We start from the raw sequence: 72,089 nt of genomic DNA, 5'->3' as shown, positions 1-72,089 counted from the left end.
TGTTCCGTTTTCAGATTCTAGAGTGATGGGTGCCCTAGAGATACCTAGGATAGATAATAAGACTAGTAGGATCAGGAATCAGGGGAGGACAATTGGAGCTTCACAAATGAACAGGGCTGGATAGAGTTTCTGAAAACAGAAATTCTTTTTATAGATATGAGGTCCAATTGTTCCCTCCAGTGGTTTCAATGAAGGAGATGAAGTGAGTTGAAAACTCTTCTGTCTCCAAATATTGTCATAAAGAGAGGGTTTGAGCCAACACAGCCTCATTCCTTCCTCTCCCTTGCCCCGCTCCTGACTCATTGGAGCTACCTGCACACAGTGTAAATGTATATGGTGTGGGATGTGGAGGCATGGCTGTGTGAAGAGGGAGGGGGAGTCACCCTGCATGGTATCAGCCTCTTTCATAGCCACAGGGATATTCCCATGTAATGCTTAAATTCTCTGTTTATATGAAGAATCCTGGCTCTTTCTCAAACTGTCCTAATGGGATTTTTTTTGTTCAGATACAGGTGAAGCAGATGATTAAGGTTAAGTGCATTTTAGCTTTTCCTCTCTGAACCTTTGTCAACCTACAGTTAAGGGCATAAAAATTTAACCGCTTTAGTCATGTGATCATCAACAGAACTTCTGCTGCCTAGTATCTTCACAGGATGGGATAAATGCTGTTCCACCTACCCAATCTTTGGATACTCGAAGCCCAAAATACAGAGAAACTGGCACAGCTCTGATTCATGGGGCTGGAGTGAGGCCAGGTCTTGGAGAAGCCGTGCACGGAACTCCACAGTTGACCTGCTTTCTCCCTTCCATTGCTGCCAGAGGTAATAGTTCGTAGTAATTCCCAAGGATGCAGTTACTTTAGCTGGTGAGTTGTTAAGTGGTAGTAGAGAAAGTGAATATGGACAATGTTCCTGACAGTTTTTAAAACCACAACAAACTGTACATCACTGTGATGGCCTTTACTTCTTTTCCCCCTCTTCCCCTCTCTCCTGAGTGCTGCGTTGTTGGTGGACATCATAACCTTCATGGCAGTTCTTGCAGAGTTGTCAAGCAGGGACAGCCTTTCCCTGTGGACCTCCTTGGACAGTATCTCTAATGGCCTGACTGCAGTATAGGCATTAGGTGTAGATGGAGTCCCAAACACCCCTGCTAAAAAGATGGAAGTACTAGGTAGCCATGGAAACTGGACACAACCTACGTCACTGATGATTTCCCTGCTGAATAAGCCTCCATGACTTCAGAGCCCAACTGTGCCAAGCAGCTCCCCTATGTTCCAAGCTATGGACTCATTTATGCCCAAATTTGGGTCCAATTGCAGGAACTAATACTTAGTAGAAATCACATACATTTATTGCTAGGATAATATTTTTTTTCAGTTCAACACAACATGGCATTGTGCAGCATCTCTTCATAGAACATGTCCCAAAACAATATTCATAATTAAATAAATGGTGGGTGAGGAGGAAGGGTCTTAAAATACTGGATCACTTAATTTTCAGGAATGAGAAAGGCAATGTAATATATACTATGTAATATATAGCTATACACTCTATACGAGGGGTGGCCAACCTGTGGCTCCGGAGCCACATGCGGCTCTTCAGAAGTTAATATGTGGCTCCTTGTATAGGCACTGACTCTGGGGCTGAATCTATAGGCACCAGCTTTCCAATGTGCCAGGGGGTGCTCACTGCTCAACCCTGGCTCTGCCACAGGCCCTGCCCCTACTCCAGCCCTTCCCACCCCCTCCCCTCAGCCTCCCCTCAGCCCTTGCTCCTCTCCCCTCCCCCCAGAGCCTCTTGCATGCTACAAAACAGCTGATCGGGAGGTGTGGGGAGGGAAGGAAAGGTGCTGATCGGCAGGGCTGCTGGTGGGTGGGAGGCGCTGGGACCAGGGTGGGGGAGTTAATGCGGGGCTGCTGACATATTACTGTGGCTCTTTGGCAATGTATATTGGTAAATTCTGGCTCCTTCTCAGGCTCAGATTGCCCACTCCTGCTCTATACACACATGCAAGTTATGCTGTGCAGAAGAAAATGTATTTATTATTTCTCTTCTAAGATCAGTTCTAAATTTGTAAACGTTGCTCTTCTACTTCAAAAATAGCTCTTGCCTTTTTAAATAATTTTAAAATTTCTTAAACATTTAATGCATCAGAGGGCTGATCTGAGCCCAGAGACGTCACAGGGAGTCTTTCCATTAACTTCAGTGAGCTTTGAATCGCATTCTGTGTCTTTAATATCCTGTTAATGGGAAGCGCACGCAGCTGGTGAATATGAGCAGCTCTCTTCCTTTTCATGGGCTCTGATTTGCAGAGTGTATTGTCCGTAAGCAGTAACCTGAGAAGCTTGTGGGGGCCGGTTCAGTCACTTCAATCTCTCATCACCATTTTACACAGGGTGGCTGTTTCAGCTTTGAAAAGGCTATTTGGTGTCAGAACTTCTCCTGAATTATTCAGGCACTTTTCAGAGACTAAACAAAAATTCCTTTACTTCTAAATTATTAACCATAGTGTATTTGTATGTGTGAAGGACAGTGTGATTAGACATGCAGTACAAAGACAATGGATTGCATAAAGCAGATATCTTTTTATTTCTCCTAGTTTTTCAAAAGTAACCTGGATATGCTTGGGGACCATTCTTTCTGAATGTATATTCCTACATATATGAATTTCCTGTGGTTTTAAACTCTTCTGCTTATCAGAAAAAAGTTTTGGTTAAAAAGACAGACCAATCTTGAAATCTATAAGATTCAAAGCAGTTAAGCTTACTGATATGGTTTCAGTGACATGCTGGAATTAATTGATTCCATTTCCTAAAAGTAGACTTTGAGTTTTTGATAAATGAATATAACACTAAGGCAAGGAGGGAAATTTTGTCCTATGATTTCACTGGGTATCCATTCAGATGCTAGGATTTGCTTGCATGGATCCTGGTGCAGGATCTGGGCCCTAAAGGTCAAATTCTGGTTGCCTGTGGAAAGCCTGGATAAAATGGAGTCATAAGATAAGATGGAATGCTCCCCTAGGAACAGGGCTCGTGGGAGTCCATTGGGAAAATTTTCCACCAAATTAAAGTAGGGTGGAGTGATTTCCATGTCTCCTGAGTTTACCTCTCACTGGATGCCATGAAATTTTTCCCACTAGAGATGACTCTTATCACCATGAATCATAACAAGATTGCCCCAAGCATTAGATATTTTCAGTATCCTTTCCCAAGGTAGGGTACCTCAGACCCCTGTGCCAGGCATTCACTCTCCTCCTCATTTAAATTACACAGCCTGAATGCTGTTCTACACTACTCAGTATATTTCTGGCCAAGTGCATCTTATTATAAGTTTCTTTGCCAAGTGGTGATGCCGGTTTCCTTGGTTGTGAGAATATTTTTGTTTTACAGAGAAACAAGTGGATAGATTCCAGAGTTCCTTACTTCTCTTTGCAGGCACACACATCTCCAAGGCATGGAATTTATCACCCACTGAAGGGGAATATCTTTGTGTGAGCCACTTGTTCAAATATTGGCAGCACATCGCTGCCCTAGTCACCCATGCAAATCAGCTGTAGGTGTTTCTGTAGCCCTGAACTGTGTTATTCAATGACACACTGTGTTTCCTGCTCTCCCCACCTAACACATGATCTGTGGCCAGTGGATTCACGCTTGTCTCTGATCTACTAACCAGGTCCCTCTGTAGTTCCATGGAGGGACTAGGTGGATTGGCTTTAGAAGTGTTAAGGCATAAAGTAGGTAGAAGGTCCTTTATAGAAGTGGCCATGTCTGCTTTATTCCGTGATGGCTGCAGATGCACTATTCAGTGGGATTGAAACAAATCTAGAAAATGGCCAGGTTGTGGCTGGTCTTTATGCGGGTGTGTGGAGGGGGAAGATACAAAAAGCCTTTCTGTTCCTCTTTGCATGATCCATGTAAGGGCCAAGCCCAGTTGTAGTCCCTGAGCCCTGAGGAGCAGAAGTACCTTTTCCTCCCTATTTCTCAGGAGTACATAGTGCCCTGAATGGGCCAAAAGGGGCAGAGGCAGGGTCATTGCCCTGCTCAACCAGCAAATTGGCCCAAGGAGCAAGACTTTTCCAAGGGTGTGGTGTGTTGAAGACTGTGTTGGAATCGCAAGCTATCACTTTGAGAGTGGGAGTGGAGGGGGAGAAAGGGGAAGGTTTCCTGGTCCCACTTTCAGGCTAGGAGGTGCTCTGTAGTGAAGTACGTAATGCGGGAGCAGCAGTCAGTCTGTAAAAAGCCAGCCCAGAACAAGGTAGGGTGAGTTGTACCTCTCTGCCTTAGGGAGCAGCCTGCTTTCTTTCTCTCTTTTTGGTTACTGTGTGTTGTTCTGGATTCTAAGGATAAAAGTACTGTAGTTACGTTGCAACTTTCTAGAAAGAGTATTTGATGCGTTTTTTATCTAACTTCTCTGTTGGTATGCCATGAACATAATAACGGGGGAGTATGCTGTACAGCTGAAGGGGGATAGCAATGGGTGTGTGCCAGGAAGGCTTTCTGTCTTCTTGAGTGTTGGCACTGTCACCTGGTGCTGTAGCCTGGGGTCTAAGAGTGGGAGAATTACAGAATTCTGCCCAAGGATTGATAAAGGCCCATGGCGTGCCATGACATTGTTTGTTAGTAAGACATGCAATTCTACACTTGCATGCAAGGCATGACCTCACATGTACGGTTCCTTCAGGCCCAGTTGGGGGCCAGATGGACTCATCCAATGGGCACAGTTGGTGAGAAAGTCACATTCAGGGCTTTCATGGGCATGCATTGCATACATAGACAGCATGCCACCAGTAAAGGTACAAGGCCTAAAACCTGAGGAGATTTGCCCAGAAAGACTCACAGACTTTACCAGGAAGGGGATTGAGGTGTAACTAGCCCTGTAACTGTGACGCTATCCTCAATTAATTGTATGGGGTCTTGCTGAGAAGTACTAGGAGAATGGTCGGTCTGCATTCATGTAAATCGTTAATAGATAAGGTACCAGTAGCTGGCGCAGAATAATACATAGCATAGATCCTGGCAGACCTGTTTAGAAAATTGAATTTCCACGCCAGGGAAAACTTTGATATTTTGTCATTCATTTTCATGAAATGAAATGTCCTGAAAAATATTGATGTGGAAACATCGAAGTGAAAACTTGAAAAATGTAATCAAAATTGGCATATTCCTGGGAAAATGTACATTTTGGGAAACAACATTTTCCATCAATAAATACTTTTGCTGGAAAAATTTTTGACCAGTTGTAGTTCCTGGCATCTGTAGGACTAATAAAACTTGTTATTGTGTGCACTGCAAATGACTTCCTTTGTATGCAGGTCTTTAGATCAAGTCTTAGAATAGGGGAGCTTCTATTTCTGTGTGTGAATGGATAAAGCTTGCATGTGTATGATTGTTTTGCTTTGTTTTTTTTCCTCTCATGTTCTGTGGTGGCTACTTTGTTTTTAATTCTCTCTTGTGTGTTGTGCTACTGTTTGAAAACATACGAAAGAAAGAACTGTGAGAACAGCAAGCACTGTCCTCCAGGAATTCTAAGTGCAGGGGAAGGAATTTTGCCATTGTTTCTTCCCTTTCATTGACTGACTAGTCCTGAGGATTGTATTTCAAAATCCAATGGTCTCTCTACACTTTGGATGGCATGGGGAAGGGAAACCTTCATTTTCAAGGGAGAGGTTTTGACATAATTAGACAATATACAGGGGTCCAGGATTGTATCTATGATGTGGTTGCATATACATACTGTGTAGGAGAAAGGGAATAAGTAGCTTGTCTTTTTGTTGTTGTAATGTACATTCAATATCCTGAGGTTTTCTGAATGATTCTCAGGAAATTGTATGGGCCCTCTGGCAATTTGAGTCATGTATCATAGCACACACTAAGGCCAAGAAATATCCTTCTTGGCCACGCCCATTTCATGTGTCCCAATAGACAAAACTTTAAAAAGAATAAATCCCAAGCAGTTTATAAGAACTGTCCTTTGTTGCTCTGTTTATAAAGATAGATACCGCATCACCAGAAGAGACGGTGGTAAAGGGTTTTTTGCACTTAACCCAAAAGGGGCATTTGGCCTTTTTGGTGATTTTGAGAAAAAGCAGCAGATTGTTTCCTGGCTCAGAGGTGCATTTGGCCTTAGGATAGATGCATGCAACCCTCATTGGCTTCAGTTTTGGATGTGTTTGCAAATAGTTTCAGGGAGGAGTCACTGCTTTAGGCATTGCAACAGCTTCCATGCTCATAGTGTTGTGCTGGAGGGTGTTGACGGCTGCCATCGGGCATGTCTTTGACTTATAGTCAATCCCAGACCTTGTTGTAGCTGTTGGTTGTGCTAGTTACCCTTCATTCAGGTCAAATGGAAGAAGCAATTAAGCTCCTTTCCTATAGAGAAAGATAGGTGGAGAAAACAGAAGCCACTGTCCAAGGCACTAAGCTCACATGCAATGCCAAGCAGCAGCAAAACTGTAATCAAGGAAACTGCCTGGTGGTGTTTGTTCCTACTGTGTTCCAGGAAACAGGACACCATGTATAGTCTTTGTAAATAAACAGGATTGCCCCAAATAAACACCTGACTCATATAATGAATTTCTCCTCCTAACGGAAATAACCGGACAAGGCCATAGATACTGGCTAACTAGTCAGGCCAAGGATCAACATTGTCTTACTTTACGGTCCCAATTCCCAAGTCAGGAAGTACCTGACACGATTAGTAGCCCAAAGAAACTGATGGGAGCGCTCACAGCGTTCGATGGAATTGAGCCTCCGAAAAGCACAATTCCTCCCTTGCTCCCCCTTGCTCTGGGAGGAGTTGGCAATACGTTGCTTTACTCCTTATGGGTTGTAGCTTACTCCTTTTGTGTGCCTACCCAGCTACTCTGGTCTCTGCCACCTCCTCCGCTCGCACTTGCTCATAATGGGGAAGATATCAAGCGTTCCTGTTCTCCCGCCCCGTGCAACTGCGGCCACAATTTGAGCAGTCTGTATTCAGCTGAGCCAGGTGGGGGCTCACTTTTCTGTGCAGGCAAGTAAAGAGCAAGGGATTGTCTAGCTCAGAGAGCACACACTGTGAGCAAGCTACCTTTGTTGTTATCAAAGACGGTTGTGCATGTTACCTCTGTTTAAAGCCAGTTCATGGTAATTTTGACATTGAATTTCCACAGACACCCTCGAAAGTATTCCTTTTATTTGTACAAAACCAAGCCATGTACTAAAATTGGATCCATTTCAAATAACTACAGACAAAACAATGTGGACAGCTAGGTGGCAAATACTCCCAGTTGCCTGTATCAATGTAGCTTCGATCACCCTTCATCCTTTTTCTCAACACTCACCTCCCCCAGTTAGCCTTCAACCACTGACCTCCACTCCTTTGTCATCTGCCTCTGCCCTCAGGCTTGACTCTGTGTTCTCAAACTGAAGAGGAGATAAAAAGTGCAACTAATTGGGGGGTGGAGGACAGGGGGGACGGGGAGGATGGGAACTAACAAGCATACGCAGCTTTACAAAGTAAAGTACTAGACACTACAGTGCTAATAAGCAATGGTCACATAAACACCACCCTATACCGGAAACCTACTGATCGCTATGCTGACCTACATGCCTCCGGTTTTCATCCAGACCAAACCACACGATCCATTATCTACAGTCAAGCTCTACAATACAACCGCATTTGCTCCAACCCCTCAGACAGAGACAAACACCTACAAGATCTCTATCAAGCGTTCTTACAATTACAATACCCACCTGCTGAAGTGAAAAAACAGATTGACAGAGCCAGAAGAGTACCCAGAAGTCACCTACTACAGGACAGGCCCAACAAAGAAAATAACAGAACGCCACTAGCCATCACCTTCAGCCCCCAACTAAAACCTCTCCAACGCATCATCAGGGATCTACAACCTATCCTGAAGTATGACCCATCACTCTCACAGATCTTGGGAGACAGGCCAGTCCTTGCTTACAGACAGCCCCCCAACCTGAAGCAAATGCTCACCAGCAACCGCACACCACACAACAAAAACGCTAACCCAGGAACCTATCCTTGCAACAAAGCCCGTTGCCAACTGTGTCCACATATTTATTCAGGGGACACCATCATAGGGCCTGATCACACCAGCCACACTATCAGAGGCTCGTTCACCTGCACATCTACCAATGTGATATATGCCATCATGTGCCAGCAATGCCCCTCTGCCATGTACACTGGCCAAACTGGACAGTCTCTACGTAAAAGAATAAAGGGACACAAATCAGATGTCAAGAATTCTAACATTCAAAAACCAGTTGGAGAACACTTCAGTCTCTCTGGTCCCTCAATTACAGACCTAAAAGTGGCAATTCTTCAACAAAAAAACTTCAAAAACAGATTCCAATGAGAGACTGCTGAATTGGAATTAATTTGCAAACTGGACACCATTAACTTAGGCTTGAATAAAGACTGGGAGTGGATGGGTCATTACACAAAGTAAAACTATTTCCCCATGTTTATTCCCCACCCTACTGTTCCTCACACGTTCTTGTCAACTGCTGGAAATGGCCCACCTTGATTATCACTACAAAAGGTTTGTTTTTTTCTCTCCTGCTGGTAATATCTCACCTTACCCGATCACTCTCGTTACAGTGTGTATGGTAACACCCATTGTTTCATGTTCTCTGTGTATATAAAATCTCCCCACTGAATTTTCCACTGCATGCATCCGATGAAGTGGGCTGTGGCTCACGAAAGCGTATGCTCAGATAAATTGGTTAGTCTCTAAGGTGCCACAAGTACTTCTTTTCTTTTTGCGGATACAGACTAACATGGCTGCTACTCTGAAAAGTAAAGCATGTGGTCTTATTCATTGTTACCCTCTCCCTTCCTGCCTAGCACTATTTGCCTCTGACATTGTTCACTGTATTTGATTGTATTTAAGGTCCAATCCTCTGCAGCCCCTTCAACTCCCAAGCATTTCACAGCAGGCACACAACAGCTTGCAGGGTTGAGCCTTTAGATAGTAAACTTTGTGGTGCAATGATCTGTCATACAGTTTTGAAAGGAACTGGGCATCTACATTTGAGTGCTGTGTAAATATTTATTGATAATTATACATGGTTTTCTGTATTTCTTTTAAAGATTTCCATTTCACTTTTAACTTTAATACTATTTTGCACCCATACAATCAATTTGAGTGTCCTTTCCATTTCCCTAAGGGACAGATTGTGATTCTCTTGCTCATGTTGAATAGTACCTTACACCATGAGCAGTCCCACTGAAGTCAGCTCTGGCTCATAGTAAACACAATGGTACAGTTAAGCACTGCTAGTTATAACAATAATAATTGAAAAAACTCCAACTGTATATAGTTATACACTGACTTCTTATGGCACAGATTTTAGAGATGCTCCTCATGAAAGCAGAATAGATGCGCACAGCTTTGATACGTGAAATATAGAAAAAAGAAAAGACTGCTACCAGTGACTGAGCATAATGAATACAAGTTTGGTTTTATTTGAGACAGCAGATCTTTCATATGCCATGGCTAGATACTACCATCCTTAGGGTATGTCTACACTATGAAATTAGGTCGAATTTATAGAAGTCGGTTTTTTAGAAATCGGTTTTATATATTCGAGTGTGTGTGTCCCCACAGAAAATGCTCTAAGTGCATTAAGTGCATTAACTCGGCGGAGTGCTTCCACAGTACCGAGGCTAGAGTCAACTTCCGGAGCGTTGCACTGTGGGTAGCTATCCCACAGTTCCTGCAGTCTCCGCTGCCCATTGTTATTCTGGGTTGAGATCCCAATGCCTGATGGGGCTAAAACATTGTCGCGGGTGGTTCTGGGTACATATCGTCAGGCCCCCGTTCCCTCCCTCCCTCCGTGAAAGCAAGGGCAGACAATCGTTTTGCGCCTTTTTTCCTGAGTTACCTGTGCAGACGCCATACCATGGCAAGCATGGAGCCCGCTCAGCTCACTGTCACAGTATGTCTCCTGGGTGCTGGCAGACATGGTACTGCATTGGTACACAGCAGCAGCAACCCATTGCCTTGTGGCAGCAGACAGTGCAATAGGATTGGTAGCCGTCATCGTCATGTCCGAGGTGCTCCTGGTCGCCTGTGTGAGGTCCATCAGGAGCGCCTGGGCAGAGATGGGTGCAGGGACTAAATTTGGAGTGACTTGATCAGGTCATTCTCTTTAGTCCTGCAGTCAGTCCTATTGAACCATCTTATGGTGAGCAGGCAGGTGATACGGATTGCTAGCAGTCCTATTGCATCATCTTCTGCTGGGCAGGCAAGAGATGAGGATGGCTAGCAGTCCTATTGTACCATCTTCTGCTGAGCAGCCATGAGATGTGGATGGCATGCAGTCCTTCTGCGCTGTCTGCTGCCAGCCAAAGATGTAAAAGATAGATGGAGTGGGTCAAAACAAGAAATAGACCAGATTTGTTTTGTACTTATTTGCAACCCCCCCCACCACCTGTTTAGGGGTCTCATTCTTCTAGGTCACACTGCAGTCACTCAGAGAGAAGGTGCAGCGAGGTAAATCTAGCCATGTATCAATCAGAGGCCAGAGTAACCTCCTTGTTCCAATAAGAACAATAACTTAGGTGCACCATTTCTTATTGGAACCCTCCATGAAGTCCTGCCTGAAATACTCCTTGATGTAAAGCCACCCCCTTTGTTGATTTTAACTTCCTGTAAGCCAACCCTGTAAGCCATGTCATCAGTCGCCCCTCCCTGCGTCAGAGCAACGGCAAACAATCGTGCATCTGAGTTGCGAGTGCTGTCCAGAGCAGTCACAATGGAGCACTCTGGGATAGCTCCCGGAGGCCAATACCGTCGAATTGTGTTCACAGTACCCCAAATTCGACTCGGCAAGGCCGATTTCAGCGCTAATCCACTTGTCAGGGGTGGAGTAAGGAAATCAATTTTAAGAGCCCTTTAAGTTGAAATAAAGGGCTTCATCGTGTGGACGGGTGCAGGTTTACATCGATTTAACGCTGCTAAATTCGACCTAAAGTCCTAGTATACCCCTGGGAGGTAAGAAAGTGCTCTCATACTCATTTTTACAGAATTGAGGCACAGAGAGGCTCAGTGACTTGTCCAAGATCACATAGGAAGTCTGTAGTGGAGCAGGAAATTGAATGCAGGTCTGCCAAGTCCTAGGCCAGTATCCTAACCACTGGACCACAAATCAATGGTTCTAGTTGATAGGTAAGATACAATATATATATATCTCATGGGTATGGGTATTAGACCATGGTCCTATGTTAAAAAAAATGATAATGTAATTTTTAGAGCTGGTCAAAAACATTTTTTAAATTTAAAAGTAAGGGACAAATTTTTCACAAAACAATTTTACTATCTGTTCTAATGGGTTTTATTAATGTTGAGAAATTAACACTTTAAGGGCGGGCTGGAAACTCTTACTCCCACTGACTAGTACCCCATACCAGAAGTGACCCCACAGGAGTCAGTTGTGGAGTGAGGGGCTGGCAATGTGGCCCCAAGGCAGTTTGTTGGTCCTCACTGAATGTTGTCTACTTACATTTTCTGTATGTAACAATGTGAAATATTTTGATTTAAAAACATTTGTAAAGTAAAAAGTGAACTTTTAGCTCTTAAAGTCCTTGGCTGCCTTTTTAGCAATAGCACTTTTTGGCTGCCACACTTTATACAGCAAAGTTTCCTGGAAGGCACAATCATTCTGTCCTTCAAGCAGGTCAGAATTCATGTGTAACTGCTGACCTGTTTTATACCTGGTCTGTAGTATAAAATCAGAAAGACAGTGGTACAAATTGTGAGCTGACCTATGTCATTAGTCTACTTGGGGTTGCACGGGATGTAAGCAAATAAGAAACTTAAGTTGATATATTGTGTACAACTCATGTGGAGCAACAGGATGCACATACAAGGCCATATTCTGCTTTCAGTTATGCCAGGCAACTCTCTTGAAGTCAATGTGTACAACTGAGAGCAGAACTTAATATGCTGTATCTGGCTGCCTTTATCCATTTCCATCTGCCTTCTGAAAAATACTGTGTTAGCACTTAGGAATTCCTCTTTAAGATTTTAAAATGCCACCTTTGACTTCTGTATTTCAAATAATTGTTTGGAACATGATATATGTAAACTAGGGGTCCATTCCTTCAAACTCACATTTGGATAACTTGAGTAGTCCCCTGAAAAGTTACCCAAGTGCGTGTTTGCAGAATCAGGCCTTAGGTAGGCAGTAAAGCCATGTGTCAGCAAGGTACTTAACACATGCCTGACGTTAAGCATATGTGTAGTCCCACTGAAGTAAAAATTCTGACATTTCACAATTCAGGTTCAGGGCACTACTCATTTGCTTACAGTTAGGCATGCGCGTGTGAGTGCCGTGCTGAAACAGGGCCTAAAACCCTATAACTAAGGGAGGCATGAGGTACAGTCACGGTCTCTGGAAAACCAGTGGTGCACGAAAATGGAGGTTCTTACATTTTTAACATCTTTTCTTATTTGTTGTTGTCTGCATTTCTTAGAAGACACTGCTGCTTGCCTTCTCTCCGCCAGCAGAACCATATATTTAGTATGTCACCACTGTCCCCCATAGGGTTGCCAGGCATCCAGTTTTTGACCGGAATGCCCAGTCGAAAAGGGACCCTGGCGGCTCTGTTCAACACTGCTGACTGGGCCGCTAAAATGTCAGTTGGCGGTGCGTGGCTCCTGGAAGCAGCCGGCATATCCAGCTCCTAGGCAGAGGGCTGGCCATGGGAGCTCTGAATGCTGCCGCTGGGAACCACGGCCCACGGAAGCTACTGTGGTGGTGCCTGTGGACAGGGGCAGCGTGCAGAAGCCCCTGGCTACCCCTCCGCCTAGGAGCTGGACATGCTATCCGATTCTGGAAGCCTACTGAGGTAAGCACCACCCAACCGCAGCATGCACTCTCTTCCACACCCCAACCCTCTGCCCCACATTGGAGCCATGAACCCCTAATTTCTGCCCCCACCTTGGAGCCTGCACCCTCAGCTGGAGACCTCCCTCCCGCACACCAATTCCCTGCCCCAACCCAGCAAAAGTGAGTGAGGGTGGGGGAGAGTGAGCGATGGAGGGAGGTGGGATGGAATGAGCAAGAGGTGGGGCCTCAGAGAAGGGGCAGGGCCTCGGAGAAGTGCAAGGCAGGGGACGGGGCAAGGATGTTTGGTTTCGTTTGATTAGAAAATTGGCAACCCTAGTCCACCAGCCTACTTTTACCAAAAAATGGAGTCAAATCTTGTTTATTCCCCCCCCCCCCCTTTTTTCTGACAAAACCTTAGGAAACTGACTACAAGATTGACAAGCTTAGAATGAATTAACAAAATTTTGTAAATTAGGGGGGAAATGTTTACAAAGCCAGTTTGGCTGTGAAATATCCATCCAGCTTTAATAATGAAGATAATATATAAGCTAATTGCCCAATTCTCGGAGTTACACACATGTGTGGCCCTAGTTCAGGAAAGCCCTTATTCACATGCTTAATTTTCAATATATGCTCAAGTTCCATTGCCTTCAATGGGGAACTGAAGCATGTGCTTAAGTGCTATCCTGCATAGGGATACTCTTCCTGAATCTTGGCCCGGGCAGGGCAGAATAAGGCTCTTGAGCACTCAATTCAATTACTGTGGGCTCCATGGATATACCTTCTTTGTATCACTCTAAATATTTTACTCTATTGTTGCTCTTGGAGGTGAAATTTGTCCATCTCAGAAAAAAAACAGCAGAATTCACAAGTGGCTGCACAGTCTTTCTGACTGCTGGATCCTATACAGATCTTACACACTGGTATTTGAAATTTACACATTTTTCACATTTAGACTCATTCTTTATCTCCCTCCAAAGACCTTCCCAGTGTGTTCTCTGTATGGCAGTCATGTTGGTAGAAATATGGGAGGGCAAATCTTGACAAGATGACACACAATGCATTCCAAATACAGTTTAGAAATCCTTTGTAACCCTTAACTTGTATGCTCACACCTCACATAGACATTGCAAAGCTGCAAACACAAAACCTGATTCTCTTCTTGCTCACACAAGTATCAATGAAGAGTAACTCCTGACGTCAAGGAAGTTATATTGGGTTGAGAAGAGAATTAGGCCCAAAGTCTACTAATAAGAAAAAGGAAATGTAAATAAGGAGGATGAATCATTGGAATTTAAAACAAAAGGGATACATTTTACTTTGTCACATGTGTATAGCCCTAATTAATTAATTAATGCAGTGAAGCTGGATGCAAAGTTTGGTCTTCTCTGTTTTGGAACATAGTTGGGTTAAAGTGCCACTGGTTAAAATTCATATAGCTAATATAAAAAAATTCCTGACATGTCTTACTAATGCTATAGTTTATTAAAATGGAAAGAGGATTTTTAAAATCTGGTTTTCCATCCTTATAACAATTTGTTTACATTTGCTCTGTATTCAGCTAGGACAATCAAAATAGACTAGTCAGTTTCATTTTCTGGATCTTTTGCCCTAACACAATGATCCACAGTTTGGGTGCAAACAATGTATATAGACACAAAAAATTCACAATCAAATATTATTGTGAATTGTCTTATAGATTCAGAGATTCATAGGTATTTAGGTCAGAAGGGACTATTATGATCATCTATTCTGACCTCCTGCACAACACAGGCCACAGAATTTCACGTCTTCTTACAACCTCAAATTTTGCATCTACATTAAACAGACTTTGACATCATGTGACATCATGGTATTCAGCTAAAACCTATCAGCTTTATACTTGTGGAAAGTTTATAGATGCTGTTATATTCTCTCTCTCTCTCACACACACACCCCTCCTTTTTTTCTTATATTGCTGTGCACTGTATTTATGCAAAATCTAACCTTAAAATCTCAGACTTTTTCCCTGACCTGGTTTGGTAGGGTGGAGATAATACTGGAAGATTCAGGTCTGTAACTTTATGGGTATGCTTGAGTTGGACTAAGTTTCTCTTAATCTTCATGTTGTTGTTGAAAAAGGTTCTCGGATTTTCTTTAGATTGCCTCAAACTTCTTACCATATGTGTTTGCTGTTGGGATATAGGGGAAATTGGTGGTCTTGAGCCATTGACCAAAAATGGAGGGGAGCCACTTGTTTGTTGCTGTGATGTTCCCAAACATGAAATCTTTTTAACTATGGTGTCTCTCCAGGCAGCTTGTCTCAGCCTGGGCAAAGGGGAAAGTTGTGGTGTTTCAATCATTAGTAGATTAGGACTTTCCTTTTCTGAATACAACCATGTTGGGGTTGGAGTGGTCTCATCCATTGCTTTGAGAAGGTCTTTAAATCTTGTGTCCTGATGAGGTGTAGGACTATGGTCTACAACTCTATTTTCTGTTAGACACCGTGGTGTTACTCTGCTTGTACATGACATTGCAGATCTTTGAGCCTGGTGGTTTGCAGAATGTGTTAGGTTATTTACTAATGTAGGAGGTGGTTTCTCAGGAAGATATGATTTCCTCACTTCAGCTAAGTCTTTATAATCATCCAAATTCTCCTGCAGATCCAAAAGTGTCTGATTCATTGGCTCACATGAATTATTTTTATTTGGTGATTTTGGAGGTTCAAGATGAACCCATTCTCTATCTGCAAACTTGGAAACTAAATGGAATATAGAATGGATAAGATCAGTTCACGCTGAAATGGTAGCGTCAATAAAAGTAACAAGTTATTACTGAAAGTACTTCCCCTTGGGACTGTGAATTTTGCTGACTGTTAGTAGAGTTTTTGCAATATTATCAATAATAAAAAAAACTTGATATAGTGCCATAAGTTTACACGTATGCTTTCAAAAGTAACTAGTGATTTTAGTTGCCAACTTTAGATGCTTTAAAGTATCCTGATTTTCAGAGGAGAGCTGATCAACACTCTGAAAATCTGACCCCTTTTAAAATGCTGGCGTTCAAGACTGAAGCACCCACAATCGCTAATCTCCAGAGTAACAATTGGGTTGATGCTTAGTTATGGCTATTCTTTCTTACATGTACAAAGTTTTCAAATTGATCACCAAAACTTGGGATCAGGAAAGAATTCTTCCAAGAGTGTAATGGCAAGGCCCTTGGACATATTGAATGATTTTTTTTGAGCATTGATTATCATCTCTTGGGCATATCTCTTGTTGCAGAGGAAGGTGGATATGGGTGGACCTTGTTCTTTCCCATCACACTCCTCTCTGTTTCAAAATGGTGTTCTACCACTGTCTTCAGTGAATGCAAGATCAGTCCCTAAATCTCCTTCACATTGACTTAGTTAGGGGAGCGCACACTTCCAAGTCTTTAAAAATCTGTTCTGGGGTAACAAACAGAATGTGCATTTAGTGTAATGCTGGAGATAGTTCTATGAGGGGAAAACTGTGGGAAGCTAGAGAACTGGAGCTGAGCTAAATTTTTTGAACTCTCTCCTCCCCCTCAAAAAAAATGGGGAAAATTTCTAAAAAAAAACCCATAAAATTTTCACTTTTTACTGACTTGCGCTAAAGGAACATTTTCAGATTAATAAGCCATTAATAGATTTTAGTACAGTACCTTCTGGTAACTTTTCTTGGTTATCTAAAGTAATTGCAATTTCATCTTCTTGAATGGCATCTGGAATTGCTGGGGTTAATGCAGAAGGAAATGTCTTATTGTCATAGTTGTTGAGGTTTTCTGTTTTGACCAGTTCAGCCTTTTGGGAAATCTGAATATCTGCATCTTGATTCAGGTTTCTAGGAGGTTTGCCATCACATTTTTCTATTACATTTTCCCTCTGAAAACATAACAGTCATAATTCATCTTGTTTTAAATTGAAAAGAAGCTTGAACGCACAAGGAAATGAAACACAACAAGCTCAGACACGTGCAAATGAAACTGTGCATCTTCCTTCCCCACCAGTCCTGCAGAAATCCCCTCCTGCCCCCCTCCCCACAATATAGTACAGAATGAGCCAGCAGAGAACTTGTTCATTGGTCTCCCTCTAATCCCCAAGATCCACAAGGTTTGTGAGCTGGCAAGCGCTGCTTCCTGACAGAACAATTAGGGAGAGGTCTGCAAAGAGACCCTATTAGATTTACTCTCTCTTAGCCCGCTCCTGCTGTTTTACCTGCAGAAGGAGGTGATCAGAACCTGGAGCAATAATTCATGTTGTCCATTCCCTCTTTGTATCTTATTACATTCTTGGCTTTAACAACCTCATGTGGTAATGAGTTCCATAGTCTAATTGTGTGTTGTGTGAACAGTATTTCCTTTGATCAGTTTTGAATTTTCCACCTTTCAAATTAATTGAATACCTCCTTGTTCTTGTGTTATGAGATAGGGAGAACAGATGGTCCAGATCTGCATTCTGTAAATTATTCATTATTTTGTATACTTTTATCACATCCTGACTTGTTTGTCTCCTTTCTAAGGTAAATAATCACAGTCTTTTCAATCTCTTTGTATATGAGAGTTTTTTCATGCCCCCAATTAACCCTCTTCCTGTTCTACAGAAGAATTTGTCGTCTACTCAGAAGCAGAGCAATCTATAAATGCAGTGATCTTACCTCAATGATCCACTTAAAGTGTGGTTAGTCCTGTTCTTAATTCTAATGATTTTAGTTTGAAAATAATTTATTCGCAATATTTTAAGTGAGAAAAAAAATTCTCTCACTTTTAAACTTTAACTTCTCCTACACATAGGGGGTGTCTCACCTGAATGAAAACAAATTCAAAAAATTTTGTTTCTTTCGAAGTTTTTCACCAAGCAAGCACCTCCCCCCCACCTTTTTAGGACCAAATCTGCTAGTAAAATGCTTCAAATTGCAGAGGCACCTGCCCATAGGACAATAATATAGTTTATTTTTAAGTAAAAAACAAGTGTTTTATTTTAACCTTTTTTCCTCTATTTTTCTTAGCTGACTCCACTAGTTGAATGCTGCTCCATGATAAGCAGCAGTAGGTGGGAACCTGGAATTTCCTGCTCCCTCCTTCAAAAGGAAGATCCAAACCCAGGTGATGCTGGGAAGCCAGTGTAGGGATGAGGGATACTCAGGCCAGGTTACTGGGGTGGGGGTGTAAGGAGAGATACTAGGGGTTGTTGTTGGAAGGGGAGAAGAAAAGGAAATGAGAGAGGATGCGCTGAAAAGAACATTGGGTCTAGGAACGGGAGCAGCTGAATGTGGAGTAAGAACGAAAACAGACCAGGGAAGGGAAATTGTTCAGTGTGTGCATTTGGGGTGGGGTGGGGTGGGGAAAGAGACAAGGCAGCTGTGGACAGGCAGGGGAGGAGGCAAGCGGTGCTGGAGATAGCTTAGTTGAAAGGATTTGTTTTAACTCTCTTCCTCCTTGTAGCTGCCCATCTGGCTCCATAGCGCCTCTTCCCTAATCAACTTCCCTGCTGGCATCCCACTGTTGTATGCAGTATTGTAACCATGTTGGTCCCAGGGTATTAGAGAGACAAGGTGGGTAAGATCACATCTTTTATTGCACCAACTTCTGTTGGAGGGAGAGAGAGACAGGCTTCCAAGTTCATACAGAGCTTAAAGAAGAGCTGTGTGTAGCTCGAAAGCTTCTCTCTCTCACCAACAGAAGCTGGTCCAATAAAAGATGTGACCTCACCCATCTCTAACATCCCTATCACCAGCAGGAGAGTGAATTTGTGTGGGGGGGGTGGAGGGTGAGAAAACCTGGATTTGTGCTGGAAATGGCCCACCTGATGATCACTTTAGATAAGCTATTACCAGCAGGACAGTGGGGTGGGAGGAGATATTTTTTCATATTCTCTGTGTATAAATAAAGTCTGCTGCAGTTTCCACGGCATGCATCCGATGAAGTGAGCTGTAGCTCACGAAAGCTCATGCTCAAATAAATTGGTTAGTCTCTAAGGTGCCACAAGTACTCCTTTTCTTTTTGCGAATACAGACTAACACGGCTGTTACTCTGAAAACATCCCACCAAACAGTTTCCCTGCCTCATTCTGGCTGAGCATCTGCTCCCTGCTTAGTTGCTTCTCCACTCAGCAGCTTCCCTGCCTGACCCCACTGCGTTCAGCAACCTCCTTCCTTTTCTCAAAGCAAGGACCCCCACAATTACTGTCCTGCTTCTCAGCAGCCTCCTGAACTTGGGGAGTTTTGTAGGGATTAGAAATACACTGTAGGGAAATCAGAATCTGTCAGTCTGAGTAATGGGGAGAAAGGGAATCCTGCTGCCCTGACAACGGTGCTTTAGCTCTTGAACGTCTAAAGTTCCCACCTTCAAATGTGATGGCATGAACTGGTTCACTTGTTTCTCTGCATTGTGACTCTGCCCCCACCCTTCCGCTGTTGGAACATCCAGCCAGCAGAGGGCTCTCTAAATCCCAAGGGTCAGAAAATGGAACTACAGCCTGAGGTTTGAGGGGACTGGACTTGGGAGAGAGCTGGAGGCTGCCTGGGAGCTGGCTGCAGAGGGAAGGCCAGGCAGCAGGCATCCTGAAGGCTATGAGTCAGACACACACCCTGTTGCTGGCAGGGGACTAGAAGTATCTTTAGCAGAAAGATACTGAGCTGGGTGCTGCAGGCAGGAAAATAACATAGAGAGCCCCCCCAGTGAGACTTTGACCTTATTACCACTGTGTGTCTAGCCTTCCCTTAGGGGGTTTGAATTAGCAACTGTTGGTCTATCTTATGTTGTAACTAGGGCTGTCAAGCGATTAAAAAAATTAATCACGATTAATCACATGATTTAAAAAATTAAGCATGATTAATTGCACTGTTAAACAAGAATAGAATACCATTTATTTAAATATTTTTCGACGTTTTCTACATTTTCAAATATATTGATTTCAATTACAACACAGAATACAAAGTGTACAGTGCTCACTTTATATTTATTTTTTATTACAAGTATATGCACTGTAAAAAAACAAAAGAAATACTATTTTTCAATTCACCTAATACAAGTACTGTAGTGCAATCTCTTTATCATGAAAGTTGAATTTACAAATGTAGAATTATGTGCAAAAAAACCTGCATTCAAAAATAAAACAAAGTCCACTCAGTCCTACTTCTTGTAAGCCACTTGATTCAGCCAACCACTCAGACAAAAAAGTTTGTTTATATTTGCAGGAGATAATGCTGCCCACTTTTTGTTTACAATGGCACCTGAAAGTGAAAAGAGGCACTGCTGTAGCTGGTGTTGCAAGATATTTACTTGCCAGAGGTGCTAAAGATTCATATGTCCCTTCATGCTTCAACCACCATTCCAGGGGACATGCGTCCATGCTGATGACGGGTTCTGCTCGATAACAGTCCAAAGCAGTGTGGACCGACATGTTCATTTTCATTATCTGAGTCAGATGCCACGAGCAGAAGGTTGATTTTCTTTTTTGGTGGTTTGGGTTCTGTAGTTTCCATATCAGAGTGTTGGTCTTTTAAGACTTCTGAAAGCAGGCTCCACACCTCATCCCTCTCAGTTTTTGGAAGGCATTTCAGATTCTTAAACGTTGGGTCAAATGCTGTAGCTATCTTTAGAAATCTCACATTGGTACCTTCTTTGGGTTTTGTGAAATCTGCGGTGAAAGTGTTCTTAAAATGAACATGTGCTGGGTCATCGTCTGCGACTGCTATAACATGAAATATATGGCAGAATGCGGGTAAAACAGAGCAGGGGACCTGCAATTCCCCCCCATCCCCCAAGGAGTTCAGTCACAAATTTAATTAATGCATTATCTTTTTAATGAGCATCATCAGCATGGAAGCATGTTCTCTGGAGTGGTGGCTGAAGCATGAAGGGGTATATGAATGTTTAGCATATCTGGCACGTAAATACCACGCGATGCTGGCTACAAAAGTGCCATGCAAATGCCTGTTCTCACTTTCTGGTGACATTGTATGTAAGAAGAGGGCAACATTATCTTCTTTAAATGTAAACAAACTTGTTTGTCTTAGCGATTGGCTGAACAAGAAGTAGGACTGAGTGGACTTGTAGGCTCTGAAGTTTTGCATTGTTTTGTTTTTGAGTGCAGTTATGTAATAAAAAAATCTACATTTGTAAGTTGCACTTTCACGACAAAGAGATTGTACTACAGTATTTGTATGAGGTGAATTGAAAAACACTATTTCTTTTGTTTATCATTTTTACAGTGCAAATATATGTAATCAAAAATAATATATACCTTGATCTCAACCACAGAATATAATATATATGAAAATGTAGAAAAACATCCAAAATATTCAATACATTTAAATTGGTATACTATTGTTTAACAGTGCAATTAAAACTGCGATTCATCGTGATTAATTTTTTTGAGTTAATTGCGTGAGTTAACTGCGATTAATTGATAGCCCTAGTTGTAACATTGTAAAAACACGTTTTTAATCTTATGTCCAATGAAAAATGTTGGGTATAATTTTCGGGAAAAACAGCTCTCTCAAAGCTTGAATACATTTTGTGAGTTAGCAAAATGCTTGGAAAAGTTTGAAGCTTACCAAACTTCAAACTCTTAGGTTAGTCCATGCCTACTATGCATTTGCAATGCCCAAATCACAATTAAATAAATTGTCTTTAGAGTATATATAAAAACAAAATAAAATATGTTTAATTTGACAACATTGTTAAAACCACACTATATCAACTGGGAATATGAGATGTCATAAGTGTTTTAGGCAAAGCAATCAAATAGTCTCCCAGGATTTACACACTGCTTGTTAAGAAAACAAATTTTCATCTTACATTTTGCAAGCTGTCACCTTATATACAGTACATCAGAAAACTTGCCATGACTGGTTTTACTGCCAGACCTCTTAAGAGCTAATTGGTTAAGCACCTGGGCAGGAAGCTTTTTGGCAGAAACACTGTTTTCGACAAGGGCTAGCTATAAAGTTCTGGATGGCAAATTATAATCATTAAGGCTCTCTTCTACAAAAGAACACACATAATGCAAAAACATTGCTTGGAGAAATTACCATGCACGAAAGGACAGGCCATGTGTTATATTTATCCAATGGTTTATGGCTCAAATTTGAACATGGAAAGAATCTTTTAAGGGTCAAACTTTCAACAGGCTTCTGTAATTGCACCTACAAAAATTGGAATCGCATCTATTTGCATTCACAAAAACCCTTATCTTCATGTAGAAATGCCAGTTTGAGTGTAAAACCAGCATTTGCAAACACAGCTGCTCATTCGACTTAAGTAAATACAGTTTGTTGTACATGCAAAAGAATGCACTTGCAATTTTTGCAGTTGCAAATTAGAAGGCTTGTTGAAAATTTGTCCTTAAGAGTTTACATTTTTCTTTGATTTTGTGTGGAAACACTTTTGATTAATCTATTGATTGGAGCAGGTTAAATATTACAAAAATAATGTTTGTGAATATTTGTTTGAATTCCAAGCAGTTATTTGGTTTGACCATGTTACTACCTTTTTATTATATGCCATTCATGAACATTGTTGCCAGTGTTTATGTTAATATTTGATGAATCTTTTGGTTCTTTTTGGCTAGAATTTTCTGAAAGGAGTTAGGCACCCAAGTATCATTGAATTTCAGTGAGGAGTTGGGTGCTTAATTCCCTTTGGCTCCTTTTGAAAATCTCAGCCTTTAGGGCCTGATCCAAAATCAATGAAAATTTGTCCTCAAAGGGCTTTGGATCAGGCCACATTTGCTATTTTTTCTTTGCTATACATTGGTTACTCTCTTGGTTTTAAAATGTTTTAGGCTCCGGTTCTGCAAACACTACTTTGTGTGCTTTCATTTTTATGCGCCTGTATATTCTTACTGAGCTCAGAGAGACTACTCTTGCATTTACAGTAAAGCACATGCATAAATTTGCAGATCTGGTGCCTTTGTTATTCAGTTGTGGATTGGAAACTATGTTGTGTGATTTAGTAACCAATCACAGTCTGCGACTAACAAATAGAAAATATTTGACTTTATCCGGAATAAAAAGAGCATCTATGAGTCCTCTGTAGGCATCTTTGATGAAATGTGACATACAAACATCAAATACCCACATCATTATAACTAAACTGCTGCAATATCTTCTCATGTAAATCACAACCAGAAGACCAGACAAACTAACAGATGAAAAATCCTCCCTCTCCACCAATTAGCCATCCTCATGCCTCTCCCCGACTTTCAAATACTTATGGGGGCATAAGAGGGGGTGAGCTAGATTGAGTGCTCTGCTGCATGCTCTACAGGTCTTTGGATTTGGGTTATTTCAGACCAAAGCAGAAAGGCCACACAGAGAGAATGTAGCAGTGAAGCTTCAGAACAGGTACCTCTGCAGGTGTTGGCAGCACAGTCTAGTGGCACTGGGCCTAGGACTCAGCAGACCTTGGTTCTATGACTGGCTCTGACCTGCTGTGTGACCTCAAGCAAGGGGATGGATCGCTTGATGATTACCTGTTCTGTTCATTCCCTTTGGGGCACCTGGCACTGGCCACTGTCGGAAGGCAGGATACTAGGCTAGATGGACCTTTGGTCTGACCCAGTATGGGCGTTCTTAACGTCATCTCTCTCTAGTTTGTTTCCCCTCCCGCCCTTTGTCTGTCCTGTCTCTTGGTGTATAGCATGTTTTCTTTCTTTCCTTGATTATACTTTTAATGTTTTTTGGCCTGAGTTTTGCCTTTTTGTAGATATAAGCATAAAATAGCTGTTGCTACAGAACAGGAAAGGGAATACTGGGAAAATATTAACATTTATTAAAAAAACAATGGTCAGTCTAGATGATACATATTTTAGGATGTTAAGGGAATTGGCAAGTGGACTGTATCACTACAAGTTATGATTTAAGAGACCTCATTGGGGGGAATGATTAGAAGTGTTAATTATGTATATGGCTTGGATAGGTAAAAATTAAAAGGTGAACATACATGATTAGTTAAAAATATTTGTAGAGCATAAACACCAAGGTAGAGAAATTATTTATGGTTGTGAAAAAGGGTGTAACTAGGAGTAATGGGATGAAATTAAGAAACAAACAATTTGGGCTGAATATCTGGGAAAGTTCTCTGCCAGGAAGATCTGCTGGGTTATTGAATAGTCTTCAAATAGAACTAGTAGAAGGCTCGAACCTAGAAACTTTTAAATGTAGACTTTACCAACCACTTATTAATGAACAATAGGGAACAGGTCAGCAATGGCAAGGCCATGGACAAAATGGGGCTACTCATTTTTTTCCATTTGTCATTTTTGTGATTCTGTTATTAATATCTAACTTAGATGCTAAGCGAGTCAAGAGATTCTTAAGTTACCTGGCTTTGTCCCCACTGGAGTAGTAAGTGACATGTGCCGTGTTTAAATTTATGACTCGTTTTATTACAGAACACATATATGATCATAGTGAAAATACCTATTACTTTTTCTCTTAATCTGATCAGAAGCCAAATGCTAGTGAGGTGTTTTCATTACATTAATTCCCCCATGTAGGATACATAATGGGAATCCACCCATTTAGGAAAACCAGTTTCAATGATGGATTAAGAAAAAGTGATTAAAATAATAAGAATTTCCTGTGAAAATTCCTCCATTTATTTGTTGTTTTTAATTATTTTATTAAGCCATAGTCCTGTGCTTCCATTTATTTTATTATTTATAAATATGTTGGAGGTATTTTGGCCACTTTTAAATATGATTTCTAATAATTTAACATCTGTAACTAAGGACTTACTGGTTTAAACTTTTATTACAGTATCTTTTGGGGATTATAATTTTTAATTCCTAATTGTACCTGCCCTCTCCTTAAAGAATGGGCTATGCAGGCTTCTTCCTCCATTTTGCTGAGTAACCTTCCTTAACTAGCTCTGAAGCTACTCCGAGGCCTATGGGTGGGATTCCTTCCCCCACTAGGTCCTCCTACTCGGGCTGGGTACAAGATTTATGAGTTGACCCTTGGAGCACGTATATATTATATTGATCTACATGAGATCATGAAAATGCCTTTCTGGGCCAGACAGAATGTGCAAAATCCAAACTGCAGCTAAACAAATCCTGCCATCATTTGCGCAGGGTGCACAGGTATCCAACCCACCCCTTCTGCACCATGAAGGCCTGATCCCACACAACTGAAGTCAGTGGCAAAACTTCCCTTGACTTAATAAGGCCCCTAATTTGCACTAGTAATTTGAAGGAGGAGAAGGTGTAGAAGGAATGTAGCTGAGGCTGTGGCTGGGTTTCTTTTATCCGTTTCCTGGAGGCATAAATCTGGTGCATGTGACAGGCTTGCTTATGATGGGGTGGGGGTGGCAAGGCTAAACAGTCCTGGGGGTCCCTTTTGGTTTGTGTCTTATATTCCTAAAATCACATACTTCAGAGCTTCTGCTGATCACCTGCAGGGGTCAGGAAGGGATTCCCTCCTCCCCCAGTGTATTCCATTTTTTGGTCCCCTTTCTCTGAAGTACCAGGGATGACCATGGCTGGAGATGGGACAATGGACAGGGAGGGCCAGGGCTCTGAGGTGTCCCCAAGCATTCTCTCCCTAAGGTGTTTTCTCCCATGCTCAAGGTCTAGTTGATTGCCATATGCTGGGTCAGGAAGGAATTTACCCCCCCATTATAATGGCAATGACCTTGCTTATGATGGGGTTGGGGAGGCAAGGCTAAATAGCCCTGGGGGTCCCTTTTGGTCTGTGCCTTATATTCCCAAAATCACATACATCACATCTTATATTCCTAAAATCACTTCCTTTGCAGCCCACAATATGGGTCACTTGCTAAGATTATCTGCGTATCTCTGAGTTAGGCCTTGTCTGCTCTTGCAGCAGTGTGTAGGGTATGTGTAGCTACATGCTGCAATGAAATGCAGGCTGTGTTCACACTGTGGAGTGTAGCTACACCCAGAAGTGAAATGGTCTGGCAGTGGGAAGGCAGTGAAGAAAGGCTCCAGCTGCAAGTGTGTTTTCCCCCCTTTCCCCACTGCTAGAGCCATTGCCCACTCCCAGAGCCTTTCACTGTGCTGGAGAAAGACTCCCGCTGTCTCCTTGCTGCTAGAAACTATGCTACTAAAAACGGAAGTGTAGATGTGAGAGGCACTCCTTGGGTGCATCGAGAGCCATGTAGGATGTATACCCCAAGGTTCTGGCAAGTCTGTAGTCTGCTCACCTAAGCAGTGCCTGACCGTCTACTCTGCTAGCTATACCCATGTTATACTCCTGCGGGAATTCTGAACCAAAAACTTAAAAATTCTGCACACAATATTTTAAAATTCTGCAAAATTCTGCATATTTTATTTGTCAAAATAACATAATATAATCACTAGTTTCAATTATTTTGGTAATTTATTTAAAAATACCTGTTAGCAAGTAGATCTGTAACAATACAGACAACAAAAAAGATTCAGGAAATGTTTTTTTGACAAATAGATTCCTTACTAGGCATATTAATACAGAACTCTGAGTAATAATTCATTTAAACGCCAACACAGAACCATATTTCCTGCACCTTAAGAAGCCGTGCAAAGGCTTGGGGGAGTCAGGGGTAATGGAGGAGCTGAGTGAGAGGGAAGTAATTGCTGGGAAGGAGCCTGGGTATGAACTTGGAGGGGTATTGGGCATGAGTGGGAAAAGTATGGAACAGGTTTTTTGGGGGTGGGGTGGGGCTGGGAGGGATAGTTAGGGAGCTTCCCCCATGCAGATCCTGGCTGACCCCTAGCCTCTCCCATTCAGTCAGGCACATCTGCCCCTGTCCCCATGTGTCCCTGTACCCTCATGTGCCCTTGCACCCCCTGTCCACATGTGTCCCTGCACCCCTCCCCCATCCTTCTGTGTCTCTGTGGCCCCGCTCAGCCAACCCCCTTCCCCCACATGGGCCTGCGTCTCCACTCTCATTCAGCCCCTGCCCCAGTCTGTCCCGCCCCACTAACTCTTATGAGCTGTGTCTGATCCCCCTAGTAGCCCCACACCATCTGTCTCTCCATAGTCCCTGTCTCCTGACCTGGCCCAACAGGTGCTGTGAAGACGGCACTGCAGACTCTTTCTCTTCCCTAGCTGGCCGGGAGTGGCTGCTCTGTTCTAGCACCACACGCCTCTGGTGGGCATAAGGTGGAACTGCAGCAACTTCCCAGCAGAAGCTATTATCTGCCAAAAAAATAAAAATAAAAATATGGGCAGCACGTTAATTATGTGCGCGCGCACTGGTGAAGAATTCCCCCAGGAGTAATGCTAGCTGGGCATGCAGTGTCTGCGCTCTATACTCTGCCATAAGTGTAGACATACATGAAATTATTTCCCTGCCACTGCTGGGGCCAGTGGCACTGGAATGGGGGTAGAGGTAGAGGGCCATGCCCCCCACTTTTAAAAGTGGGAGGACTATGCCCACCCACTTTTTACCGGCCATAAGGGCAAGCAATGGTGGGGGGAGGAGGTGGAGAGGAATGAGCTGGGACGAAGTCTTGCGGGGAGGGGTGGTGCAAGAGTGGGGGCTCAGGGAAAGAGGAAGTGCATGGGCGGGGTCTTGGGAGGTGGTGTGGTGTGGGGGGCATGGTTTGGGTGCCTGTGGGCCGCCCACTTTTAGGACACTTCTGCTGCTCCTGGCTGGGGCATTGGCCACTGGTGCACCTCGATCCTTCCTGTTCTCTGCCTGTGCTACTTACTATAGTCTCCTGTGGGCTGTAACACTTTGGTCTAATATCAGTTGTTGGGTTTAGTGTGCAGGTGCTGGGTGATGTTGGTGGCCTATGATATGCAGGAGGTCAAACTAGATGATCTGGTGAATTCCTTCTGGCCTTAAACTCTTCAAAACCTTTTCAGGTACTCCACAACTTAGACGTGCACATTAGGATGCCAGGGGTGAGCAGGACAGGGAGTGGTGCTGCCATTTGCTTAGATAAATCTCTTTCCCTTGTTCATATGACCAGTTTCCCATTCCACCTCAGGCAGGATCTTGCCCAAGGTGTTTGTGATTTGATATTAAAGGGCCAGATACTCAGCTGGTGTAAACTGTCATCCGTTCTTTGACTTCAGAAGAGCTACACCAGTTGAGGATCTGCCCAGTAGTCTTCCCACAAGAGCTAGTTTTCAATTATTTATAATTCAGCAAATACAGTTTTTATTTAAATGAAACTATTAGGAGAGGTAAGGACCCACTGCATCATGACCTGCAAAATTTTGTTTTTTTGGGGAAAAAAAAAGAATAAAACCAATTTTTTGAATTTTAGATATGACTATGTCGGGCTACCTCCATTCCTCCCCATGGTGAGATGGAATTAGAATAGAAACACTACATATGCTAGTGTAACTCCAGGGCTGTGTTTTGGGATGCAGATCTAGACCTACTTAAGCTCTGCTCACTAATTTCTAGAGCAGTCAACTGGACCATCTCAAAATATAGTTTGTCCGGGGCTAAGACTTTGACTGGGATTCTAACCTCTGATATGCATTGTTTAGTAATTGAAACATTCCCTACTGCACTTGTGTGTTAAAAGTTGGAATCTGGCTTCCTGTCTGCCTCGGTTCTGCCTGAAGCAAAATTTTTATGACTGAACTGTGAACCCCTTAGTAAAAATGGTTGTAAAAGAAAAGCTTACAGACTTTTTAGCTAATTGTGGCCTCAGCAATTATTGCTATATAGTATTTTCTAATCTTAGCTTGCTTCTCTCGGTTAGTCGGGGTTAAAACCTGAACCTAACTATAGTGGTAGAAATTCTACAATGCACACAGGAGACAAGAATGGAAATGTGTAACTTTTCAGACTTGCATTCACTTTAGAGAGCTTAAAATTAGGCCCTCACTAACCAGTCACAGGAGTAAAGTGGTGTGAGGTCAGGCAGAAACTAACTTTCCTTTTTCTGATTGGAAAAATCTTGTGTTCTGTAAAGAAACAAATTCCCATTAACCTTGCAACTGTCAGTCCCAAATTTGACTGTGTGTAGAGAAAACAATATACGTTTTCTCTGGGAAAAAAAAACTGTTACAGTAATCACCTCTGAGAATGCCATGAATACATCTCTTTAGACTGTATACATGGCTGTACTTCTGTTACCAATTTTTCCATAGTTTGCAGCATTAGTGCTATACATAACGTATTTAGGGGTACTTTACTCACACAAGCCCTCCTGTTGACTTTGTTGCTCACATGAGTAGGGTGAACAGAGCTTGGTCCTTAACATGCTGTTTATGAATTGATGTCTTACCTTCATTGTTTCGTGTGCTTTGTGATACTTGTCCAACTTCTTCAGTAATAAGCAATAAGAAGCCATGATAGAAGATGGTTTGTTATTTATCAAAACATCGATAACATCTGAAAGCCTGAGCTCCATTGTTTCTGTCATGTAGTTTAGAACAACAGGGTTCAGTTCATCAGGACGAAGTCTGAAAAATTAGGAATGTTAATTTAAACAAAAAAAACCCCCCAAAACCAAAAAATGTACAAGTGTAGTTGCATGGATTTGTAAGTGAGCAGCGCAGTCATTAGTGGGCTATAAGTAATTTGACAGTCCGGATATTCAACATACTTTACATATACAAAACTTTGAGATACAGAGTTATGCAACCTTAAATATTCTGTTGGACAACACCAAGTTCATTGCTGGGCTAAGGCTCGGTTACAACATTGTTAGATATTCCACTGCTGATGCAGAGTGGATGGATTAATTTGAAAGGATGTTTCCAAATTAAGACTGCAGCATGACAAGAAGCAAATAGTTAATGATCTGTCATAATCTCGTTTGTTTGTTTGTTTGTTTTGTTTTTTGGTCCTCGACATAGGAGTCTGGGAGGGAGTAATAAGGAGAAAATCTGTGTATGGAAAAGGATGGGAAGTTCTGAGGAGGTTGCAAGATCTCAAGGGGTAAATAAAAGATCTTAGGGAAGTTGGAGAGCATTTTTATACATAAAATTACTCAGTAAAGCTACAATTATAAATCACTTTCAAATAGACATGTAAGTATTTTCTTAAGCAGATTGAATGAATTTGGAGGGGGCACTATAGAAATGTCTAGATATCTGATTTAAAAAATTCCAAAGCTTATTTTCCAAACATTTTTATAGTATTACAGGAAACAGGGACAAAGTCAGTGCAGCTGGTTTGAGCCCCACCATAAAGGAACTGCAGGTCAGATTTCTGTATCTGTTTCGTGGGTGCAAACCCACTGACTTCTACAGAATTGGGTCCAAACATCTTCCCTAAATCAAATGATTCTTAGTTAGAAATAATAAAAGCTCCATCACTGAAATTAGATATTTTAGAAGAGCATGAAAATACTAGTATGAAACACTAATTAATAAATCTGTGAAGGTGGAGAATTCATGTATAAAGTGTCATATTACCTCTTCAGAGACAGACAGTTAAGAAATAATAAGACAGTGGGCCAAATTTTATCCTCAGAGTGGGAGATGTGTGTGCATATATGAGAGAAAACAACTGGCCTGAAAAGGCAGTGTTTGGTGGTGTCTTGCATCTGTTTGCACACTTCTGCTGTTTAATAGGTGCAGTGATTTGACTGGGAAAACATGAACTACAGTAGAGCCTGATTTTGCAGATATGGGAGAATAATATCAATGTAGCAAATTCAGTATAAGTTTTTTCAAAATCTCTCAGATGGGAATATACTATGTAATTCTGTAGTGAGGAAATAACTGGGATCAAACAATCTAGAAATTTAATGTCACCAATGAAACATATCCAGAAAAAAATTAATGCAATATATGCACATAGCAACAAATGCATTTTGTTACGTAAAGCAGATCTAAATTCATGAAGGATAAAGTAAAATTTTACTAATTATTGGTAGTACTGGGATTAGCTAAAGCCTCTGAAACTCCACGGAGCAGATACAAGTAAATGGAAGAGAGATTTGAAATTACCTATTTTTATATGTAATAGAATTCAGTGGTTTCCTGATGAATACTTCATTCAGCCATTTGTTTTTCATTGCGTCTTTAACAGCAGGCCGCTTAGCAGGATCAGGCTCAAGTAAGGAATGCATGAAGTGCACAGCTCCTGTACAGAAATTCAGATGAAATGGCTTGACCTCTCTAGTAGTGTCTGTTTATTCACACAGTGTGAAGTTACTCATGTGCAGAGGCACAAAGTCAGCCCTATTCTGAGGATCTGGGGTATGGTCAGGTATTTAAGTGGGTTATAAGCAGAGCTGTCTGGAAAAAAGATTTTCCTGTACCTTGAAAATTTTTGAGATGGCAAAATTTTTTCCCATCCCAGATCAGGATGAAAAGTCAAAATCTTGAAATTTTTTGCAGACCAATGATCCAAAAATTTTTCAGATTGGGTGGTCAATCAAAATGTTTCTTTTTGATAATTTTGAAACGTTTTATTTCAATTTCAACCTTTTAAATATTTTAAAACTTTTTTAGTATATTTACTAAAATTTTGAAACAAAAAGTCATGTTGAACTTACAAAACTTTTAGTTTTGAAATTGTCAAAACTATTTGACAATTTCAAAACTTTCCAAAATTTTTCAAATCAGGAGATTCATCAGAACTGAGCCATGAACAGTTTGAGTTTTGATGAACTGGCATTTTCCTTCAAAAACATTTTTTTTTGTCCAAAAATTTCTGACCAGCTCTAATTATAAATCTTGGGCTGATCCTCTGCTCAGTAGTAATTTCACTCACACAGTAAAGCTAATCTCTCTGACAAGATTTATTGTTTTGTGTGCTTTTGGCACATTTTAGCACTCATGAAAGAGAGCAACTAATAATTTGGCTTCAGCCATTTGTAACTCGCACAGATGAAGTACATGTAAATATCCCTGTCTGTAAATAGTTCTGCTAATGGAACTCAGTCTCCTCTTTAATACTGCTAATATTCCAGTTTTGGCACATTCCTGAGCAAAAAATGCTAAATGGGGAGTTTTAGAAGTGGAAAAAAATGTTAGATGAAGATTAGACTAGGACCATAATATTTATTGCATCTGTGACCTACCGTAGAAGAAATCAGGTCTTCAAATATGAAAACCTCATTCATTACTTCCCAGACATGTCTAACCTTCAACTAGGAAGATTATCAATTAGGACAACTGAAATTTTCACACAGTCCCACTAACAATAGCTTTTAATGGAGAAAACTAGAGGATGAGATAATACACTTCCTGTTAATCAGCCCCTTTATGATGATTAAATGATATAAGAAAGCATTACAAATCATGAATATGTATGGTATTTATCCCATCAACATTCTTTGGAAGCAATCATCTACCTTATCATGTTTCAGAGTAACAGCCGTGTTAGTCTGTATTCACAAAAAGAAAAGGAGTATTTGTGGCACCTTAGAGACTAACCAATTTATATGAGCATAAGCTTTCGTGAGCTACAGCTCACTTCATCGGATGCATACTGTGGAAACTGCAGAAGACATTATATACACAGAGACCATGAAACAATACCTCCTCCCACCCCACTCTCCTGCTGGTAATAGCTTATTCTAAAGTGATCACTCTCCTTACAATGTGTATGATAATCAAGTTGGGCCATTTCCAGCACAAATCCAGGTTTTCTCACCCTCCGCGCCCCCCCCCCCCAACTCACTCTCCTGCTGGTAATAGCCCATCCAAAGTGACCACTCTCTTTACAATGTGTATGATAATCAAGTTGGATTTGTGCTGGAAATGGCCCAACTTGATTATCATACACATTGTAAAGAGAGTGGTCACTTTGGATGGGCTATTACTAGCAGGAGAGTGAGTTTGGGGGGGGGGGGGAGCGGAGGGTGAGAAAACCTGGATTTGTGCTGGAAATGGCCCAACTTGATTATCATACACATTGTAAGGAGAGTGATCACTTTAGATAAGCTATTACCAGCAGGAGAGTGGGGTGGGAGGAGGTATTGTTTCATGGTCTCTGTGTATATAATGTCTTCTTCAGTTTCCACAGTATGCATCCGATGAAGTGAGCTGTAGCTCACGAAAGCTTATGCTCAAATAAATTGGTTAGTCTCTAAGGTGCCACAAGTACTCCTTTTCTTTTTACCTTATCATGTTATTTCAACATTGTAATTCTGAACTAGATCTAGACAGATTCAATGAGCTGGAATTCTTCACTGCATCTACACATCTGTACAGAGTTTGAGCTCAGTCAGATTCTACTCATCATGACCCCATGCAAAGTTAAAGTTATGCAGCAGGGGAAAACTTTAATATATGCCAGTGGTGAACTGGGCAAAGCAGAGTCTTGCTCTACTGTGTCTCCTGCCCCTCACACCCTTCCCTTGACACGCATTGAAACCAATGGAGTTACACTCATAAAATTGCTGTGAGAAAACAACCCAAACCTGTAATGTGCAAGTCAGATGATGCTAAAATGTTATCAGTCCAACTGGAAGGAGAATGTAAACTAAAACCAGAGCTACTGAATAAAAGAATTGTCGAAAGTCTAATGCCAGTGAAAATAAATTTTGGATTTCTAGCCCCAAATTCGTATTCACCAATATTATCTCTGGCTTTTAAAGCCTAAGGCCAAATCCAGAGCTAGTGATTATGATAACTGCCTTTTGAGAATTGGGCCTAAAAGTCTCCATTGACTCTGCCTTGCTAATGAAGGTAATAACTAGAGCTGGTGTAAACATTTTGAGTTTCAATTTTTTTAAATGAAAAACAGGGATAGATTTTTCACAAAAAGTTCTGTTGTCAACCAGGTGTAATAATAAGTTTGAACTTTGAAGAGTTATGCTTAGAGCAAAAAGTGAGGGAGCTCTTTCACACCACTTATCAAAGGTTTTCACAGCTCTGCTTTTGTGTGTATTGAACAGATGGCTTCCTAAACTGGCACACAGCCCACTAAACAAAACCCTATGGGTTTGAATCTCATTTGCACTTAAGGCCACTTTACATCAGTCTGGCAGCATAAAGGGTCCTTAAAGTGAGTGTAATTTTTATGTCCACTCTAACTTTCTTTAGTGTAAATGAGAATTGAGCTCTGTGATCTCTCAAGAATAGGCAACAATGTTATCGTCTCTCTCATCTCTGAGGCAAGATTGAGACAGTCTAGATAGCGTGTGATCTTGTCTGTAATAAACAGAATGAAGAAAATGGAAAAGGTGGGTCTTGTACACCATGGGAATATGATCACATTACCTCCTGACAACATGGATGCTAAACAAGGTATTCATGCTGTTTTCCTTAATGTGAGGTTGTTACATTAACTTGGCTACTGAGGTTAAAAAGGTTATCTTATCTATACTATATATCTATATATATAAAATAAGAGTGGGTTACCAGAAGAGATACTGGATGGAATGGGACTGATCTCACCACTGACCATCTTTTGATGTAGTTGCTTGATGTTGAATGGTTCCACAATGAAGGGCAGTGTGCCAGTTAGCATAGCAAATGTGCTAACCCCTCTGTTAAGGAAGAACACAGTAAATACGTCAGAGCTACAGATAACTGTGGTAAATACTGGGAACAAAATCCATGGTTTAGGTTTCTGAGTCTTGTCTTTTGACATCATGAGCAGGCTGAAAATCATCTCTAAGTAGTGATACACATTGAATCACCAAATGAAATTATTTTCTCTATATGCATGCCATTTAGCGTTAGAAAAGCATCCTACAGTGTAGACAGTAAAAGAATAAATTGTGGGTGGATGGGAATATTAATCTGTTCGAGTGGAAGATGCGGGATGAATTGTATTGGAAGTGGAAGTCTGCTATTTGTTCACAAAATAAGAACAGCACATGCAGTGACCGTGCACCATTCTTAGCCCATCCAAACCAAAGGCTTTGGCTTTGACATGGATGGCCACCCAACAGGGGGTAAGATGATCATTCAGTCCTTGGAGAATTTGCAGAGACTGCCAATCTAGGTGTTAGTTAGCGCCTGTTGTCATTAGCAAATTTCATTAAAGTTAACAGATTCAGTGTGGGTAAGTACCCACACCTCTGAATGCTTATCCAACTCTCTTCAGTTTTCAAACTTGGTCTGAATGTCTCATGTGAACAGTCCATTTCACACTATTCATGGCACTTCCTGAACTAGTTGGGTCCGAAATAGCACAGCATCAGCCTGGTATTCTGTCATTCCTGCTTCCAACTGGACCAGAAATGACCAAAGACTGTTAAAATGAAAAATCTGGTCAAACTTTATTGACCTGGAAATAGGCTTGATTCACTTCAAATTTCAGGCACTTCTTATTTTGTTTGAGCTGGTATACTTATTATTGCAGATAATTTTGATGATGATACATGTGATGCAGACAACTGTATTTGAAGACCACTGTCTTTTCTGCAATCACACCAAAGAATGGGATGGGATGGGTAACATCTTCTGCTAGTTACTAGCTTGGACCAAAATTGAATCAGCCACCTCAAAATGAAAATCTTTATTATCCTCATTATCCAATCTTTTGATACATCCAGTCCTTGAATGTAATATTTCCCCAAAGTGTCCTGGTTAAGCTTTCAGTCAGAGTAATATTGAGTAGGGGGGTATTGGTGAGTGTGTAAAATACTGCAGTGAAACAGCATTGATGTTCAAATTGATTGAATTAGTGGCATCCAAAATTCTAGATACACAGTATAATCTCATTGAAAATGGATTAAATTTAGCTGGACTGAAAGTAAAAGAGGGTCCTTAAATATTTTCTGATAGTTGGAAAGAACACATGTTGTGCAAATGGATGTGTAATGGCATATAACATTAAGTTCATTTGTCTTTTCAACATTGTGAACACTTCCTTTTCCACACACTTTAAATTGCTGTTGGTGATATACAAGAGTGGTGCCTTTATGACTGGCAATAGTTTTTTTCATCAGCTTACTAGATGTGAAATCCCCAATGTATGAGAATTTGGGAGTGGGTGGGAGCTACAACTGTATTATCTTTTAAAATATATATATATAAATATAAATTTATATATATATATAAAGTAATATAAATATATATATATAAATGTATATCTATATAAAGTAATGCACAAAATGTAGTTACTTAACAACAATGTATTTAACATTTGTAGCTGGAAACTAACTATACATTATGCTTGAAAATTTATGGTCTATAACAGACTGCTGCTCTTCCGTCTTGCTGAAATATCTGGCTCCATTTGAATATAGCAGCTGTTTTCTTAATTCAGCTGATGTATGAAAGCTAATAATTTTTCAGTCCTCCAAAGAAGTTTAAATTCTGATGCACAAAACCCATTTATGGTCAAAGCTAGCACTGGTGTTTCCTCAGTGGAATCCTAGTTGTATTACTGTTCAATCTGATTTGGTTGGCTGAACGTGATTTTGGATTAATTCAAGTCTTTGTTTCTGGTGACAAACATTACCTATCAATCAGTCTCTATAAAGTCAGCACTTTTACACAACCTAGTTGGTATACTTATTTCATGATAGTTGAACTGAGATAGAAATAACATCATGAGAGTTAAAATTTCACTCTGTCAAAGCTCTTTTTCCATGCTGAAGGTCTCAGCAATAATAAATCAAGTTGTAAATTAATTTTTTATGTCTTAAACACAGAAAAATGTCTAAATTAAATACCAAAGGCCACATATAAGTTTTATACAACTCTTTATGTGTGACTCATTGACAGAATGACATCAGTAAATAGCTTTAAGGTTACTATTTTGCAGACATTTTGCAGACATCTCAAACATGAACTAAGCTAAATCAGGTTTCAGTTGCTGACAGCATTCTCTCAGCCAAATTAAGCTTTGTAACTCCTTTGTAAACTTAGAGTAGCACTCTTGAAGTCAATGGCAATACTTCAGATTTTTACTGATGTAACTCAATAAAATTTGTTCCTCTGTGCTTAACTGTCTATATCCTGTATGTTTGTGGGAGAGCAGGAAGGGAGAGATGTAAAGAGTCATGGTTAGGCCACAAAATACTGTTATATGGTATGTCCTCCACAATAGTTCTCAAGAACAAATGTGCAGTTAGTGTATGCTATAAAGTCAGTGCTATGAAGGTCTAGCTTACACTCTTGGTCACCTGCAGATATGTAGCTTGACAGGGAACTGTCTGCTTACATACATTTTTATACATCAATTATCTCCAAAGTGTCCAGCAATTCAAATCCAAATGATCACTCAGGGACATTGGGTGGACTTGGTTGCATCCTGGTGGACTTTAAGTCCAAAAGCCAAAGAATAGATGTGTTTTTATATGTATTGTAACATGTAATGTCTGTCTCTGTCTGTCTATGATTAATACCTGTGTGTTTGTATATGCACATATACATATCTGGGGGAATTCTGCGCCACCGCACACATGCATAATTTTTTTCAGCAGAAAATAACTTCTGTTGAAAGTTGCTGCAGTTCCGCCTTTTGACCACCAGGGGCCACTGTAGCACTAGAACAGAGCAAAAAGAAAAGGAGTACTTGTGGCACCTTAGAGACTAACACATTTATTTGAGCATAAGCTTTCCTGAGCTACAGCTCACTTCACCTAGTGGGAACAGTGCCAGCTGCTGATAGGGAAGGGAAGAGGTTGCCTGCCCAGCGCCTGTCAGACCAGGTCAGGAAACAGCGGATATGGAGGGACAGACAGCGTGAGGCTGGGGTGGAGGTGGGGGTCACAGACTGACGTTCATAAGGGCTATTGCGGGAGGACAGATTGGGGCAGGGGCTGAATGGGAGTGGAGGCACTAGCCCGCATGGGGATGGGGGGAGTGGGTGCAGGGCCACATGGGGGAATGGGGATGGCTGAGTGGGGGAACAGAGACACATGGGGACAAGGAAGGGGGTGAAGGGACACATGCGGTTGGGGGATGGCTGAGGGGGCACAGAGACACATGGGGATGCAGGGAGGGGGTGCAGGGCCAGATGAGGTTGGGGTTGGAGGATGGCTGAGTGGGAGCATAGAGACACATGGGGATGGGGGAGAGGGTGCAGGGACACATGGGGATGAGGGGAGTGAGTGTCTCAGTGGGGGTGTAAGGACACATGGGGGCATAGGGACACATGGTCAGGGCAGATGTGCCTGACTGAATGGGAGAGGCTAGGGGTCAGCCAGGGTCTGCATACAGGAGGCTCCCTAACAATCCCTTCCTCCCCCCCAAAAAAGCTCCCCTGTTTGATATTTCTCCCACCCACACCCAACAACCCTCCAGGTTCACTCCTAGACTCCTTCCCTCTTCCTCAGCTCCTCTGTTACCCCGGACTCCCCCAAGCCTTTGCACTGTTTCGGGGGGATGAGGGGGGAGGAGGGGCGGCAGAAAATATGGCTCTGTATTGTAGTTTAAATGAATTATTCAGAGTTCTGTATTTATATGCCTAGCAAGGAATCTGTTTGAAAAAAAACATTTGCTGAATATTTATCATTGTCTGTATTGTTACTAACTGACATACTTGCTGACAGGTATTTTGAAATAAATTACCAAAATTATGGAAACTCGTGTGATTATATTGTGTTATTTTGACAAACAAAATAATGCAAAATTTTGCAGAATTTTTAATTTTTTGGCGCAGAATTCCCCCAGGAATAATATAATATATGCACAGGTAAATAAATTAATTCAGAGAAGTCCTGTGGCCTGTGTTATACTGGAGGTTGGATTACAAGATCACCAATGGTTCCTTCTGGCCTTAGTCTATACGCTTTTGACTTGGGTCCATTTTCCATTATTTTTTGTGATTTTTCTTGCTGAAAATTGGGTTTCTGGTAAATGAAAAGCTTAGAAAATGTTTTTTAATAAAAATATTGATAAAGAATGTTCGAAAAATTTGTGAAAAATGTTGATTAACGCTGACAATTTCCCACACAAAGTCATTTTCAGCAACAAAAAACCCTTTCTGTTTGAAAGTTATTTCTGTATGAGTTATTCCACTGACTTCAGTGAAATATTCACAGTGCACGAAGTTAAGCACATGCATAAGTGTCTGCATGATTGAGGCCTAAAAGTAGCATAATGTCATAATGGCTAGAGGTAACAAAAGAAAGGGAGCAGGAAGGAGAATGGAAGACAAGCGCTATCTCAGTGTGATCATGAAGTTGCTTTGATAGTTATGCATGTATCAGAATGGGGTTTTTGTAGTGGTCATCTTTGGTTGAAATGGAGATGGGTGATAGGAAGGGGATGAACCTGTGGGAACAAAAGCCTGGGGAAGGATCAAAAATTGGGGAGAAATAGAGTGACGACAGTGGGTGGAATCTTGATCCTATAGAAGTCAATGGGATTTTTGCTTTCAGTGCGGCCAGGAGTTCAACCTATTTCTTATATATACTGTGGCCTGGTCTACACTACAGAGTTAGGTTGAGAGGAAAGAGGCCTTAACCAGTTACTTCATAGTAGCCAAGGCAGGAATACATGGGTCTCAGCTCTGTATTAGCTCTTGGTTCACCTATCTCCACCAAATGGCAACACTGCTCCACTCTCCTGGCCATTACTGACATATCAGCAAGGCACCATGACTAAAGATAGAGATTCAAGTATTAGACCATGGAATTGAACCATAGAGACTAACAGAGCAATATTATCCTATGCTCTTCCCTGGAGTGCTAGTTGGGGTATCCCTCAGGGTTCAGTCCTCTCATGTATCTCCTCATTTTCCCTGTTGCTGCCCCAAAGCACAAGTGCCACCAAATCCTGTATTATCAGAGTCTAAATCATTCAATTTCATAACTTTCTGATGAGTATATTTTTATAAATCTACTTACATGGACCAGACATCCACCTTTGGGCCATATTTCTTATGAGCTAGGAGTTCTGGGGCAGCATAGGCTGGGCTTCCACACTGGGTGTTCAACAGCTCCTGAGAGAGACCCTCAAACTTCATAGTATTGCTCAGTCCAAAATCTGCCGGATTCACAAAAACAAAGAATTTGTAGTCTCCTCTGGGACTTATTTATCCTTAACATTTGGCCAAAGACAGGGAAAAAGGTACAAAAACCCAAAACACTGAAACAAGCAATGTTATGAAGGAGGCGACTAGGTACTATTCCCAGTTTCCTTTATTTATTTTTTAGCATTTATAATTAATATTGTAACTTTGTTCTAAGAATACAGTATTGCACTGATTGCTGAATGTGCTCTAAATCTGTAAATAGAATAAACATTCTGCACTTAGGGCTTGTGCACTTATACCACTGCAACTTCCTTAAGTTAGAATATGAATTTAAACCAATCTAGTTAAATGGATGCCAAAGTCTGTGGGCAATCTTAGTTCAGTCTAAGTGGCCTATTTCACTTTAGTTAAAGTGGATTAGTGTGATGGTTCCAGGGTGAGCTGTACCTTTGATGCCTCTCCCTCCCCTGTCTCCCCTAAACACCCTTTCAAAGCAACGGGTCTGTACGTCTCTCAGGGTTGATTTTCACAATTCAGCCCACTCTTACAGTGGAACCACATGTCATACTACCCCTGTTTAACACTGTATTACCTCAGCAGGCCCAAATGGGTTTTAGCCTGCTGTCGACTTCCCTTGAGGAGTCTGGGACCTGAATAAACATGTAGTGTTCAAGACCAGATTGTTAAATAATACTTTGTTTTGATCTATCCATAAGAACAGAACAGGGAAGAAATAGCAAAACAATGAAAGCCTAAACTTTTCTCTGTTTTCTTCTCTAAACTTGGCATATCTCTCAAATGGGTAGACCCAATAAGCCTGGGCACATCACCACACCCATTCCCCCAGGGCTAAGTGACAGCCTGCTCCTCTGCAGACACTTTTTCCCCTATGTGCTCAGAGGGGCTGTTTATAACCATTTTAAAGCTCTTTGTTTAAGAATTCCCATCTGAATCTCCCTGAGGGCACAAGACAGGGTCTTACTGCTTCCCATCCACAGGATAAGCCAGATACCTGATTCCACATGAGGGGAAGTAAATTCCAAAGGAATGAACTCCTATATTGTCTGGTTGAGTACCAGCCATTGGGGCTATCTACAACCATTGAGTTTGGTTTCTGCATGCCAAAGTTAACTAAGGCTTTATCTACGCTAGCGACTGCACAAGTGTCCACACATGTGGCTGTGCTCTAACCCCCTGTTGTGCACATCTAAACTCCAGAAACTTGTCTGAAGGTGAGTACAGGGCGAGTAAGCTAGCACATGCCTTGGGCTGTGGCATGGACCCAGACCCATATGCAGTGTGGACGGGGGCAAAGGGCATGTACCAGGTCTCCAGTTTCGATAGTCCTCCATCCCTGTTTCCATAATATAATGAACCTTTTTCTGCCTGACCCTTACCAGCCTACAAAGGTCCCTGTCCCCCTGTTTTCACCAACAGTACTGAGGTGCACTGACGACATCAGAACAGTTTTCTGCTGCACTGTTTTGATCTGAAAAAGGGAACATGGATCCTGCTCCAAGAGCAGCTGCTAGGCCTGTTGACCACACCCAGGTGCTGATCAATGTGTGGTCTGAGCACACTGTCCTCCACAACTTTGCCTGGAGTGACAGGAACATATGCCTGTACTGGGAAGTGTCATGGAGGCTAGGGAAGGTGAGCATTGAACAGACACCAGCCCCATGCCGGCAAACCACTTGAGGCTCCTGTGCAGAAGGTCAAAAGACTTAAACAGTCATTCCTGGAGGGCTACGAAGAGCTGGCCCATGTGCTGTCAAGGGCTCCTAGTATAGACCCTGAAGTGGCTTATGACCCCTGCTCCTCAACCCCATTGGTCTCATTGTCTGATAGGATGCTGATGAGGGCCAGAGTGAGGAGGCAGCAGGGACTCTGGAGAAACCCCAGAGGATGAAGAGCATGTGATTCTGGACCTCTACCTGGAGGTGGAAGGCCCCCTGACAACTCAAGGAGAACTCCAAGCAGAAGCAGGAACCAGAACCCAAGGCTGGTAACTTACAATGGATCCCCACCCTGCCTAGCAATATTCCCTCTTCCTCTGGTGCTACATTCCTGATTTTAAGCCCAGACCATCCTCCACTTCAACCCTTAAATGGTCCTGAGCAAGACACAGCTATAAATCAATGATTTTATTGATTTCTGATTAACTACTAAAGCAATTGGCAGATGCTATAAAACAGATTATTAATGTACAATCATTGTGCCCCTGTGTCTGTGCGTTTCTTGGACAACAATCAGGCAGTGATGGGCCTGGTGTCATGTAGACTGGAGGAAGGGAGTGGACAGGTGGAAAGGTCCTGGTAAAGAACATATAGTTGTTTGTCTAAAGTTAGTAACCGTTGTCTTTTGTCCCTTGGAAGATTATACAGTTTCAGCGCTTCAACCCTTGTTTTCCCAATCTTATCATCCCCTTACAAATTGGAGCCACACAGAACAGTGGGTGGGTTGAGCTGGAGAGGGGTTAGGTCCAGCAAGAGGAAGGAAACACTTTGCTTGTCTGAGGAAGTTAGTCAAAGCCTTCTTTGGTCCCTTGGAAGATTACAGAATTTTCCCATTCTTGTCCCTGGTTTTGGGCCTCTCTCCACACAGAACCGTGCTGCACAAGCCAAGGGAAACAGGTGTGAGAAGGAAGTGTGGGGTGGGGTCTAGTGGTTGCATAAACACAGTGTGGTGTCCCTTTGCTGTGAAAAGGTGAGGGTCTTGTGGTGCTGATCAGAAGTGGTAGGGAAGGAAATAAGGTTGTGGTGTGTTTCTTTCCCCCATTAGCCATTTCACCATTGCTAGGCAGACATGGGAAAGATTTTCCGATGATGCTGGGGGTGAGATGAGGTGGAGTGCATGGGCAGTTTCCATGGTTCACATCTCGTATTGCATGGAAACTCTGTATGCTAGCTGAGTATATAGTCAATTTCCAGTGAAGTGCCTCCTAGTCCTGTAAGCATATTTCAGGAAACGTCTGGTGTAGCAGAAACTCCAGCTGGGTCTTGACATTCAACAGCAGTGCAAATCTGCTTGGTCTACCTTCATAGCTGACTAAACCCCTCCATTCAGCAGTAAGTAGAGGGATGACCATCAGCAGAAACATCTCTTTGGCATAGATTACTGGATCTCCCCCACAGGACTGGAAAGCCACCTCTCTTCTATTCTGGTACCTTGAAAACTGCAGTGTTCTTCAAATGTTAGCCAGCCTTTAAAGAAGAAATTGCAAACTGGTAACATAGCTCCTGGAAGGAACTGCCCCTCTTCCCCTCCTCCCCTTGAGACACTATGAAAATTTAAAATTTTTTAAAAACATGACTACATGTTTCTTACCATTAGTAGCCTCTTCTCCTTTCTCATGGGCTGCAAAAGTCTGAGAATCAAGGATAGTCACATTCCTGGAATGCTGAAAAGTATAAAAATTGTGGCCTTCTACAGCAAAGTTATGTTATGTGGGGGGATTTCTTGCCTTCCTCCAAAGGAGAAAAATGTATAATGCTGCACTTGTCTTTGAATGGCAGGACCTGTGGTTCCCAAGAAGGAAACCAGTCTGCTAACCAGCAGGAGCAGTGCCCAGAGACAGCAGAGGCAGACAGAGAAGGACCTTGGAGGAGCTGCTCATTGGAATGGACGGGAGGAATCAGGAACAACTGGAGTTCCTCAGGGCATGGGAGGATCAGGCTCTTCAGCAGAAAGAGGTACTGATAACTGATTCATGGAGCAGGAGACACACCTTAGGTATGGGAGCACATCCAAAAGAAAAGGCAGCATTCCCTTATGGAGAGGCTGATAGACCTGGTGACCAAACATGTTCAGGGTGCACCTGCTGCCGTGGCCACTATACCTGTCTATGTACTGCTGCCACCACAACCACCTCCTCCTCTGGCTGCCATCCAGCATGCTGCTGAGGCAGAGGACTCCTCCCCGTGAGTTACTGGAAGGAGCCTGCAGGACTTCTGAGACCACACCTTCCACTGGAACTGAAAACCTCTTGCAAGGGAACCCTCCTGAGCATCCAGGAAGGGAATGAAGAGCCTGCAGGAATCTCTGAAGCCCACCAAGTGCCCAGCCCCCAAACATACACAGGAGACATCCCTGTTTGTCCCCAAGAGCAATTTTCCCCAGTTGTTCCCTGCCTGTCAGGGGAGGAGGAGGGCAAGGAGACAGGTGCAGAGACATTAACATTTGCCCGTTGTACCTGGTTTCAGTCCCATTATGTTTTATTGGTTTCCATTTCCTTTAAAAATATTTCAATTACACATTCTATAGTACTTTGAATCAATGTTATAATTTCCTTGACACGTATGTGGGCTCCACTTCCTAAATATGATGAGCATACAATGTTTTCAGATTTGAGACTGGGCCCTGCAATTCACAGCACATGAACTGGAAAGGTGTAACTGTCTGGTGCCATCATACTGCAAACAGTTTTCTGTCCATCCCTACCCCTCACCTTCAGATTAAGAAATATCTGAAGTCCCAAGGGTCCTCAGGAGGGATGTGGAAAATGTGTTGTTAAGTGCTTAGAGAAAGCACCGCTAGTTGTAAAAGCAGCAGAACTCAGAACACAGAGATGGGATAGATAAACATCTTTATGGCTTAGGTCACAGGCTGAAAAATGAAAAACAATTAAAGTAACAACACAGGCATCTGCCACTATCCAATGATTAAATCCTCCCCCCCGCCCCCGCATCTTGATCCATTTTAATTTGGGATTAGTGCTCCATGACAGCCACTCTTAAAAAATGTTGATAAGATCCTTAAGCGATTGCGCACTCCTGATAACAGATCTGTAAACAAGTGTGAACATTTAAGACAACAGCATTGCACAATGACTGCATTACAACTGCCACCCTTCACAGCGCAAACCCAGCCCTAAGGTGTTAATCCAGTTGAGATGCCTGTTATAATTGCCTGCAATGGGTGAGTAGTCACAGAAATGAATGTCTAATGGCCATCAACTACAGGGGAACAAAAACCTGCACAAAGCTATGAAGCCCCACAAGTATGTGCCAATGGTCCCTCGTGTTTTTTACAGCAGCTGTACAGGGTGTGAAGTTGTCTCTTGGCACAGGCAGATGTCATCCTCTGTTTCCCTGTTGTGCCAAAATTTGTGCACATCTGGCATCCCTGATTCCCTTGCCCACTGGAAACCAGGACTGGTATGCATGTGTGTGGGATCCAGCTGCCTGTACTGAATTTGTAAACCAGACTTGTCCTGTGCCCACTCGGGATGGAAGCGCTCCCTTTTATCTTCACAAACATGGAATGTGCAACAGCTGACGATTAGGTGAACAGTTTTGGCCACATTGGCATCCAGTCAGCTGTGTAGACAATGCCAACAAGATTTCAGCCTACCAAATGTGCACCTCACAACTATTCTGGATCTACTGATTTTGTAATTGAATTCCCTTTTTCCATGGAACCATACTTCATGTTGGGATATGGTTTCATGAGGCAAGTTAGGAGCTGGTATGCGTGGTTCCCCCAAAATAACATTTGGCACAGACATAGCATGGAGAACCATATGGCTTCTGGGGAATAAAGTCCCATCTTCCCCCTTCAAGTTCAATATCAATCACCTGAACACCTTGGTGTCATGAATCTTTCCCATGTTTCACACGTTGGTATTCATGCATATGTCTTTGTGGGCTACTAAGCCTTACAGAATGAGTGAATAATTTTTGGTTCACATACTCATCCTTTTTGATGGGCAAAGTATTGGGATGTGGGTGCCATCAATGGCCCCTGTACAGTTTGGAAAGTCCATCTTTTGAAATCCAGGGATTATGTCTGGAACTTTGCTTACGATAGCCACCCGTGGGTAAATCACAGTATTAGTTGCCTCACAAACTTGCAGAACCACAACTCCAGCAGTGGACTTTCCAATCCCCAGAGTGGTTTGCAATTGACCATTAGCTGTCTGGTGTTGCCAGCTTCTGTAGGGTAGTAGTCACCTGTTATGGCTTCCCTTTATTGAGTGTTCTGGTGCTGGAGGTTTGGTGCAAGCTTCTCACACGGCTCCGTAAAGGTCTGTTGTCATTTGGAAATTCTGAATTCCAGGTCATCCCATTGTTTCCAAAACAATGTAATCCAACCAACTGTGCTGTTGGTTGGATTACATTGTATCAGAAGGGATGGCCAACCCATTGGCATACTGTAGCAATACCATAGCATACTGTAGCATTCACTGTATCTGTTCCATGGGAGCCAAACTGGATTGTCATTGACCCTCAAGGTCAGCCATCTTTGTCATGTTAGAAAGTTCTGCCCAAAGTCCATCCGGCATCTCGCCATAAACATTTGTCCTGCACTAAGGAGCAGGAGTAGAACCACGTCATCATTCCATTGATGCATGTCTTCCACCCAGTTTGGCAGGAGAGAATGGTGAGCAGGAACCACCACTGGCAAATGTGTGAACGGCTGGGATAGTAGCAAGAACACGCAGCAAAGTGGTTCCTAGAGCGTCTCCTTCTGATGCATAGAATCCTATGATACCACCCATGAAATGGTAGTGCTAATGTTGCATAACAACTGCGGCAGTGTGGATGTGTGTATGCAGCGTTATATCCGTGTTCAGCACAGTATATGTGGACACTCGGCATGGGTATAGGGAACATGCGCGAGCATGTACATGGTCTAGTAACCGCGTATGCACACCTAAGACTGATTTAACTGTTAGCTACTTTTTAGCTGACAACACAATAATCACCAAACCCACAATGATATATATCTAACAGCTATAAAATAAATACAGATTTCGCCCACATTCTTTACAATTAGGAACAGATTTAACTAAACCTAAATAACCCATGCTTAAAGTCAAAATAAGAGTCCACATAGCCTTTTGGATCAGTTTAATTTTATCTCAATAAAAGCCAAGTATAACTATGCTAGTGTAAAGTTACCTCTATGCTACGGAGACTATACTGGCATAGCTATGTTGCCACAGCTGTTTTGGCATAACAACCTACACCAGTGGAAGGGGTTTTTCCATTGAAACATCATCTCACTGAATGATGGTAGCAAAATTGATGGAAACATTCTTCCGTTGACATAGCGGCAGCTACGCTGAAGGTTAGGTTGGCATAGCTGTTTCAGTTGTGGGGGGGTTATACCTTGTCTGTCATAACTATGTTGATCTAACTTTTAAGTGTGGACCGTGCCAAATTTGAGTAAGTAATCCCTCTGGTGTTGCTCTGTAAGATGCTGAAGTCACTGGGAGATGAAGACACTCAGAGCACTGTTAGGTCAGGTCTGTAAGAAACTATTAGCTAAAGCAGTGTTTCCCAAAGTGCAGGGTTGTACCCCATTGGTACGGTGATTGGTGGGACTTGAATCTAGGCCTGCTGGGCTACCAGGCAACCAACATCCCCACAACACCACCTGGCAGCAGCTATAGCCTGCCTACTCTCTATGACCCACAATGCACAGAGGTTTAAAGCCATGGGGTGTTTTGCCTTGAGTGATTGGGGTGATGGTGGTCTTAGTGATCCCTAAATGGCTCCTTGTCTTTATATAAGCTCATGAGAGCATACCAGGAAGTGTCCAGGTAACAATGTGAATCCCTAGCTAGCTGCCACAACTGCCCTGCTTCTCTCGTCTTGAATGCCTGGCATTGATCTCAACTCTGACTTGGATTCTGACTCCCAATTGTCCTCTGGAACTCCAGCAAGGATCCTGATCCCTGGTATGGACCCTCAGCCTGATACCTGACTCTGTCTCTAGCTTTCACTCTTGGCTTACCTCCTGATTCTGGCTCTGGCTTGACTCTTGACCCTGATATGGCTCTGACCCCTGACTTCAGTTCTGGAATCCAAAGCTCCTGCCACTAATCCTGCCTACCTTTATTCAGGATCCTGACAACAGCGGTGTGTGTGAAGTTCTTGCCAAGAGGGGGCCTCTCAGTTGTTGTCCAGTGTTTTGACTTTTGCTTTTTTAAAAAAGTAAATCTCTAGCTGTTATATATGGAAAGAAAATCTTGACAACGTGGCCCAAGTGTAACTGATGAAACAATGTCTTAATGAGCCCGAGTTCTTAATGAGCCTAAAACAATAGCTCTGAGTATTAACTGTCCCAGTCATTTCAATGGGTGCTGGCTCAGGTCAAAGGATGAAACATTAAATGTCAGCATTGTTATCTATTGCACTGCTTATCAAACCACATAAGAAAGGAGTGGAAGTGTTGTATTCTGAAGAGCTATGTAGCATGGGTAGGCAGGAAAGAGGGTTGTGAAGGACTAGCTTTGGGTGGGCCAGATGTGCCTGTTTGGTTTCCTTTTTCTGATGGGAGTTAAGCTTTCAAAAGTGTAGGAAACCTGTGCTACGCAAAGGCAATTTTGTCTGCAGAATTCTATGAGGTTTCTGTAAAATAAATAAATGCCTTTCTGAGCTGTGCTAACTGCTTGGTGCAAATTTCCCCAATTTAACAGTAGTTTGCCTCAACTTTCAGCACTCTAGCAAAACTTCAGTTAGTGACAGAAACAGTTTTCTTTTCAAAAGGTTTAATGATAAGGGGTCCGATTGAGGGCATTAGTCCATAGAAGCCTTTGGTGTTGTATCAGTTTAGTATAAAGTTTATTTGCTTGTGTCTATAATTCACCTCTGCTTTTCCACATAAGAGATCTATAATTCTTAAATTGTTTCTTGCCCCTACAACACACAACAAAAGAAAACTGAATCCTATGCAAAAATACTCTTCTCTGCGTATTTTAAAAATAAATTGAATAAATTCACAAATACAGTGTAAAGGCACACTTGGGCAAAGATTGTTCCAATCACCAACTCACCCACAAAGTTTGTAGTTTAATCAATAGTTGACAGTTCATGTAGCTTTCTATGACTATCAAGTCCAGTAACCAGAATCATCAACCTTCTATGTTTTTTTATGGATGATATGCACCTACCAACAATTTTGATGTTGTTGTTTTCATCCAGAAGAAAATTCTCAATTTTCAGATCCCTAGGCAAATCAAGAAAGAAAGCAAACTTTAAGATGTATTTTGAAACTTAACATTTATATGCTAATTCTTAGCAGACATTTTTAAACAAAAGTTTCAGTACAATAACGGTAGTACCACACAGCTCAGAATGCACAATTATAACAGGATCCTGCAGTTTCAGTTAGTGGAATGGAAACTTTCATAAAATTACTGAATATCTTACTGAATATTTTTAATGAATACTCATTTTAAAAATCATCTATTCTGTTAATATCTTTGGGTTAAGTCAATACCATTTAATTATTATTTTGCATACTATAGTGGTACACTATTTACTAAATCACTGCATAGCAATTCTTCAGGGCTTCAAAACTTCAAGGAAAATGTCTAAAATATAGCTATTGATTTTCCTGTTGCATTACTTCAGTTTTTGTCTTTTTATATCTTTGCAAAAATATACTTTGAGTATAGAGCATTCAGATTTGCACTTCAAGTTTATGGAGAATTGAGTATATTTTCTCTGTTGCATTAAAGAGGTGATTATATTGCAGGTGCTTTCGATGTGAGTAATTTAATTGTGTTCAGGAAGTATAAAAGAAAGGAGGTAAATTGAGAAGTGAGCTCTGTTTACATGTGAAGGAGAATAGTCGGGTCAAAGAAAGGCAGAAATAGGGACACTGTAGATGGAACCGTCCTTGCAATAATGTTCACATAGACAGGATTAGCCAAAGTCAACTCCTTATAGCAAACAGTGATTACTAGGTCAAAATTCTAGGTGAGATACTATAAACTGGCTTAGCTGAATACGTGCTTATTATGGGAATGTTTGATATCCTGACAAAAAACCTAAGAACTAGAACCTGGCTTCCGCTCTGGTGGTGCCAAATGGCTTGGAAGTTGCCCAAAAGGGGTAGCCAAGGGTTTTCCATAGCACAGGGGAATCCTCAGCCGGTGTAATCTTGATATTGGGAGCATGTGCAGAGCCTCTTATGCTCCTGTGATCCCCTGCTGGCATAAGAGATCCTTGGACACCATTGCAAGCTGGTGTAGTTTAGAGCAGTACTCGGCTGTCCTAAAGTATGCTGGGGTCAGGGATGGCAGAAGTGGGATGGAGAACAAGCAGCTCCTTTGAAATGCCTCCCCTCAGTTGCAACCAGCACTTACTGGAGGCAGCTAAGGACTCAAGTTGAGACAAGACTTAAGGAGGGATGGAGACTGGGAGGAGAGAATGGGGCAGGGTGGGGAATTATATAATACTATAGCAGTTGCACAGGGTAGTAATGCAAATATCTTGAGATTAATCCAGTGTTTTGTGTGGTTTTATATGTGTGCATAGATCTACTCATTGTTTATAGGTCTCAGGAAAGTTATTAGTGAAGTGCTGATTCAGATGCACAATAGAAATATTAGAGATAAGGGAAAGCAAAATAACAATCAAAATAGGAAAAAGGATTCCTGATGATCAATATTCCTTATTTTAATACTAGAAGTGGCCAAAAAATGGATCAATATTTAGTTAAATATGTGACAAACTCAATAGAAAATGTTATTTGTCCCAAGGTATATTATAGAGTTAAGTCAAGGGTGTCCTAGTGCCATTCCTAGGCAAAACAATTGATAACCAAGCTCCAACATGTGACTTGTGCCAATGTCATGGCTACTTTGCAGTCAAGTTTCAAACCAGGATATAGCATGGAGGTGACCTTAGGAGCACTAAAAGATGACCTTGTAGCAACAGATAGGGGTTTCATATCCAATGCTAACACTATTTGGGTTTTCTGCAGCTACTGACACAATTGACCACAATGTACTGATGAGCCTTTTGTATCTGGAGTAGACTGTGCAGGAATATGATGGCTCTAGCCATTCCTCTCTAATAGGACCCAGAGGGTGGTTTGGCACCTGCTCCTCCTTACTGAAAACTCACCTGCAGAATTCCACAGGGATCTGCTCTGTCCCTACCACTCCCTTCAATATCTCCATAAGATAGAGCGGTAGAGGGACACCTTTGACTCCATGGCCAATAGCGCACTGACATTCAGCTGTATAGCCTCTTCTTCACAGAAGCAACCAACACCATCACAAGGGCTGCCTTGAAGAGGTCAGCATTTGGATGAAGAGCAGCAGGCTCAAATCTGAGTTGGTTATTGGTACAAAGGAGGAAACTCTTTGAAGGACAAGCTAGGTCACTGTCCACCTCTTCCATCAAAGATATCTGCTCCCAACCTCCTCCTTTCATTAAAGTGATGCAAAGCCCTGGGGTCCTGATCAACTCAGTACTTGGGCTAGAAAACCAAGCAGCATCAGTGATGAAAAATTCCTTTTTCAAAGCCCAATTTGCTAGGAAACGTTGCCCATTCTTCTCAGATGAGGATTTGTCCACAGTGATCTGTCATGTCCAGTAGGGCATGGCTGAAACTCAGGGCTTTGGGTATTTATGATTTTGCTTTCATTCCACTTTAAAAATAAAGTAAATTTACCAAAATTTTCTAGTGAACCAGTGACCCCGAAAAATTTTGTTTCAGAAAACCAAAATATGGTGTTCCTGAAATGAAATTTGAAATTGACATTGTTGTCATTCACTGACTATCAGTCATGAAACGACAAGAATGTCAATTTCACGAGCGCCCTAGTTCTGTTAGAAAATTTCCAATCAGCTGTAATTGCCAGACTTCCATAAAATTTCAATGCATTAGTGTTAAAGCACTGTATCTGGAGCTGAAAGCAGAAACAATTCAGAGGCTCCATTCAGAATGCAGCACTCCAGCACTTCAACAGGACAGGTTCTGCGAATTCAACAGCTCTGTGATCCAATCCCTCCACCAGCTCTGAATCTGCTTGTGTTATGAGTTCAAAGCCTTAGTCCTGAATTTCAATTTCAGCAGGTCAGGAGCCAGCTGTATCAGTGACTGTCTCTATACCTGTGACTCAGCAAGGCAACTGTCTTCCTCTGGGACAATGCAGCTGACAAAACATAGGAGAGGCAGAGGTAAATTGTTTTCAATCCACAGGTTTGCCTATGGAAAGAACTTCCAGAGGAGCTGAGACTAGTCAGCATCTGACTACTTTCAGGGTGTGCTGCAAAATGTCTCTATGACAAAGCCTTCCCAACAAAATCACATTAATGGGGAAGAAGGAAAGCAGGGGAAGAAAACAAACAATGTCCCTTCCCATTACATACAACTGGAGGATGTTCTCATGGGAAGAATTTAAACACTGTTGTTGGGATTGTTAGCTAATATCACACATATATTTAGAAGGCTTTGTATTCAAAGCACTTATGCTAACTATGAACCAAACTGCCAACATGCTTTGCACTCATGCCAAGCTTATGGTGAATTGCGTGTAACCTCTGTCTGTGCATGGAGAAATAATGTGGAATATGAACAGTGTGCTAAGATAATTGGGATAACTGGTACAAAGTCTTGGTGACTTTCAAAATTATTAAAATCTAGATAAGATTTTAGAAAAAATTGGTAAAGGTGTTCTTTGACTAGATAAGATACTCGACCAATTGGTAGCGGTGGGGGAACTAGGTGTGGTGGGGATGCTGCTGCACCCCCTGGCTTGAAGGAGTAATAACAAATACATGGTTTCCATCATCAGCACCCCTACTATAAAAATTGTTCCAGCACCTCTGCTAATTGGTCATGAAGTTCTGCATACCCTGAAAAATAGGTATGAAAATCAGATAAGAAAAATGATGAAAAATTTGTGCTAACTGGTGAATTTTCTGTATTGTTATTAGCAACCTGTGTATAAGTATACCCTGAAGGGAGCTGATATTCGGCGGAACCGATTCGAGCTATGGAGTTGCAACCCAGATTGGTATGTATTGCCTATCTGTACCATGCAGCTCTATCTTTGATTAATTAAATCTTTGATTAATAATAAGCTGAGCTATTTGAGTTCTTGAACAATAATCTAAATCCAACTCTATGTTGGTGGCCACTAAAGAAAAACCCTAAAATAGATTAGCTAGGAACCCACAAAGGCAGTGAGGTCAGGCTGGGATAGTCGGTGAGGTTTCTGTTAGGACACTTTACTGCTTATAATATCTAAGCCATGTTTTTATTTTGTAATTTTGTTCAGTTAATTCTTTAGTATTTGAGCAAAAAGATTGATACAAAGCAACGGATACAGGCAGATATTTACTGTTGGATTACAAGAAAGCAGAACACACCACACAAAGCACTTGTAAGAGAGTTAATATGCTACCTGCTAGATGAATATTTAATACTGCTTGCTGGCTATTGTTAAGTTACTATAAGTATGATTAAGTGTGAGGGTGGCTAGAGCTTTATATATGGGTGCTTTTATTATTATTTAAAGCTATAATAAATTACAAATTATTTACAAAAATACAGAAAACGTGAAAGATCACTGCGCAAGGCGGGAAGGAGGCATAATGCACGCTCTTAGTCCATTGTGCCCTCTACACACCCCATGATTCACAGCCTGGGGTAGGAGAGCAGCCTCCATAGAATGGCTACCTATCCATGAAAGTGGATGACACATAGGTAGAGCCTTGATTTTGATTCCACAACTCATCAATGAGCTTTGCTAAGACAGCATGGAAAGGTAAACAATCTGTCACTGTTCTAGAGCAATGTCCCACTGCTTGCTCCCTGGAGCAAGTGGGGAACAAGAAAATGAACTTTGACTCTGAGTCGCAATTTGTTCCCTGGTCTGCCTTGCAGACAACACAATAATCTGCTGCCCCTTACTCAGGTCAGATTAAGTCACAATGGATCTTATCACAGCTAAACCAGTGTTTAAAAAATATATTGAGTTATTTTTATTTGGTGTGATAACACTTTGACCCAAATTAATTCCAAAATAACCAAAATAACCAAACTTTCAAGTTAGTTCCCTAAACTACATTATAAAATTCGTCCTCTGTCCTGGCCCTGGAATTCTCCACTTATCATAAACACTTGATTAGAAAGGATTGAAAAAATGGGGGTAGGGATTGTGTGAAAATATTGAGATGAAAAATTGAAAAATGTTGATCTTCTCTGGAGTGGACATTATCATTATCATTAGGGCAGGTGAAATAAATAATTTCCATAAAGAAAAATACTACTCATACTGGAATTATTGATTTTGTCACTTTTATTTGAAAGGGGGGAAAGAACCCTACCTGTGGACAATCCCATGGCGATGCAGATGTTCAACTGCAGACATGATCTGCCTGGTATATTCCCTTACTTCCCTTTCTTCCAGTTTCTTTTTGTCACAGATTCTGTCCATGAGGTCTCCACCTAGGCATAGTTCCATCACCATGTAATAGGACTTTTCAGTCTCCAAAGTCTCATATAGCTGAACAATATTAGGATGCTTAATCATCTGGTGTATCCGGGGCTCCCGCTTCATATTTTTTAAAACGTAGGAATCCTGCTTGGCTTTTTTCTTGTCAATGACTTTTATGGCTACCTAAATTGTAGAATATATGCAAATTGGCAACACCCATTTCAACTTGAGCAGCATAGATCTATTTTCAAAATGCATGGGGAATAAGTTTACTTTAGTGAACTCCTGATTATTTAGACTGATCATGACAATTTGATGTTGCAGACAGGATGCATTTCCAGAGTGAAGCATAAGCTTTCTGTCTCCCTCAAGAGTCAAAATCTGCCATCTGATATCCACATCATATCTATGTCTGTATCTCTGTATAGCCCACTGATTACAGTAGGTAAGGTGCGCATGTAAAACACACCTAAAGACAAAAAATAAATATTTTCCTTTAAATGAACTGTATACTGGAAAGTGGCCAATGTGTTCTTTTTCTAACATGCTCCCTTAGGGCCTGATCCAAAACCCACCAAAGGCAAAAGAAAGACTCCCTTTGGCGTTAGCTGCCTTGGATCAGTCCCTTTAGAAGATTATTCAAACAGAATAAAATTAAATGTCATAAATAAAGAAATATCATATGTTGTTTAGAGCCATTCAAAAAATAAAGTAGACAACAAATACAAATTTAATAGTACATCATACAGCTCCATAAAGAAGACTTGTGGCACATATTTTTGTATTTTAGCTGGGGAAAATATATATTAACTAACTACATCCTGTCATCTAAGATATTGCAGTTGCAGTGGGTAGTTTCAATAAGCATTTCTCCATAGCTTTAAGGATCAAATACAGGATACTAGTTAACTCAGGCAGGATTACTGGAGAAAATAGATTTGAAGTTGTAATTATGCCACTATCCTTTTCCTCTTTCAACAGATGATGGCTTTGCTGTCAGAACTAGCTCAATGTCCAGTTTCATCTACATGAAAACAATTATACAAATTTACATTCACATGTATGACTGGCTTTTAAGTGAACAGTAAACTATTTCTGAAGCCAGACAGGTTCAGTTTCAAGACATAGGGTGGTAGTTCACTGAGTGACTGTGGTTTGTGGGATTAAAAACAATCATCTGAATTCCTAATTGCACTAATCTCATACGATGCAGTGAGATTAGTGGCAATTATTAGTTAAATTTACTCCATTATGAGTTTACCTTCTCCCCTGTGGGGATGTGTAGTCCCTCCATCACCTTGGCAAAGGAACCTTTGTTGATCATTTTGCCCACCAGGTAAGTCCCAACTTGTTTGGTGTGAGGGAAATTCTTTCCAGGCTCTTGGGGAATTTTGCTAAAACAAGAAGGTATCTGCACATCCCTGCTGTTTTTCTCCCATTCTGGTAATGTCCCTTCGAGGTTGCTGGTGTCTGTTGTTATGCCATCCAAAGTTGCTTTGATTGCTGTAGGCATCCTTGGGAGGGTCAGATTTACTGACCCCACTCTCTAAACAGTGCTGCCTTCCAGGTGTTGCCTGTGATTAATAACAAAGATGAGCATTAAATCTGTACATCCCATTGACCATCCAGTATCTAATCCTTTCCCTCGAGACTTCCTTTTCATCACTGATCTCTACCCCCCCAGGCATTCAGATCTGCTCAAGCAGAACCAAGATGCAGATTATTAACCTAACCTGATACATGATGTCAATTAATGCCCCAGTGTTGCCAGCTCTGATGACACACAATCCCAGCATTAGCATGGAATAAACCATCCCCTTTCACATAGAATGAGACTGCAGCCAAATGGTCAGTGCACAGGCAGGTAACACCAATCAACTAAATGGGACTCAGATTTCAGAGTAACAGCCGTGTTATTCTGTATTCGCAAAAAGAAAAGGAGTATTTGTGGCACCTTAGAGACTAACCAATTTATTTGAGCATGAGCTTTCGTGAGCTACAGCTCACTTCATCGGATGCATGCCGTGGAAACTGCAGCAGACTTTATTTATACACAGAGAATATGAAACAATACCTCCTCCCACCCCACTGTCCTGCTGGTAATAGCTTATCTAAAGTGATCATCAGGTTGGGCCATTTCCAGCACAAATCCAGGTTTTCTCACCCTCCACCCCCCCACACAAATTCACTCTCCTGCTGGTGATAGCCCATCCAAAGTGACAACTCTTTACACAATGTGCATGATAATCAAGTTGGGCTATTTCCTGCACAAATCCAGGTTTTCTCACATCCCCCCCACCCCCATACACACACAAACTCACTCTCCTGCTGGTAATAGCTCATCCAAACTGACCACTCTCCAAGTTTAAATCCAAGTTAAACCAGAACATCTGGGGGGGGGGGTAGGAAAAAACAAGAGGAAATAGGCTACCTTGCATAATGACTTAGCCACTCCCAGTCTCTATTTAAGCCTAAATTAATAGTATCCAATTTGCAAATGAATTCCAATTCAGCAGTTTCTCGCTGGAGTCTGGATTTGAAGTTTTTTTGTTTTAAGATAGCGACCTTCATGTCTGTGATTGCGTGACCAGAGAGATTGAAGTGTTCTCTGACTGGTTTATGAATGTTATAATTCTTGACATCTGATTTGTGTCCATTTATTCTTTTACGTAGAGACTGTCCTGTTTGACCAATGTACATGGCAGAGGGACATTGCTGGCACATGATGGCATATATCACATTGGTGGATGTGCAGGTGAATGAGCCTCTGATAGTGTGGCTGATGTTATTAGGCCCTGTGATGGTGTCCCCTGAATAGATATGTGGGCACAATTGGCAACAGGCTTTGTTGCAAGGATAAGTTCCTGGGTTAGTGGTTCTGTTGTGTGGTATGCGGTTGTTGGTGAGTATTTGCTTCAGGTTGCGGGGCTGTCTGTAGGCAAGGACTGGCCTGTCTCCCAAGATTTGTGAGAGTGTTGGGTCATCCTTTAGGATAGGTTGTAGATCCTTTATAATGCGTTGGAGGGGTTTTAGTTGGGGGCTGAAGGTGACGGCTAGTGGCGTTCTGTTATTTCCTTTGTTAGGCCTGTCCTGTAGTAGGTAACTTCTGGGAACTCTTCTGGCTCTATCAATCTGTTTCTTTACTTCTGCAGGTGGGTATTGTAGTTGTAAGAAAGCTTGACAGAGATCTTGTAGGTGTTTGTCTCTGTCTGAGGGGTTGGAGCAAATGCGGTTGTATCGCAGAGCTTGGCTGTAGACGATGGATCGTGTGGTGTGGTCAGGGTGAAAGCTGGAGGCATGCAGGTAGGAATAGCGGTCAGTAGGTTTCCGGTATAGGGTGGTGTTTATATGACCATTGCTTATTAGCACTGTAATGTCCAGGAAGTGGATCTCTTGTGTGGACTGGACCAGGCTGAGGTTGGTGGTGGGATGGAAATTGTTGAAATCATGGTGGAATTCCTCAAGGGCTTCTTTTCCATGGGTCCAGATGATGAAGATGTCATCAATATAGCGCAAGTAGAGTAGGGGCTTTAGGGGACGAGAGCTGAGGATTTCTAAAAGTTATTTAGAAAAAGCATTACCTGTTTTTAAATGACTGTAAAGACTATTTTGTTTGTGTGGTGTATGACTCATGTACTTCAGAAAGGGGCTGGGCACTAGTCTCCAAACTGAGTGAAAGGGAGGGGATGAAAACTGTAATGAAAAACTAGGGCCTGCAAACAGTTAACTTTATGCATGTGAATAGTCCCATTGACTTTAATGGGGCAACAGGTGCACAAAGTGAAGCATGCATGTAACTGTTTGCAGGATCAGGATCTAGGTCAGCCATGACCAAAAGGCACCTTGTTCAAATGACCATCAGAAAGGTAGTTCAGATAATTTAACTAGTATGCCCCTCACTCCTCTCCTTGTCACCCAGCTGAAATGTCGAGTACTGTTCTCTTCCTCTGACACCCACTCACTCCCCTCATTAACCAAGAGATAAGCTGCAGCTGAGCAAACTCGGGATTTTCATGAAGTATTTCAGTTTTGTTTTCTGATGATGGTCACTTGCTATGCTGGGTAGTTGATATGCTGACTAAGGCTGTATTTCTGCTCCCCACAGAGATTCAGAACCAGAGAAAACTGAATCTTCTAGAGAAACTAGAGGATGGGATTGATAGAATTGAGAAATGCCTCCTGATTAGTGCATAGTATGGGCTGTGCCTCCTTCCCTGCTATTTGTTGGGGACACTGGGGCATGGCCACTAGGTAACTTGAGGGGATGGAAGACCATGAGTGTCGATGAAGCCCCCTCACACTAGGCCCAGGTGCCCTTGGCCCCCCCCTCCCGCCTGGAGGCACTCGCAGCAGCTCTGCGTACTAGGCCCAAGTGTCCTGGGGCCCCCCCGCCTGGAGGCACACACAGCAGTTATGCTGAGGATCTGCAACAATATGCTGCAGAGTTAGACTGCCTGAAACTAAGCAAGGCCACACAGGGCAGATATGGAAGAACAATGCTGAATAAAGCAGCTTTTTGTATAGTTTAACAAATGATACAGAGAACCAGGGAACTAGCTGGGAACTGGATTGGCTGGCTATATGGATACTTAGGGCAGCTTGCTATTGGATAAGTATGCTGGGAAAAAGGATGTATAAAAGCCTGTGTAACTTCCTGCTCTGGGTACAGGATTTGAGATTCAAATCTCCCTGTACCTATTTGAAGCTTCAAATAACCTTTTCTGCTTCTCCACCCCATTGTGATTATTGGGTGTAGCACACCGGGTAACGAACCACTCAAGCTGTTGTTCAGCCTCTCGGCACTGGGTGCCGGCAACACTATTCATTCCTTTGTTATTGGCTTTCCCATTGAAAATCAAGACAGAAGAGGTAACATATTAAAAACAAAAACAAAGAGAGGAACCACAGCATGAAGCAGAAAGCCCATATTTCTGGCACTTTTCAGAGGAAAGGCAAAAACCTCTTAAAAAATATAACCAACCTTAAAACATGATCGTTGGCTAAGCTAATTATTGCTATTGTTGGGGAAAGGCCCAACCTGACACCTTGAAAAATCTTGAAGTAGAAAAACTACCAAATATATTTTCAAGTAAATTTTTTGGCCTAGTGGAGAATTAAAAAGGGATAAAAAGTAAGTATATCTCTGTGTTGGGGAGTATATTCCTCGTCTTGAACACAAGCCAGTTGAAGCTGAAATCTGGTATGAGAAGGCAGCCGAAAGCCAATGCTAGGAGTGTCCATAGTCACTGCTGTTTCTATTACATTCAGTGTGAATTTAGCAGCACAAGCAGGAATTTGTTTGGCAGATCACAGCTATCATCCTGGATATTCTTGTGTGATGTAAGCAAGTCTGTGGCCATATTTGAAGGTTTTATGGTCTTGAATGCAGCTGAAGAAACTTGCTCCTGGTTGCTCTCTTTCTGTCATTGCAGGACGTATTCCTAACTGCTTCAAAAGCTGTGCCGTACTTCAAAAATTATCCTTTGATTGTTGCGTATTATAAAACATGCAGGATGGGTTTTTCAGAAGTGCCTAAGTGACTTAGGAACACAAGCCCTATTGAAAGTCAATGGGACTTGTATTCCTGTGTCACCAGGGCACTTCTGAAAATCTCATCCACTCCCTTTGGTGTGTTTCCCACTAACCACTGCCCTCACTGCCCTCTGCTTCAAGGAATGTTTGTGGGGGGCATGGAGCAGCGTTTATGTTGCACTCCCTGTGAGTACCCAGCCTGGGCCAGGGAAGTTAAGGATCCAAGCAGCGGACCAAATTCAGTGAAGGGTCCTAGTCACTTGCTACCTGAGGCACATTGCGCATATGCTAAGAAGAAGAAATGTCTGTGAAATGCACACACTGTATGTCAAACCCTTTGCTGGCTGAGCTAATGAAGTTGCTTCCTTCACTCACAAGCTAGGCCTACTTTTTAGGGCCTGCAGGTTGTAAACTGTTCACATTGACACGTTTTAATTTAGGTGATGGTGGGGCATGAACACAGCCACATTTGCTCAAAGAGCATTTTAAGACTAAAACCTTTTGAAGTTTCATACTGAGAAGTGGAGATTTCCTCCTCAGAGGGAATTCCAAGATGGTGGCCTTAATGTGGTGAAGGGAGCAAATTAATTTTAAAAAAATCTGTTTGAAATACAGGGTAGGAATTGTAGAACAACGTCACATTCTATATTGTAATAATTCTCAGGGTCTGGAACTACATCATTCTCATGCTTCCTAATGTACCTAAGGCATGGCTTTATTACACTAAAACACCTGTCATAAATATAAAGGGAAGGGTAAACCCCTTTGAAATCCCTCCTGGCCAGGGGAAAGCTCCTCTCACCTGTAAAGGGTTAAGAAGCTAAAGGTAACCTCGCTGGCACCTGACCAAAATGACCAATGAGGAGACAAGATACTTTCAAAAGCTGGGAGGAGGGAGAGAAACAAAGGGTCTGTGTCTGTCTAGATGCTTCTTTGCCGGGGATAGACCAGGAATGGAGTCTTAGAACTTTTAGTAAGTAATCTAGCTAGGTATGTGTTAGATTATGATTTCTTTAAATGGCTGAAAAAAGAATTGTGCTGAATAGAATAACTATTTCTGTCTGTGTATCTTTTTTGTAACTTAAGGTTTTGCCCAGAGGGGTTCTCTATGTTTTTGAATCTAATTACCCTGTAAGATATCTACCATCCTGATTTTACAGGGGGGATTTCTTTATTGCTATTTACTTCTATTTTTATTAAAAGTCTTCTTGTAAGAAAACTGAATGCTTTTTCATTGTTCTCAGATCCAAGGGTTTGGGTCTGTGGTCACCTATGTAAATTGGTGAGGCTTTTTATCCAACATTTCCCAGGAAAGGGGGGGGGGTGCAAGTGTTGGGAGGATTGTTCATTGTTCTTAAGATCCAAGGGTCTGGGTCTGTAGTCACCTAGGCAAATTGGTGAGGCTTTTTACCAAACCTTGTCCAGGAAGTGGGGTGCAAGGTTTTGGGAAGTATTTTGGGGGGAAAGACACGTCCAAACAGCTCTTCCCCAGTAACCAGTATTAGTTTGGTGGTGGTAGCGGCCAGTCCAAGGACAACGGGTGGAATATTTTGTACCTTGGGGAAGTTTTGACCTAAGCTGGTAAAGATAAGCTTGGGAGGTTTTTCATGCAGGTCCCCACATCTGTACCCTAGAGTTCAGAGTGGGGGAGGAACCTTGACATGGTGGCATAGTGGTAGGATTAACCTGAAATCATTTTGATATCCAGTTGAGATTTTTTTGAACTAGAAATACAGATTTTAAAAAGGAAATTTTTTTTTCCTTTGGAAAGGAAGTCCAGAAAGCAGCTGAAACTGAAAGCAGCTTGTTTTTTCTCTGCTTTGTGGCCAAGCAGAGACGAAAGGGGATTATCTTTGTGAATTGCAGGTTTTCTTTGCCTGGAGGCAGGGTACTTAACTCCTGCAGGGAAATTCACAGTCTTCCAACCCAGAGTTTTTTTTTTTTTCTTCCTAAAAGTAAATAGGGGGTGTGTGTTCTACCCCTTTGCTTTTTCTTTGGGCTGGATAAGCAGGTTTCCAAGTAGTTGGAGGTTTTTTGCTTTAATTTGGGCCCAGAGCAGAGACAAGGGAATTGTCTTTTTCTGTAGGCTGACAATCACTATCAGAGAATAGATATTCTATTCCAGCACAGCAAAATTTTACAGCCAAGTTTTGTTTGTTTATTTCTAAACCTCGGGTGTAAAGTTAGTTAAAAACAGAGAGGTTAGAATGACCAAATCTGCAGCTCGACTACAGCTGGAATTAGCCAAATTTCAGGCTGAGGAAAAACAAAGGGAACATGAAAGACAGATAGAACTCATGCGGCTGGAGAAGGAGGTACAGGAGGCTGCCCACAAGAGGGAAATGGAGGCAAGGAAGCATGTGGAGGAGGAGAAGGAAAAAGAGAGGAAGCATGTGGAGGAGGAGAAGGAAAAAGAGAGGAAGCATGTGGAGGAGGTGGAGAGGATAAAGGCCCAGCAGAATATACCAACAAACCCTAGCAATCCTTCTCCAGGTACCACTTCCCATCCCAGAAAGTTCCCCACCTACAAGGCAGGTGATGATACTGAGGCCTTCTTAGAAAACTTCGAAAGGGCCTGCCTTGGGTACAACATCTCTACTGACCAATACATGGTAGAGCTGAGGCCGCAGCTCAGTGGACCCTTAGCTGAGGTGGCAGCTGAAATGCCTAAAGAACACATGAACAAGTATGAACTGTTTAAATCCAAGGCGAGAGTCAGAATGGGGATAACACCCGAGCAGTCTCGTCGGAGGTTCAGAGCCCTAAGGTGGAAACCAGACATGTCATTTACCCGACATGCCTACCACATTGTGAAACATTGGGATGCCTGGATATCAGGAGCAAGTGTTGAATCTCCAGAAAATTTGCCCTTCCTAATGCAAATGGAACAATTCTTAGAGGGTGTTCCTGAGGAAATAGAAAGATACATCCTAGATGGGAAACCCAAAACTGTAATCGAGGCAGGAGAGATTGGAGCCAGATGGGTGGAGGTGGCAGAGAAGAAGAAAACTGGTTGCAGTTGGAGCGGAGACCAGAAGGGACAACCCCAGACCACACCCTATTACCGGGGGCCGCCCAAAGCCCCACCTACCTCCCAAAGAACTCTCCAGACTCCTTATTGTCCCATCACCCCGTTCTCCAGCAACCCTCCTCGCCCCAGTGACCCGTCAGCTGGACGATGTTTTAAATGTAACCAGCTGGGGCATGTAAAGGCCAACTGCCCCAAGAACCCCAACAGATTACAGTTCATTGCACCGGAATCACCCCAGAGGTCTGCAGGCCCAGATACCTCCCAGATACCCTTGGAGCGGAGGGAAACTGTGAGTGTGGGCGGGAAGAAGGTCACCGCGTGGAGGGATACCGGAGCACAAGTGTCAGCTATCCATGCTTCCTTAGTGGACCCCAATTTAATCAACCCAGAGATCCAAGTGATGATTCAACCCTTCAAGTCCAACTCTTTCAATTTGCCTACAGCCAAGTTGCCTGTCCAGTACAAGGGCTGGTCAGGAATGTGGACTTTTGCAGTCTATGATGATTATCCCATCCCCATGCTGTTGGGGGAAGACTTGGCCAATCATGTGAAGCAGGGCAAGAGGGTGGGAACAGTCACCCGCAGCCAGGCTAAACAAGCCGTGAGGCCTAGCTCTGTTCCGGAAACTTCTATCAGGACCCGGTCAGAGGTGATGGACCCGGACCCCAGGCCAATGTCTGCAACAGCAGTAGTGGATCCAGTCCCAGAGACCCAGACGGAACCAGTCCCAGAACCGGAACCAGCCGAACAACCAACACCAGACCCCGTGTCAGCACTGAATCCAGTACTTGCAACCTCAACACCAGAGGGCCCCACCGACCCTGAATTGGCAGCAGCCGATAACCCGACACAAGAGGCTCAACCGGAGCCTGAATCCCAACATAGTGCACCAGCGGAGAGAGGTTCACAGTCAACAGAAACAGCTCCATCCCCTATATCGTTTCCAGAGGGACCAAGCCTAGGTCCACAGTCCAATGAGGAACTGATGTCTCCAGCATCAAGGGAACAGTTCCAGACCGAACAGGAAGCAGATGAAAGCCTCCAGAGAGCTTGGACAGCGGCACGGAGCAACCCACCACCTCTCAGCTCTTCTAATCGATCCAGGTTTGTTGTAGAAAGAGGACTTTTATACAAGGAAACTCTTTCTGGGGGACACCAGGAAGACTGGCATCCTCGGAGACAGTTGGTAGTTCCAACTAAATACCGGGCCAAGCTCTTGAGCTTAGCCCATGATCACCCTAGTGGCCATGCTGGGGTGAACAGGACCAAAGACCGTTTGGGGGGGTCATTCCACTGGGAGGGAATGGGCAAGGATGTTTCTACCTATGTCCAGTCTTGTGAGGTGTGCCAAAGAGTGGGAAAACCCCAAGACCAGGTCAAAGCCCCTCTCCAGCCACTCCCCATCATTGAAGTTCCATTTCAGTGAGTAGCTGTGGATATTCTGGGTCCTTTTCCGAAAAAGACAGCCAGAGGAAAGCAGTACATACTGACTTACATGGATTTTGCCACCCGATGGCCGGAAGCAGTAGCTCTAAGCAACACCAGGGCTAAAAGTGTGTGTCAGGCACTAGCAGACATTTTTGCCAGGGTAGGTTGGCCCTCCGACATCCTCACAGATGCAGGGACTAATTTCCTGGCAGGAACTATGAAAAACCTTTGGGAAGCTCATGGGGTAAATCACTTGGTTGCCACTCCTTACCACCATCAAACAAATGGCATGGTGGAGAAGTTTAATGGAACTTTGGGGGCCATGATACGTAAATTCGTAAATGAGCACTCCAATGATTGGAACCTAGTGTTGCAGCAGTTGCTCTTTGCCTACAGAGCTGTACCACATCCCAGTTTAGGGTTTTCCCCATTTGAACTTGTATATGGCCGTGAGGTTAAGGGGCCATTGCAGTTGGTGAAGCAGCAATGGGAGGGATTTACACCTTCTCCAGGAACTAACATTCTGGATTTTGTAACCAACCTACAAAACACCCTCCGAACCTCTTTAGCCCTTGCTAGAGAAAACTTACAGGATGCTCAAAAAGAGCAAAAAGCCTGGTATGATAAACATGCCAGAGAGCGTTCCTTCAAAGTAGGAGACCAGGTCATGGTCTTAAAGGCGCTCCAGGCCCATAAAATGGAAGCATCGTGGCAAGGGCCATTCACAGTCCAGGAGCGCCTGGGAGCTGTTAATTATCTCATAGCATTCCCCACCTCCAACCGAAAGCCTAAGGTGTACCATATTAATTCTCTAAAGCTCTTTTATTCCAGAGAATTAAAGGTTTGTCAGTTTACAGCCCACGGAGGAGACGACGCTGAATGGCCTGAAGGTGTCTACTATGAAGGGAAATGTGGTGGTGGTGTGGAAGAGGTGAACCTCTCCATGACCCTTGGGCGCATGCAGCAACAGCAGATCCAGGAGCTGTGCACTAGCTACACGCCAACGTTCTCAGCCACCCCAGGACTGACTGAACGGGCATACCACTCCATTGACACAGGTAATGCTCACCCAATTAGGGTCCACCCTTACCGGGTGTCTCCTCAAGCTAAAACTGCTATAGAACGGGAGATCCAGGATATGTTACAGATGGGTGTAATCCGCCCCTCTGAAAGTGCATGGGCATCTCCAGTGGTTCTAGTTCCCAAACCAGATGGGGAAATATGTTTTTGCGTGGACTACCGTAAGCTAAATGCTGTAACTCGCCCAGACAACTATCCAATGCCACGCACAGATGAACTATTAGAGAAACTGGGACGGGCCCTGTTCATCTCTACCTTGGACTTAACCAAGGGGTACTGGCAGGTACCGCTAGATGAATCTGCCAAGGAAAGGTCAGCCTTCATCACACATCTCGGGCTGTATGAATTTAATGTACTCCCTTTCGGGCTGCGAAATGCACCCGCCACTTTCCAAAGACTTGTAGATGGTCTCCTAGCGGGATTAGGAGAATATGCAGTCGCCTACCTTGACAATGTGGCCATATTTTCGGATTCCTGGGCAGACCACCTGGAACATCTACAAAAAGTCCTTGAGCGCATAAGGGAGGCAGGACTAACTGTTAAGGCTAAGAAGTGTCAAATAGGCCTAAACAGAGTGACTTACCTTGGACACCAGGTGGGTCAAGGAACTATCAGCCCCCTACAGGCCAAAGTGGATGCTATCCAAAAGTGGCCTGTCCCAAAGTCAAAGAAACAGGTTCAATCCTTCTTAGGCTTGGCCAGTTATTACAGACGATTTGTACCGCACTACAGCCAAATCGCTGCCCCACTGACAGACCTAACCAAAAAGAAACAGCCAAATGCTGTTCAGTGGACCGGAAAGTGTCAGAAGGCCTTTAACAAGCTTAAAGCGACACTCATGTCTGACCCTGTACTAAGGGCCCCAGACTTTGACAAACCGTTCCTAGTAACCACAGATGCATCCGAGCGTGGTGTGGGAGCAGTTTCAATGCAGAAAGGACCTGATCAAGAATTCCACCCTGTAGTGTTTCTCAGCAAAAAACTGTCTGAGAGGGAAAGCAACTGGTCAGTCACTGAAAAAGAATGTTACGCCCTTGTCTACGCTCTGGAAAAGCTACGCCCATATGTTTGGGGACGGCGTTTCCACCTGCAAACCGACCATGCTGCACTGAAGTGGCTTCACACCATCAAGGAAACTAACAAAAAACTTCTTCGGTGGAGTTTAGCTCTCCAAGATTTTGATTTCGACATCCAACACATCTCAGGAGCTTCTAACAAAGTGGCTGATGCACTCTCCCGTGAAAGTTTCCCAGAATCAACTGGTTAAAATCGTCCTTGAGATGTGGAAAATATTGTTAGTCTTTATGTACTTGGTAGTATATTTAGAGATGCATGTGTCTTATTAACTCTGTTTTTCCTAGAGCTCCAGGAAGAAATCCCAGCCAGTGTTTCACCCTAGCTGAGATTTGGGGGGCGTGTCATAAATATAAAGGGAAGGGTAAACCCCTTTGAAATCCCTCCTGGCCAGGGGAAAGCTCCTCTCACCTGTAAAGGGTTAAGAAGCTAAAGGTAACCTCTCTGGCACCTGACCAAAATGACTAATGAGGAGACAAGATACTTTCAAAAACTGGGAGGAGGGAGAGAAACAAAGGGTCTGTGTGTCTGTCTATATGCTTCTTTGCCGGGGATAGACCAGGAATGGAGTCTTAGAACTTTTAGTGAGTAATCTAGCTAGGTATGTGTTAGATTATGATTTCTTTAAATGGCTGAGAAAAGAATTGTGCTGAATAGAATAACTATTTCTGTCTGTGTATCTTTTTTGTAACTTAAGGTTTTGCCCAGAGGGGTTCTCTATGTTTTTGAATCTAATTACCCTGTAAGATATCTACCATCCTGATTTTACAGGGGGGATTTCTTTATTTCTATTTACTTCTATTTTTATTAAAAGTCTTCTTGTAAGAAAACTGAATGCTTTTTCATTGTTCTCAGATCCAAGGGTTTGGGTCTGTGGTCACCTATGTAAATTGGTGAGGCTTTTTATCCAACATTTCCCAGGAAAGGGGGGGGGTGCAAGTGTTGGGAGGATTGTTCATTGTTCTTAAGATCCAAGGGTCTGGGTCTGTAGTCACCTAGGCAAATTGGTGAGGCTTTTTACCAAACCTTGTCCAGGAAGTGGGGTGCAAGGTTTTGGGAAGTATTTTGGGGGGAAAGACACGTCCAAACAGCTCTTCCCCAGTAACCAGTATTAGTTTGGTGGTGGTAGCAGCCAGTCCAAGGACAACGGGTGGAATATTTTGTACCTTGGGGAAGTTTTGACCTAAGCTGGTAAAAGATAAGCTTAGGAGGTTTTTCATGCAGGTCCCCACATCTGTACCCTAGAGTTCAGAGTGGGGGAGGAACCTTGACAACCTGCCATGCTGTATGTTATTTCTGACTTCTTATACAGCTTTTGGCAGCCATAGACTTTATTTTAGAAGTCACTGTATGTACAGGTTCAGCAGATTTTCTGCAGGATTTACTTACTGCAGTGTGTTTAAGGAGTTGAGAAGGCATAAAGTTCTGATGCCTGATTCTTCTCTAGCACAGGTGTAAATCAGGAGTAACTGTTGAGGTCAATGCAGCTAGAATAGAATCAGGACCATGGGATTTTATTTATACCATGTCTGTATCCATGTATAAACAACTAACTGCTCTGTTCCATTTTTTCTGATCAGTGAGCTGATCCAGCTCCCACTGAAGTGAATGGGAGTGTTCCAGTAACTTGAAAGGGAGTTGGATCATGTTTTAAAAGAGTATAATGAGTTTGTTCTCCCTGATGTTATATTAAATATTAACTTGCTTGTAAATAATTATAATACAAAAAAGTCTCTGCAAACCTCCATTTTTACTCTCACAACCCATACAATTGCTAGACTCGTGACCAATCCTATAGTGATTTCATAGATTAGCCTTTAAACCAAAAGAAGGATGAACAGATTTACCTTGCTGATATCTTTGCCTTCTTGCAACATTTCATGAGTTTAGCATATTTGTTATTGGTTCCCCCCAGGCCTCCGTGTGTCAGATTATTTTCCAGCTTTGAAAATAATCTTCCACTATTTGTTAACCCCCAACAATCTTCTGTGACTATTTTAGATTGAATTGATAGAAGTCAGACTTGTGTTCACCATGTGTGTCTTTGTGGAAGGATCCTCTTTATTGCTCAAGCACGAGTAGTGTTGGTGACTTGTGTTCTGCAGCAGCTGTTCCATTTCTCAAAGTAGAAAGTCTGACTGTCTCTTCTCAAGGCATATTGAAGGTTGTGTCAGTTCCTAAATGTTCCCTAGTATCTGAGGCAGGGCCATCAGCAGACAAATGCCAAAGGCCTGGAAACTTTCAGGTCAATAACAGACTAAGCAGACAGATATTCAGCATCAACATCAGAGGTTTCCAAATAGTCATCTTCTACTTTTTTTCTGTTTCACTATTGCCGCGTGTACTTAAAAATTATACATCCAATATATTTCAAATAGTCTTCTTCCAAACCTCAGAGTGGCCACAGTCTTGTCTTCACATTGAATTTGTTCTAACAGAAGGTGTTACCGTGACAGCCCTGGCGACAGCAGTCTTTCTTTTATCTGTGGACTCAGCACAGAAAGAGTAGCAGCCCTGCCTCAACAGCATGCATCAGTTCTGCCCTGAAGACATCCCCTGTAGGGAAGGGAAAACACATGTGGTTCCAAACACATTCAGCCTTTGGCTTCTCTATTGAGACAGCCAAATGTGCCAGTGAATGAACTGAACATCTGGCTGATGGAAACTGTCCTCAGACCACCAGCTCATTTCATATAGGCCACCGAAGAGCCATCAGATAAGGACTTTCATAGATTCTAAGGCGAGAAGGGACCATTGTCATCATCTAGTTTTACCTCCTGCATAACATGAGCCATAGAAATCCCCCAGAATAATTCCTGTTTAACTAGAGCATCTCTTTTGAAAAAAAATCCAATCTTGATTTAAAAATTGCCAGTGATGGAGAATCCACCACAACTCTTGGTAAGTTATTCCAATGGTTAACTACCATCAGTGTTAAAAACATATGCCTTATTTCCTGTGTGAATTTGTTTAGTTTCAGCCATTGGGCCTTGCTATACCTTTGTCTCGTAGATTGAAGAGACACATTATCAAATATTGATCAGTATGTAAACTATGATCAAGTCACCCCTTAACCTTCTCTTTGTTAAGCTAAATAGATTGAGCTCCTGGAGTCTCTCACTATAAGACATATTTTCCAATCCTTTCATCATTTTTGTGGTTCTTCTTTCCCATTTACAGTTACATTTTGAGACTTGTCAGTTAGCCAGTTTTTAATCCATTTATTTTGTTTGCAGTGTTGTTGTAGCTGTGTGGTCCCAGGATATGAGGGAGACAAGGTAGGTGAGGTGATATCTTTTGCTGGAACAACTTCTGTTGTCCTAAAGAAGAGCTCCGTGTAGCTCAAAAGCTTGTATCTTCCACCAACAGAAGTTGGTCCTTTAAAAGATAGTAACTCAACTACATCATGAAAGGTTTCAGAGTAACAGCCATGTTAGTCTGTATTCGCAAAAAGAAAAGGAGTACTTGTGGCACCTTAGAGACTAACCAATTTATTTGAGCATAAGCTTTCATGAGCTACAGGATGAAGTGAGCTGTAGCTCACGAAAGCTTATGCTCAAATAAATTGGTTAGTCTCTAAGGTGCCACAAGTACTCCTTTTCTTTTTTCAACTACATTATGTCTCTCTTTTTAATTTTGTATCATTCTAGTTTTTTAATCAAAATGTCATGCTGTACAAGTCAAATGCCTTGCAGAAGTCTTAAGTATGTTACGTGAACACTGTTGCCTTTATCAGCCAAACAATCAGCAATGTGAATTGCATTTAGATTGGTGATAAAAGTGCAAAGCTCCAAAGCATATTACTAAACCCCTGAGGCAACAAGTTCCCTTCTGTTAATGTAATTCACTTTTTTGTTTAAAAAATTCTCTTACATTTTATATTTTTAAAAGAATAGAGTTCAGCTGATTCATGAATGTTGCCAGGACAAACCTGAGAAGACATTTTATCTGTTACTACACTGTTAAAAAAGCAACCAGAAACAGGACATTTACAAATCACTGAGCTATAGAAAAGATTCATTTAGAAAAGGATGATGATAGAGTAACTCTACATGATATTTCAGTTCTGGAGAGCTAGGAAGATTTAAGAGCTGGTTAGTAGCTTACAGAAAGTAGTAGGGAGCAGGTATCCAAAAGTAAGTATAGTAAAACAATGCATTTTCTATTGCCAATTTCCTTCTCTAAACAAGGTTAGAAAACTGTGTGCAGACATAAACTACTGTGTTGAATAGCCAAAAGATGTGAGGACTTCAGTAACTCAGATAGAGGTTATGGGCCTATTACAGGAGTGGGTGGGTGAGGAACCGTTGTGAGAGATAGCAAAGCAACTTAGAAACTGTGCAGAAAGTCAGTGGGAAAATGTATATGATGATGAATATTCAAAAATAAATCATTTTAAGATAACTGTTATTACAACTCTGTAAGTGTATTTCTCTGAGACCGTGCTTGTGAGAGACCATAATAAAGCTACAGATATATCTCTCTGCAAAGGAAAACAAAAGGATGTTGAATGTATACTACATAATACTGACAACATTATTAAAATACTAAGTGACATTTTAAATGACTAAAGCCCTGATCCTGCAAATGAATCTGCATGGGAGGACCGGGGCTTCAGTGGATCCAGATGGTTACAAGATCTGCCCTCATAGTTTTGGTTACAGGATTTATTGTAACCAATGAACAGTGAACCCTTATGAACAGACTTGGAAGGATTAGATTTTTATCAGTAAAAGTCAATAAAAGTTGATTTCACTGCACACACACAAACTAAAGAAAAACATTTCCATCGATAATAATAAAAATGTACAGCTTGGCAAAGTAAGAAAAATGCTGCTTCAGATCTTATTAGAGTTTGATTCAAATCTGTTTACTTTGTATATTATGACATATGAGGTTCACAATTCGTGTTTTAACAATTATAAAGCTTTATTTCTTTAATCACAAATCTACAGTTATTAAATAATTATTATTTGAAACCCGCATTGTCTGACACCTCCCATACTTTTGTACAACTGTGAACATTTAAATGGATAAACATAACGATCAGTATTATCCATTAGTATCCCATATGATCCAATATTATCAAAATGACCAAAAATGAAAAATTCTGCCATGCCTACTTATGGGTAGAGCTGATTGAAAAATGCAGAAAAATGTTCATGAAAAATTTTCAAAACTTTACATCACATTTGAATTTTAAAAAACCTGTAAGACAGTTGAGGAACAGCAACATTTTTTGAAAATACATAAATAAATTTGACCAGGGTACAACTTTCACAAGTGCCTAAGTGCCATTTTCAGAAATGACTTTAGCACTTAGGGGCCTCAGTCCAGTTGATTTTCAGTGAAACTTTGGCTCTTCAGTGGGGCTTAAGCTCCTAAATCATTTAGGCCCATTTGCAAATGTGACCACAGCTCTAATTATGACAAAATTATATGAAGGTAAGAAATATTACAAGATGCTGTTACGCATACAGAAAAATGGTATGATATTGTTATATTGTAATATTTGAATAATAGTATGAACATTTATTTTTTATCTATTCAGAAGGATAGAAATACTAAAAAGGGCACTTGTCTATACACTCTAGACTCCCTTGCCATAACTTAAAAATACATTCTACAGCAGCAGTACAGTTTAATATTGCCCACACCAGGAAGCCAGGCAATTTACAAACTCAACCCCCCCTTCCTCTCCAACAATTGCCCACCCTCACAACTCTCCCATAGATTCAAATGACTGGGAAAAAAAGATGAGCTTCACAGTGTATCTTTGAAGGCCATCAGATTCCTGGTGAAATCATGGCCCCACAGAGGTCAGTGAGAGTTTTGCCCCTGATTTGAGTGGGCCCAGGATTTCTCTCTTGGAGTGTTTCAGACCAAGTGGAGGGGAGTGAATTCCAAAGCCATCCCAGAGAATGCCCTGCCAGCAGCCTCCTCTCATTTATAGCAACATGGCTCCAGCACAAGCATCTCTGTTGATCCCCTCTGCCACACCATGACACAGGGTGAGAGGCAAGCTCCAGAGTGGGTAGATCCTAAGATTTAGAGTGGGGTCGGCAACCTTTGGCACACGACCCATCAGGGAAATCCACTGGTAGGCTCGGACGGTTTGTTTACTTGCAGCATCCGCAGGCGTGGCCAATTGCAGA

At 42.1% G+C, this 72,089-nt stretch overlaps 1 protein-coding gene across 1 annotated transcript; it reads right to left on the bottom strand.

Annotated features, from left to right (window-relative positions):
* Positions 1–14,178: 14,178 nt before the first annotated feature.
* On the bottom strand, positions 14,179–55,402 carry LOC140908177 (serine/threonine-protein kinase MARK1). The gene is made up of 9 exons (XM_073335139.2): positions 55,051–55,402; positions 53,680–53,972; positions 48,501–48,556; positions 39,474–39,612; positions 34,084–34,211; positions 30,718–30,853; positions 29,046–29,223; positions 16,508–16,727; positions 14,179–15,584 (listed from the first exon to the last, which is right to left on the bottom strand). The coding sequence occupies exons 1-9, from the start codon at positions 55,300–55,302 to the stop codon at positions 14,815–14,817; spliced, it is 2,172 nt and encodes a 723-aa protein (XP_073191240.1). The 5' UTR covers positions 55,303–55,402; the 3' UTR covers positions 14,179–14,814.
* Positions 55,403–72,089: the final 16,687 nt, after the last annotated feature.

The sequence above is a fragment of the Lepidochelys kempii genome, chromosome 3 (assembly GCF_965140285.1).
Source record: "Lepidochelys kempii isolate rLepKem1 chromosome 3, rLepKem1.hap1, whole genome shotgun sequence".
In the NCBI taxonomy this organism is placed as follows: Eukaryota; Metazoa; Chordata; order Testudines; family Cheloniidae; genus Lepidochelys; species Lepidochelys kempii.
Note: the sequence above shows the minus strand (reverse complement) of the source record. Positions and strands in the feature narration are given on the sequence as shown.

Bases quoted from the DNA above. Each gene is read 5' to 3' on its own strand.
- LOC140908177 (XM_073335139.2), bottom strand. From the start codon at position 55,302: ATGCCTACAGCAATCAAAGCAACTTTGGATGGCATAACAACAGACACC. The intron at 39,613-48,500 runs GTAGGTGCATAT...TGAATCCGGCAG, and splicing joins CAACAACATCAAAATTGTTG to ATTTTGGACTGAGCAATACT. The intron at 15,585-16,507 runs GTACTGTACTAA...TATTCCATTTAG, and splicing joins CCAAGAAAAGTTACCAGAAG to TTTCCAAGTTTGCAGATAGA.